We start from the raw sequence: 72,089 nt of genomic DNA, 5'->3' as shown, positions 1-72,089 counted from the left end.
ACGATCAAAGAGAGAAGAGAACTAGAAACAGTGCTAATCGGAGCACAGGTCTCCACCAGGTCAGGAACGTTTGTAATGTTTGGAAAGAATGTGCCTGGTCTGGTTCTGGTGTTACAATTTACAATTTACAATTTAGGCATTTAGCAGACGCTCTTAATCCAGAGCGACTTACATTTAAGCAAGAACAAAAGCATGGGAATACATCACATAAAAGCATTTATCATGAGACATGCGTAAGCTAAGAAGGTAACAGTGGAATATCTATATGATGAAACTATACATACACTATACATAATAAACTATACATATTCACTACTATGCTATACATATGTACTATGGCGTGCTATGACTATATACAATACAATTATAGTGCTGTCTACATAACATGCTATAAGTCTGTGTCAAATGCTATCTAAGCCAACAGAAATGCTATCTAAGGGGTTAGGGTAAGTGCTATGGGCCATGATGGAGTCTGAAAAGGTGGGTTTTCAGGCTACGGCGGAAGATTGGGAGTGATGCTGCAGTTCTGACTGCAATGGGAAGTGCATTCCACAGTTTTGGAGCCAGAAGGGAGAAGAGTTTGGGACGTGTGGAGCGTTGTCCCGGCGTTTTTAGTGAGGGTACTTACAGTTTCCCTGCGTGTTATTATGTAAAGATGCGACTTAGCTCCACCATGAGGCTGATTTGCAAAGTGTCAAGTGGCATGTTTTTATCAGCCTACTCTGTAGGAGTAATGTACCGTAAATGTGTTTTACAAAAACCGGCCTCATGGTGGCGTTATGACAAGTCGTTTTGGCCTTGTGGAGACAAAAAGACAATTTACAGTCTAGGGTATACATTTAATTTTAAGTTTGGTTGGGAGATTGAGAAAGACGGGGGGGGGGGAACACCTTGTGTCAGTATAGGATGCAGCAACGGAGACAACCGGTCCACTGAATATGCAGATTTCTACCGTGGGAGACTAGAGGTTAATTTAGCATTCACTGAATAGATTTTTTATTTATTTTTTTCATTTGACATACGTCTTAGATTGCGGTCAACCCAATCTGCATGGTCATAGTTAGCTTACTAGTGAACTCTGCTATACAATCTGGATTGTTCTACTTGACTCTATTAACATTGTAGGAATTCTTTACATACATCAATACAATCATTTAAGGGTGTTGATGAAAGAAAGTAATCCTAGTTGAATAATAAATCATAAATCCACAATGTCCAATGTCCACACATTGTTCTTCAGTAATCCAATTTGATTATAAAACAAGAGCAACTTATTTTGCCTTCATTGGGGTCTCTTTAACCTATAATTTGTATCTTTTATCTGATGTCTCCCTCTCCTGACGGAGAGTGTTAATGACAACAATATCTGAACTGCAGCAAAGATGACAGATCGACCCATAGACAGAAAGGTAGACGCCTCCTTTGGCTCTGGGGCGTCGGTATCTCGAGAGGCGGCACGTTTCTGTGATGCACGTGGAAGAGGCATCTCTCTCTATGGCTGCCTGGTTCAAATAACTGCATTGACATTGTGTCCTACTTGATACCAGGGTTGGACTTTCTCAATGAAGAGTAGGGAGACCACCTCTAAACACAGCTAAAAACAGCCCCTCCAACGTCTGGCTTTCAGGAATTACGTCATATGGCAGCCAAGTCTATGAACTTATAAGGGTACGAAGGAGTGAGGCGCCTCTCACTTCACACAAGTGTGATTCTTTTCATTATAAAATAAGTGACAGATTCCAGCCTTAAATTGGGCTATCGCCGAACGCTATATGGAGTCTGGAACTACACATCCCGAAAGCAGAGAACAGAAGCTGCCATTTGTTCGTCATTTCCGTTCACGAAAATATAATTTAAAATATCTTTACATTTGATATTAGAATTTCCACTTCTGATATGCAGAGCGGTGAGAGCACTGTATATGCTTTGATTATTTTGTATTTATATTAGCCCATTCTGAACGGGCACCCATTTTGGTGTCAGCATCATGTTATGCTTTACCTATTGAAAAATAGCAGATCTACAAGCTCGTATCGCGCCACCGAGTGGCGCGATACGAGCTTGTAGGTCTGCTATTTTTGAAAAATCGAAGAGCGACTGACATTTTTAGAATCTGATCTCAGGTCAGAATGGGTTCATCAGGACCAGTGTGTGTCCGGCGGAAACCTCGTATGAATCTGATCTCAGGTCAGAATGGGTTAGGCTATACTGACCCTGATGGTGACCTCTGAGTTGGGGATGTCTGTGCACTCGGTAGCGTTCTCCCACGTGGACTGCAACTGAGAGTCCTCTGTAAACCTGCTGTAGGCGTCACGGACCACCTGGCGACACAAACACAGATAAACACACGCATGCATGCACGCACACGCGCACGCACACACACGCACACACACACGCGCACGCGCACGCGCACGCGCACACGCACACGCACACACACACACACACACACACACACACACACAAGGATGTCAAAATAATTTCTAACAATTGCTGTGCATTACAGTAGCTGTGTTTATATACACCACTAGCCCTTGAAAATACATAGAGGTTGATGAAAAGGAAATTGGCAAACACACACACACACACACACACACAGTATGACAGGCTGGAGTTTGAGAAGGGCTGATTTTTGTCTCCACCAGGCCGAAGGCATGTGGGGAGAGTATGTTTTGCACTCCGTCCGTCCGTTTGTGTGTCCGTCCGTGTGTCCGTCCGTGTGTCCGTGAACAGCTAATCTCGGCCACCGTTAACCCGGTCGATGCCAAATTTTGCACACACACTCCCTGGATGCCAACCATGAACCTCTGCCCCAAACTTTCCACAACGGCCTGTTATAGCGCCACCAGGAGGCCGCTTTGTGCAAAACAACCCGGTCGATGCCAAATTTTGCACACACACTCCCTGGATGCCAACGATGAACCTCTGCCCCAAACTTTCCAGAACGGCCTGTTATAGCGCCACCAGGAGGCCGCTTTGTGCAAAACAAGTTTTTGCACAGTACACCTACAGATTTTGTCCAAACATCACGCAAATTGGTACACAGTCTCTCTAGAGCCATTCAACCAAACCGGTCTTTCAGATTTCTCACACTCCATCCTGATTGGTTAAGATTGGCTTCCAAAGTTCACAGGAGTGCTCAGTTTCAAACAAAATGCTGCAAATCATGAACACATCGCGTGATTTCCATGAAATTGTGCACCCACATTCCCACTAGGCCCAGGACAAAATGCCACATGAACAATTTCAACTCAGCCTCAAGGTGGCGCTATAACTGGCCGAAAAGTGCACGGATCTGTGGATAACCTGGTGGAGACCTGTGCCCAGAAGGGCACTTTTTCTAGTTATCCTGTGTTTTATAATGTAGGAGAGTTAGGAGGGGGACCGTGGAAGTGCAGTGGTAGGGAGGGTGTCAGACAGACTGATCATCGAGAGAGGATATGACGCATGACCATAGTGCCACAGAAAGCAGGTCACACAACAATCTGTACACCGCAATGTCCTCTGATGTACACACCTCCTTTTTCCCCCCATGTCGCAGATTGCTGGCAGGAAAGGTGGCTATACACAGGCATGTGTGGGAAAGGCCAAGTGGGAGATGAATATGCGCCGGAGGAGAGAGTGAGGTGACCGGAATTGGCCGAGAGAGACAGAGCAAGAGAGATATATGAGAGGATGTGAGACACAAGAGAACTTGAGTATGAAAGTGAAATAAGAGGCGAAAAGGGCAAAGGGAAAATGTGACGGAAAGAGAGAGAGAGAGAGTGACATGACAAATAGATGCAAGATAAGGAGGTGGGCAGAGGCGAGTAGGTCAGGGAATGGAGAGAGAGAGAGAGAGAGAGAGAGAGAGAGAGAGAGAGAGAGAGAGAGAGAGAGAGAGAGAGAGAGAGAATGACAGAGTCACACTAGATGGATGGAGAAAGGATTGAGGGTTGGTGCATTGATTTTTATTTTCTGGGCTCAGGTGCTCAAAGGATGCCTGCATCCAATCAGACAGCTTGTCTGGGCATATATTGCCTTTGTTGCGTGATCTATGGCAAAATCCATAATGTTGCCTGAGGGAAAGCTGCATCTTAACACATTCTGACCTGAGATCAGATTCATACGAGGTTTTCCACTGGACACACACTGGTCTGATTGACCCATTCTGACCTGAGATTAGATTCTAAAAATGTCAGTCGCTCTTCGATTTTTCAAAAATAGCAGACCTGCAAGCTCGTATCGCGCCACTCGGTGGCGCGATATGAGCTTGTAGATCTGCTATTTTTAAATAGCTAAAGCATAACATGATGCTGACACCAAAATGGGTGCCCGTTCAGAATGGATTAATGCTGTCATCTCAAACTCCATACAGTCAATGGTAGGGGGACACAAACGCTCACGAACACAGTGCACGGACAGGTGCACAAACAGGCGTACACAGACTACACACACACACACACACATTAACCTCATCCTCATCAGTGTTCATTTAACTCTGATAGTATAAAGGATGCCTGAAAGAATGTGCAAATGACTTGCCGGGGTGCTGGGTTAGGATAAGGTCATGAAAAAGAATAAACATCTGCACACTCGTATGCTCCAATCATACATTTATTGACAGTGTTTCTCAATATATATATATCAAGAACTGTGTATCACACCCACATAATATTAGGCTACACCACAGACCACGTTATTAGTGGGCACTAATTGGGCAGACCCACCCAATAGCCATTGCACACTAAAACGTCAATACATTTGTCGTCGGAGCATATGAGTGTGACGGTTCTATTCTTTTTTCGTGATCTTTGATATCCTATAACCCATCACCCCGACAAATGATTTGTATATCCTATAATGTATGATGGCTCTATTGTGTAGGTCTCCCCATGTAATGACATGATCCGTGGCTGTGTAGGTGTGTGTGATACACAGTTCTCTATTTATTTATTTTCATCCCACGATGAACACACATTTTCTTAACCCGACCCAACCTGGGGAGAGCCCCAAACTTCAATGCATGAGGAGTGAGCAGGCCGCTTCTTATCACTTGACAGGGGGGGGGGGTTCCCCGTTAGGATGTATTCATGCATGGAAGGAAAAGGAACACGTTATTCCAACCAGTTCCTTTCCCGGCAGTATAGAGACCAGGATTACTGCATGTTTTTTGTGAGGGTACCTGGGGTTCTCAAAGTTTTTGGCTGGGGACCCCGGAAATGCTTTGGCCATGTCTCACGACCCACGCCCCCCTCCCCACCAATACAAACTGACTGCAAAAATAACCTTAATAATAGAGAAAATATATCATAAATTAATACTGAAACCAGATATAATCATTAAGGAAAGTTTATGCATGCACCACATACTATGTAAACTCTTCATTTCAATTTCCAGCCATTCAGTAGCAAAAAAACCCATAATTTGGCGACCCCCAGAGGAGTCGCGGCCCACGGATTGAGAACCCCTGCCCTAGGGGACACAGGGAGAACATGCAAACTCCACACAGAAAGGCCCTTTTGCCAACCCCACCTAGGGTATGGGCACTGATGACGCAGAGGAGAGAACACGCCCCCAGCGCCCACAGTCTCCCTGGCGGGAATCGAACTGGGGACCTTATTTATAGCTGTGAGGCGACACAGTTCTCTAGTTTGACCCTGGGCTCGAAACATTGTCAATAAATGTGTCATTGTTCATTGGTTGAGTGTGCAGATTCTATTCTTCTTCACCCTCCACATGAACACTGATGTTTTTGCTGTGCACTTACTCGCACTCAAACACACACACCACAGACATATGCACAAATACATGCGCAACGCAGATTACAACCTTTACTATTCAACACTTTGAAACGTAGAAAATAGACAGCTTCTGGTACGTAGACACACACAAGTAGACACAGACAAAGGATAAACACTGACACAACATGCCTACAGATGTTTGTTCTCTGTAGTAGCTGCAAGCAGAACACTGCTTTAGGATACAAGTACATTTTATTATGAGATTCATTGAACTCCAAATGGTAATACTACACTACACACACATACAGCACACACTACACACATATTACACACACACTCACAAAACCAGTACGTATACCCACACAGACAGAGCCACAAAATACTCAGGAATATGTACATTGAACTCCTCCCCACACACAAATATCAGATGAGTAATAATCAATATGTGCTAAAGAAAAGCTACAGCTGAACCGCATGTTGGGAGCCAAGCTGCATCTGTACAGGATCTATAAACAGCAGCAAACGCACAACGGCAGTTTTCATGACTCAATAGTCTATGAGTAACTGCAGTTTGTGTCTACCAGCCGAAAGAGAGTGACACAGACACATACAATAGATGGGAAGGACCACAAAAAAAAAGATAAGCAACAACAATGTACAAGAAAGAAAGAAAGAAAGAATATGGAAGAAAGAAAACAGAACGAGGAATAAAAACAAAGCAGAAAAAATAAAGAGGACATCAGACAAACAAATTAATACATAAAAACAAGGGAGCAAATGAGTGGTAAAAGGGGATGGCATGTCAAGTCACCATTGGTGATAGAGAAGACCACACACACACACACAACATATAGTGAGTTCCTCTGCTATCATCACCCATCTACAGTTACCACATCAAAACAAATTCAATAGATACACTGCAAAGAATATCAATATAAGAGTCATTTTTTATATATATATATCCAGTAACATTTTTCTTAGAAACAAAGGAAATGGGAAAAACTGCTGCATGGTATGAATGTGAATCAGCTTCTCTCAAGAATAAGTTGATACAGTACCAATGTGAATCAGCTTATCTCAAGATGAACCTTGTGACATCAGTTTGCCATTGGTAAAGAGATCTGTTTTGTCTCAGGCTTGAAAGAAAAATGAATCTGAGAACCAATCTCAATCTTTCCTAATTCCTTTGTTTAAAGAAAAAAGAACAATCCTAAATGGAATGACTTCTTAATGTGTTTCCTGCAGTGTACGCCATGACCCGGGTCAAAACTGTGTTCAAAATCCCATCAGATACAATAGAGTCAATGGAGCTTGCCTGGAGCATAGTGACTGGAAATAAGGGAATTAAAGGCTGCCCTTCATCAGCTCCTCCTTCACCCTTCACACAATCTCTCTCTCTCTCTCTCTCTCTCTCTCTCTCTCTCTCTCTACTGTGACACTGCTGTATATATCTAATTTACAAAGTAGGCCTAGGAAACCTACAAAGGCAATCTTTGGAAAGATTGGTGCGGAAATTGCAATTGGAATCACATCTACAGTATGATTAACCTCATCCTGCTTAATGCCAGGATTTGGGTCAGTTCACTTTCAATTTCCTTTAATAATGACAGAAGAGCCACCCTGCTATTGAAGCAGGCCTTCATTCAATGGATATCAATAACTGTTAAAGGGATAGTTCAGATTTTTTGAACTTAAGTTGTATGAAATACTTGCCATTAATATAGTGGTTGCAACTGTATTAATTGATTGCCAGAGTCCTGTGGTGGGAGTTCTGCTCTGGTTTTAGTGAATATTAAGTAGTTCCGGTCATTTTGTGGGGGGCACTGGGGCCACGCAGTAAAAGTAAATTTATCCACAAAACGAACGTAATTTGTATTGGTGACCTTTAAAAAAAATATTAGCATGACTTTCGTTGAACTTTGACCCCTCTATCACATGGAACTATTTTTTGGGCGTAGTGATATGGACACAAAAAACATAGTTCTGTGTGATAGAGTGGTAAAAAAAGAACGAAAGTTGCACTAATATTTTAGAAATAGGTCAACAATACAAATGACGTTAGTTTTGTCGATTCATTTATTTTTACTGCGTGGCCCCCAGCACCCCCCACAAAATGACCGGAACTACTTGATATTTCACCAAAACCAGAGCAGAACTCCCACCACGGGACTCGGGCAATCAATTAATACAGTTGCAACCACTATATTAATGGCAAGTATTTCATACAACTTAAGTTGAAAAAATCTGAACTAACCCTTTAAGAATTTTGCACAAGGGAAAAAGATAATTCCAAAAGTAAATTGCTAATCTGGCTTGGAAGTGGATTCATTTTGCTAAAAGTAATGCAAACATGCCGATACATAATGAACATTAAGTAGTCCCTTCAAAGACAGGAATTTAAAGACAGTTTGGCCCAGGCCTTAGTAATAGGCAAGATACATGTAAAGGAATACATTTACATTCTGGCAAATAAGTTATTTTGATGAACATTCGTGACCACATAATTGTTAGCTGTTATTTACTTTGTTATTGATTCATTGCCTAATGCAGAGATATTAAGTTGACAGTATAGACTAGCTACGGCACAAACAGCTAGCTGGTCTCTCGTCACATGACTGCACGCTGATCAAAAAACCAATTTGCCAAAAAACCTCAGTTGATATCTTGAAACACTATTACAATACGCAGAGCATGAGAAGGAGGCCAGAACACAGTTCTCTCACCGAGCAGAGGTTCCTTCCGAGGCTCCTTAAATAAGAAGGAGAAACAAAACGCAACGCACAGGCAACAGCATTAACCGGCTAGCATTGCTCAGCGCCAACTAAATGAAGATGTCCAGTTGTGACACTACCTTGTGGAGGGACGTGCTTCTCATGGCAGAGAACGTGGCCGGTATCGTCTGGTCAATGGGGAAAATAACGTGTTTATACCGTATGTGGTTTGATCGGAGCATAACAAAACACCAAACAGTGATCAATAGTAAATGATGAAACAGTTATCACTGTTACGCATGGAAGGCCAAACCTCAAATAAACACTTAAAGTAACTAACGTGTATACTGTGTACACCTGCCAGAGGTGTGCATTGTTGAGCTGCGAAATGTCAAACTTCGATCAGACGTTATGTACGACAATTATTTAAGAGCTATATACTTCGTCATACGACAAATAGCAAAAAACAGCCAGATGTGCTATTTTAGGTTGAAATTTTAATTACATTTTTGAAATGTGTTCTGGAAATCTTTGAGAATTTTCCTCAAATAACGACACCAGGGTGTGGTTAATTAATAATGTACCTTCTTTACCACTGACTACCAAATTGCATCAAGTGTCGTGACCTGTTGCTGTGTTTTGACAAAGATACAGCGCATATTTACAACCTGACAGACTCAATACAATAGTTTGGCAATACTGTAGTTTTGCAGCTCAATGAGCACACCAGCAAACTGTTAGTAAAAAGGTAAATAGAGTACACAAACAACCTAATACATTAAAACTAAACAATGAAGTCCAAAGTCTTGACATGATACAATAGAGCAACTATGACATCTCTCTCTGTGGAGCTCTACTGTAGATTTAATTTGGACTATACTCATTGAGTAGGCTACAAGAAAACTGATTGTATCTGCTATTATAAATTGTTCTTGTTGTTTTAAAAAATTCTCACCAATTTAGTCACTGCCAATTCCCCTCATGTGTATAGTCCCCCCTCGTTGTCATGCCTGACTGGTGGCCTAGCAAGGGTGACTGTAGAGATTATTATTTAAATATTATTATTTATATGTTATTTTTTTAATGATGAATAACTGAAATACTTGTGAGAAACTGCAAATACCGTTTGCAGTTTGATATTTAAGACCCACAAATGGGTCCCGACCCACTGTTTGGGAAACAGTGCTGTGTAGACACATCCTCCAAACTACATGGAGTGTTCAGCCACCTCTTTTCAACCTGACAGTCAGGAGTTTCACTGGGAGGGTGCAACACATGTAGAGGGAGGAAGGAACACACTTCCAGTTCCGCTTTCCACTGAACAGGCACAGGTGTCACTAATAACTATAGTGCATAGATTGCCCTCTACTGCTGACTTGTAAGTTGCCACAACCCACAACACGACCAATATTGTTCTCGATGGAGTGCCCGGTCAAGTCGGAGGCTTAAAGTCAAAACCCAATCTCCACGGTAGTGGACAGAACCTTTAACAATATATACGCTACCAAGACGCCCATACTCATTCGATCTTATTAAAGCATTTCTTGTTACATCTGTTATTGAGAAAACTATGGAAATGGATACATTTGGCATAGCAACTGTTTAGCTAGTTAACAGGTTAGCTCTACCCCTCAAGTAACCACATTTTCATAGGCATGAGGACACCAGGGGTTAAAGCCAAAGAAAATCCCAAGACTGAAAATTTTCAGACCAATTTTCAAACCATGTGGCGAACCCTCCAAATTTGCACCGATCTACCCATGTCCTAGACAGCGATAAAATAAATAAATAAAAAATAATCATAAATTGTCCGACACTGACAGGTCACAAATACACCGGCATTGCACAGTAACAGAGAGAGGGACAGAGAGACAAACATAGTTACCATTAAAAAATGTCTCACACATCAGTACACACACAGGTATTCAATGCTTCAACAGTTGTTTACAAAACAAATGTGTATCACGTTGTGGGTTTGGGAATATAACTTAATTGTACATTATACATTTTGGACCGTAAGTAATTAATCATATAATGCAGGCAGCGTCTTCAAACAAGTGACTGAAGACCAATTACCTTCACGCTGCTTTACTTTGTCTTACTCTGTATGTGTAAGTTAAGTGCTGTGCTGTGCTGTGCTGTGCTGCCTGATCTGGACGTCTGAATTTCCCCGTGGGAACAATAAAGGTCTGTCTGTATCGTTTCCTAAACTAATTACAGTATCAAGCTGAGCATGAAGGAGTCCAAACTCGTTATCATTCAGTCATCATCAGTGATTTACTTCTCCCATCTCACCTGTGTGTCTGCTTTCATTATGTTGGTTTTATCTCTGACAAATGTTTCTTCTCTGACTGCGTTGTCCCTTCGGAGGTCACTCATTATTATTTAAAAAAAACAAATGTCTTCACTCTTCAGCCATCTGTATTTATGGGAGCACATTTAGCAAATATGGCTGACGTCGTTAAGTTTTTAATTAAGACTCAAGAGCTATTGAAAGTGAGAAGATTGAGTGTGACCATCCATTTAATTAATTTATGTTGCTTCTAGTTTTATTATATTTGATTATAGTTTCTATTGATTTATTGAGGATGGCTGCAAGAGACAGGAAGGATTGTACGTGTGTGTGCGTGTGTTAGGTAGTTATATCATCATCTACCTCACCTATAAATGCATTTAATCAGTGATTCCATTCCCAAGCTGCTTGCTTTGCATGAGTTATCTGGCTGTCTTTAATTAAACCATAAATTCAGCCAATCAACAAATCAAGGTCGACTTCTGTCGATGCAGGTTCACTTAGTTCAAACAAGCCAATAAACTCCATTAATCATCCAGCATGATTAGTGACTCATCACAGGTATGGAATATAAAAATAGGAAAGAATAACCAACAGTTTTTTTCTTACTTAGGCCCTGCGTAAAGTATGCGTAATTATTGGCCGAATTAAACAGATTTTGAGTTCAATTTCAAATTTGTTCATTTATGTCGCGCTAAGAGGCTTATCGTTTCATCATTTATGTTGATCTCAATGTGATGACAGTACGACGGGACTTACAGAATGCTGAGCGGGGGGGTCCTACCTGTCTGAATGTGTCCCCTTCCGAGTGGAGGCCGGACTGGACATCTGCGATGTGCTGTGTGATCCTCTTGCCCTTCTCGCTCCGCTGGTACACCTTGTACTGGCATGAGACCAGGCACATCAGAAGCATGAGACCTATGATTCCGAGCAGGGAGAGGATAGCCGTGTGGAGGGTCGGCATCTTAAACACTGACAGGAACAAGAGGAGGACGGACAGGTACCGGGGAGAGATGGAGGAAATAAATGAGGGTTAAAAGACTTAAGAGTTATGGGTGTAACCCACATTAGTTGCAACCGCTATAAAGTTAACTATAACGTTAACTTACAGTTGAAAATCTGAAGCTTTTCTAGAGGTCGTTCTAAGCCTCTTCTTACATCTTCTAGACTCCATGGAGAATAGAACAGAGCATAATAGCTATGACAACGAAGCATGCATTAGTTATCCAAATTATTCTTAACATTTCATTAAGGAGCTTTATTTTATTTCAAGTGAAATAGGCGAGGCTGAGTTTGTTTGGAGATGTGCGTAGGAGCGAAGCTGGGAGAAAGCTATTAAATATGGAGCTGCCAAGCAAGAGATAAAGAAGAAAAAGGTCAAAGAGGATATTTATGGATGCAGCGAGAGAGGACATGCAGGCGGCTGGCGAGACAGAGAAGGATGCAGAGGACGGGAACAGATGAAAACAGATGATCCACTGTGGTGACCCGCAACGGGAGCAGCCAAAAGAAGTCAAATAGACTTCTGACGAAGCGATGTTCTGTTGATGCCATTGTCCTTTAGTTGTGCAAAATCTGTGTGTGGTCTCTGATGGGTTTCTTTTATGGAGATTTGTATTGTTCGTTTGCTTGAACAAACAATCCCTAGTCACCTCTGCAGCGGAGTAGCAATCAAGGCTTCTTCAGCTCTTCTCTCATCAGTAGAAGAACACACAAGGATAGAGAGATCAGATCAAAGGCTTTGACCCTTAATGCCTACACAGACTTATACTACTCAGGTAGAGATAATGAAAGAAACATGGACCTTTGAACCCTGACTGACCAGTCACGACAGACTGGTCTGTACTGTAAGTCAGTGGTTCTCAACTTGTGGGTCGGGACCCCACATGAGCTTTGGGGGGTCCCAGAGGACAGTGAAGACAGTGAAGTGACAACCTTTTTAATACCAAAAAAAGAAAGAAGATCATTACTGCATCAAAAGTAATGAACAAACTCTTTTATAAAAACTGGTCAAACATTGCAGGCCAAATTAGTCATTCGCTAAACCTCACCCCAAAAGCGATTGTCCAATGCCAATCCAAGGTGATGGCAATAACACTAATCACTGTAGTTTTACCGTGGATTACATAAAAACTCCCGTCGGACAGACGTTAAAGTGGATTGAGTAAGTGGATACTGTTTCTTCCTCTATTATTTCCTCGTATTTTTGTTTATTGAAATAATGTCATGCACATTTGTCCAGTGCATACTGCATAGCCAACTGCAGGCCTGGTTGACTAGATTTAGAAGAAACTTTGAAGCTCTTGCTACTGAATTGATCGATTATTAATATGAGGAAATCCAGACATTTAACAGTTTCCGTGCTTTGAATGGATTACTCCAGGTTAATGTCGCTGCCATATCGGACATACGCGACTTTTGTTTTATGTGTTTAATCAGCCGCAATGTAATAATTAAAAAGAAAATCAGTCTTCGCCGCGGAGAAAGAGAGTAGATGCATCTGTTATGATGAGGAAAACGGAAATCGTCACATGCTGTGGGCTGCTAGGGCTTCTGGGAAATTGAGGCCAATGCAAACGAATGGGGTTCAACGCCTCATGGAGGAGGGTCCTGTGCTGCGTCTTCCGGGTGTACCAAGATGGCGGGTGGTCCAGCCGTTCATAACAAACGGGGGAAGCTTTTTTCGCTCGATTTTCGCGGATTAAAAGCCCAAATAATTCAGCGTATGCTCTAAAGGTAATACAACAATCTCGGCAGTGAAGGGGGGTTGATTAAAAGTCTGGTAAATCGTTTTCCGCAGTCAAACTGTTAACATGAATCTCGAAGGGTGATCAGGAAAGCTTGACAAGTCTCCTCTCTTAGTAACGGTTGCTAATGTGCCTATTGGACATGGAAGGGTTGGGAAGGGACTTAGCGAAGGGATAATTGTCAAATAATAAGAAAAGGGCAAGAATTGTGGAAATAGCTGACCTATAAGTTCACAACATCTTGCGTTGTGACTGCTGTAAGTGATATATTTTATAATAGAAATCATTGATACAGTGTTTGTTCAGGGGTCTTCCCATCGCTCCAGCTCTTTATTTTGTGGTGGGTTGCTCATTTCATGCAATAAAGAGAGAGAACCCACTTATCAGCTTCAGGTTTTATAGCGTTCCGATTCCAATTTAGGATGATGGAGTCTGTATGCTGGTTGTGAAGGTGCAGATGAAAAACTGCTTCCTGCTGGACGTTGGAAACCTTGGAGCTGGGATAGGAGGCGGATTCCTCAACCATCCGTCCAAAAAGAGAATGACAGGTTCATAGACAGTGATATCTGTAACACAGAGCTCATTTCCTGATTGGTTGACTGCAAATTGAAAGAATCCGATTGGCTGGTAGTGTTCACGCTTAGACTTGTGAATGAAAGTGGCGTGGTGAGATTCCCCCAAAAGAAATGAAGCGCAATGAAAGTGTGGGAGAAAATAACTTCCTTGTTGAACTTTTGCCAAAATGTATATGGCAGAGGCCCCTGTTACTGAACAAACACTTTATAGCAATGATTACTATGGGAATATAGAGCTATTTAACACTTATTTTAAGGAACAAATATCACTTAGAACCGCATAAATTTCTCATGATGTGCAATTGGGTCAAATTGTCATTGTCATTTGGATCGTAACAAGCAATTCAGAAAAATTGCTATTCACAATGTCAATGGAACTTGGTGTAAATGATTAATGAATTAATGAATTAATGAATGACAGTAGCCGACAGTTATTTCCATGTTGTGTGTATGACGATAACCTGTGCATGTGTGTGTGTGTGTGTGTGTGTGTGTGTGTGTGTGTGCGTGTGTGTGTGTGTGTGTGTGTGTGTGTGTGAAATGTAATAGCAGGAACTGAAAATTCACAAGACTGGCTCAAGGACAGAAGTTTAGAAGTCACAGCTACCACCTGGCAGTTTTATGCAGATATGCATGACGTTTTGGGTGCCAGATCTTCAACTGAGACTGCTGTTTTGGTGGGGTTTTGGTTGTTGTTGCAAATACTGATGCGACAACATTTCTTATGGTACGTTTTGTGGAAAAGTAGCAATAACATTTCCCAATTAAGTCAATGATATTTCAGGTAACAGCGAGCGAGTGCTCTCCAATTAAGCTACCCGCTATACATAGTTTATACTTCTGCCTGCCTTGCCCATGTCTCCTGTGACATTTGTTTTTTAAATCTATGATGAACCCTAGTGTACCTCTGGGCCAAACATTAATTGAAAATAGCTCTACAAGCTTGTGAGCTTGTAGATTGGCTATTCACGGCAAATACATTTGGTGTAGAGGGTAAATAAGGGTAAATAATGGTGAAACAAAATAGCAGCTCTTACCAGGGCAGCCCCTGTCCACACAACCCCATCCTCTAACAGAAAAAGGAAGACTAATCCAGTACTGGATTTTCTCAGGCAAGAATCCCAAACTGAGCAGAAGCATCATGAAGAGAGTGAGGCCAAAACTGAACTGGCCTTTTTGACAAACTGCCAAACTACTAATTCAATAAAGGAGAGAACACACCAATATGGAATAAGCAAATGTTTATTGGAAAGATTTTGGCAGCAGTTTAGCAAAATGGCAAAGGCAAAATTATGGCAGAGCATTATTTTGGGGATTAGACTAGAATAATATTAGAATAATATTAGCTTCTAATAGGGAGAACCCCCCATTGGAGCATTGGAGTCTAGACGCTGGTGGTGGCAGCTGACCCTCCTTCCTTCTCAACACTAGATGTAAAGGTGGAGTTGGGGATGGAGGTGGGTTGCTTGTTGCAGACTGAAAGGAGAATGGAGAGGCAGAGATATTTAAAGGCGGAGTCGAATCACCCGATTGGCTGCTGCAAAAATTGCTAGGATTTGAGAACAGATAATGATGAACCACGATAGTGCTGAAAGGCCGAATGAATGCGTTGGTTAAGATCTTCCTTATTGAACCTACGCTAAAAGCTACATTAGTTATTCAGGACAGTTGTAAAATAGCGTTTTACTTTTAATATGCAATATTTGACCAGTTCTTACACAATAGTTTTGTTCATGCTGGACCAGGCAGGCCAGAATGAAATATATTTAGCAATAAGGTGTAAAAGCCTGATCGCACCCAAACACGGTGAAATTGCACGGATTGTCAATTCCGTACATATCACACCTAGAAAACCCCCAAACTACTGTTTTGACCATGACAGAGGCGTGGCTTTAACTAGTATAGTATGTATGGAATTGCCAATCCGTGCTATTTCACCGTGTTTGGGTGAGATCGGGTTTGACATTAATTACGATTCTGTGCTATTGGGTTACTTACAACTCGGACGGGGCTGAGCCTACCGAACTTTGGAACGTTCGACACGGCAACTTGCATGTCGAATGTTGTCGTGTCGTGACTCAAGTTCGGTAGAGGCAGCGCCCCTCCATCACAGTCTATGGGGAGGACTTCAGTGTCATTTGTAGGGATTTGGGGGTTTTCTAGGCGGGTATGTATGGTAATGCCAATCCGTGCTATTTCACTGTGATTGGGTGTCAACGTTTATTATGTATCCTTTTTCCCTCTCACTTATTCATCCTATATTAAAATTGGTTAATGTGCCAGCCGGTCTGCCGGTGAACCACCCAGTCACAACTGTATGACTCACACATAACCATAGGCCTCCTGTCACTACGACTCAGACATAAAGGGCAGTCCATACCGTCTCCGACCATCGAACTTTTCGTCGGGGAAAGCTCCGGTACAACTACGACATGACGTCACTCGCAACTTCTGAAATCCATTCCTCCGAATTTTTGTTCTGAAAGCTGCACTCCCAGATGTTGTGACTCTCCGAACTCTACTTCGGAGAAAAAATTAAAGTCTGATCTTTTCCGACGAAAGGTTCGGCGGTCGGAGACAGTATATGGACTGCCCTTAACTCTGTCACAACGACATTAACATTGTCCATATATGACATCAAGGATCTTCATATATGGGCATAAAGGGGACAAGGACTGACAGATACAGAGACCTCCATATATGGGCAAAAAAGGGAGAATGCCCATATATGGCCATTAAAGGGACAAGGACTGACACATACAGAGATCTCCATGTGTGCATAGCGGTCGGATCGGCGGTGTGACATAGGCTACGTGGGCCACGTAGCGCAACCAACTCTAGATGTGAGGGCCGCGTAGCAGCCCAAACCTCTAGTGTGCGTATATTTACATTAACCCATTCTGACCAGAGATCAGATTCATACGAGGTTTCCGCCGGACACACACTGGGTCTGATGAACCCATTCTGACCTGAGATCAGATTCTAAAAATGTCAGTCGTTCTTCGATTTTTCAAAAAATAGCAGACCTACAAGCTCGTATCGCGCCACTCGGTGGCGCGATATGAGCTTGTAGATCTGCTATTTTTCAATAGCTAAAGCACGACATGATGCCGACACCAAAATGGGTGCCCGGTCAGAACGGGTTAATGCAATTTGAAAGGATAGATTTGGCATAATAAAGCTGTTTCTGGTCCAAACTGATTTAATTGCAGTCTTGTGTGTGAGCATTAATAACAGATTCATTAACTACGTTAATGTTCTGAGGAGTCACTACCCAGCCGAGGGCAGTCCAAGACTAGAGGTAGAGCCAAGGCTGAGATTACCCCAAAGCAGAGAGACAAAGACCATTATGTATTATAAAAGAGAGGTAACGAGAGGAACAGAGGGGAAAAACTGACAGGTTAGTTCAGACGCAATACAAATACACACAATGTGACACGTTTTTGACTTGAGAATCCGTTATTTTGGGCAAGTGATGCGGTCGCATGATGAAGCATGAACTGGGATTTAAAGTAGACACACAAGAGTTACTCTCATGTCTTATCAGCAAGTAACACATAGTACAGGAAGAGAAAGAGACAAAAACAAGAACGTTAGAAGATGGCCAAGTAGATGACAGACAGCTTTGTGACTAAGAGGGAGAGAGCAGCAACATTTGAAAAGAGAAAGCTTGGAAACTAAAAAGGCTAGCCAAGTATGAATTAGCTTATGTGTGATCCTGCAGTTCACTTCGCTGTTACCCTATACATGGCTGATGTGTATATTATTAACACTTCCAGCCCTCTAGTGTTCATGTGATGTTACCGCAGGCAGCCAGGCAATATCTGTATATTTGCGCCAACTACTTCCGGGGCACACAGCCCAACACAGCGAGGAGGAGCAAAAAGTTGTACGAGCAGCAGCCGACATGTTTCACCACAAACTGTAATATGTCGGGCACGATGCGATCAAAAATCACTATTTACATCTGAACGTCAGGCGGATTGGACAAAAACAACAACTCTGGCGTTTTTTTCTGAGAAAACAAGCAGCGAAGAAACGACAATGAGTGGATCCTTATGGGGTGCATGATGGGAAGAATGGGATGGGAAGAACATAGGTGCTATCTAGCAGCCTGGACAGCACGAAAGGTTAGTTTTGAGCTTCGCCTGCTTGGAATTGATATAAACCTTATAACCTGGCATATGGCGGGTATGGCGACCTGCGGGGTAAAATCTTAACCCGTCATCTGGCGGGTTATGAAGCGGCTTGGCGTCGTGAGTGCAGCACGCTTCAGCCGAGTATCAAGTGAAAGAGTTTTGGTGGACAGTAGGACAAGAATAGGACCACACCACAAGTGCATTTCTGTTGATAATAATGTAAGACATGAAGAAGTGCTTCAAAAGTATTGCCATTGGGGAGAAAGAAACATCATGTAATTGTCACCAAATGATCTGCATAGGTCCGGTGAGTCTCTCATCAACCCTAATGTCAGGGTATTTATAATTAGCAACCCTTTTGATCTGAGTGCCTTATAAGTGAACAGCTGGAGATCATCAAAAACACTTAACACTTGATCATCACTCTTGGAAATATACATTTAAATGAGTAGTTCCCCAGAAATCTCATTTTCACCCCATGAAGCCTTGAATTAATTTTATTTAGCCTTTTTTATTTTGTGTTTTTTATTTAGTTTAATTTTTTCACAGTCTCCAGGTATAGTCAATAGAGTCTCATCAAATGATTGGCTCAGGAAGGACAATTTTCTTTTAATTCAAGGCTTCATGGGGTTTGTAATTGATAGGGTTACATGCCCAGTGTTGTCAAAATATTACTTTAACACTAATATACTACTTATTACTTATTACTTTAAAAAAAAGTAATAAAGTTATACTTTTTATTACTCCCTGAGAAAAGTAACTAGTTACTTATTACTTTACTTATTACTTTTTTTCCTCTCGCCTCCAGTAATTGCATATTTTGTCCCCAAAAGTCTTACTTTGCATTTTCAACATTAGCAGTCCCCCCTCCCCTATTCTGCAGTGTTTATTTAACTCTAAAAAGTGTACTGTATAGTGTACACATGATGATGGGTCCATTTGTACACATTGATTAGAAGTAGATTTTTTCGACGTGGAATATAGCTTCTTCCCTATGCACAACTTGCAGCGGACAATAATGTTCATCTCGTCTCGATCGCGGACATACTCAAAATAATGCGAATACTTCCAAGTATTGAATGTTATAACGCTTTGTTGTGCCGGTGTCTCTGTCTCCTCCACCTTCTCCATGCTTAGTTTGTTTACGTCTCTTCTCTCTAACAGTGCAGTCTAACGAGTTACACACAATAGTTTAGGTTGTTGTTCCGTGTTACGGGCGGTTTAAGGCCCGCCCTTCTGCATCCGATACTTCACACATACGTACCGACAAGTGTGCATCGTTTCCGTATCCGCTCTAGAGTCTAGATCTAGAGCGGATCAGCAGCCTGCAAAGCAACTTGACCCCAACCCAGTCTACCATTATAAATAAACACTCAAACCCACAGTTCCACCAAGGCTCGTGAAAATAGTAATAATATTACTTTTGGAAAAAAGTAAATGTAATATTATTACTCAAAATGTGAAACTAACTAGTTAAGTTACATATTAATGGAAAAAAGTAATAATATTACTGAAAGTAGTATATTACTTGACAACACTCCCATGCCAAACATAGCCAAACTGCAATGTTTTGGCATGGGACACGATGCCAAAACATGGAGAATAAATTACGAATGGGTCTTTTGAACATCCATTACAAGTTTGAGTTGAACAGGTCTTTTGCAAAGCACTAAAGGTATGCTGAAGGCATTTCATTTTTTTTTAAGACTCATGAATATCAGGCAACAATGACTCAATAAATAATATACTGTAACTGCCGTCGTACCTTCCACCTCTGGGTAGATGTAGGCCACAGCGAACCCCATCAAGTCGACCACTTTGAACATGCCCTTGTCAGACTCACGCATCTTCGTCATGGTCAGCCACGACCCGTCCACAGTCAGCCTGCCCGCCAGCTGTGGGTCCATGGGGACCACCAGAACCCCACGGTCAACAACGAGACGGTCCCGCTGGTCCGAATTGGGCGTGTAGATGAGGCTGACCTTAGAGTAGTGCATGTAGAGTTTGGCCCTCAGCGTACCGTCGTAAGGGACGGTGACGAACTCCTGATGCTCTGTGGGAAGAACCCAAGGCAGCGTTATGAACTAAAGTAGTCATGAAGAGCACGTACATACAAACATTTCGGACGGGTGCTGGATCAAAATAGGTGAACTGAACTGTTTAAAGAAAAAGAGAATGTCTGCATGCTATCTCAATGCTTCCAAAATGAAAGAGAGGCCCTTGTCAGGGATACTCTGAGTATACTAACAAAGGCTGGAGAAGCCAAAACATTGTTGTTGTTTTTTGCCACTCTGTTAAAGGGACACTTCACCCTTTTTGCAAAGAAATACATGATGTTTAGAAGATTTAGAGCACTTTCCTGGGGTCTTTATGTGAGCTCAGTGTCTGTGACATGGACACTGCTAAAATCTAAAATATCTAAAACCACATATTACACACATTACCCCAGGAAAGTGTTCTAAAGTGTCCCTTTAATGAAATATTTTGGGACGGACCTTCTTTTTTCATAAGGGTTATGAATTAATAAACCAATGGTTCAACATTTATGTCACTTATATGTCATTTATGTTTTATATGATGAAATAATACAAAACAGCTATTCTATCGATTTATTTCAGACTCTGCAAGCATGAAACACATGAGATAATAGCCCAATAGGGGTCTTAATAGGGGTAATAATAGGGGTCCCTCACACCTATAGCCAGTAAGTGCTTTGAGGAACTGGTTAAGGCACAAATATGTCCTGAAAGAACACCTATGTGAGAATGCTCTTTGTAGCTCGGCGTTCGGCGCTCGGCGTTCAACACCATAGTACCATTTAAGGCTCGCCAGTAAGCTTCAGGATCTGGGTCTGCATCATAGACTGTAAAAAGTATGGACAAAGCGTTCGCCGGGTCTAACATGAACGTAAAATGAAGCCTGTAATAATATGGTAATTCCTGTCGCCATCTTTCTAGATCCGTTTGGTACCAGCTGGCCATTGGCTGGCTCCGTTTTGGACCAGCTGGCCATTGGCTGCCCAGACAACGAGGCGGGACTTCCCCCCTTCTTCTCCGTTGGTTTTTATTTTGACTCGAGTGGGAGGGGAATCCCGATCATAGACTGTAACGGTAGCCACGCCCCTCAGAACATACGCGATGTTTTTTTTTCTTTATGGTCATTTTTTTAATTAATGGGACCATAATTTTCCAAAAAGAATATTATGACATTAGAAATGAGACTTTAAACTAGTGACTGGAAGAAGAAAGTATTCATGACCATGTTTATTAAGGTAATACAGTCTAGGTGAAGTTGGGCCAAAATACATGGGCCTCTATGGAGCTATGGGGCTTTTTGGGTCCAGTCCAGCGCCACAACAGGCCATTATATGAACTACCGATTTCAAATGAGGCTTCACGAAATATCTGGCTGACTGCCCCCCTGGTCTGCATACAGCTGTGACTGGATCTTTCTGACGGACCGCCCCCAGGTGGTGAGAGTGGGCGACTGCACCTCCCAATTGACTCTCAGTACAGGAGCACCACAGGGCTCCCTCTATGCACACGACTGTGTGGCCTCACACCCTACAAACACCATCGACACGGTGGTGGTGGGGCTGCTCACTGGAGACAATGAGACAGAGAGGAAGTTACCAACTTAGAGCGGTGGTGTGAAGAGAATCATCTCCTGATGAATGTCTCCAAGACCAAGAAGGTCTAGTCATCGTGGACTACAGGCGGGTGAGGGATCCACAACCTCATTATCAAACGGTGCTGTGATGGAGAGGGTGGAAACCTTCAAGTACCTGGGGGTGAACATCCATGACAAACTCAAATGGGAGGCACACACAACTGTGGTGGTTGCAAAAGCGCAACAGCGCTTATATGGACTCAGGTGCCTCAAGAGGTTCGGCCTGAGTCCACAAATCATCAAGAACTTCTACCGAGGGACGATAGAGAGCCTGCTGACGACCAGCTCCATTAGCTGGTATGGGAGCTGCACTGACAAGGACCATAAAGCTCTCAGGAGGGTGGTGCGCTCAGCCAAGCGCATCATTGGATGTCGCCGGCTGCCCAGTTTGGAGGAACTGAACACTCAGCGCTGTCTCAGGAAGTCCCTGAGGATCATAAAGGACTCCACACACCCCCAAAATGATTTTTTCATGCTGCTCTCCTCAGGGAAGAGGTACCAGAGTATCAAAGCCATCACAAGCTCTGACGTCGAAATTTTTAAATAAATCTTCTAAATCATGACAATTTTCTGAAAGATATGAGGCACATTAACGATTTTTCAAAAATAGCAGACCTACATGCTCGTAGTGCGCCACTCGGTGGCGCGCTATGAGCTTATTATATAGATCTGCTATTTTTCAATAGCTAAATTATAACATAATGTTTAAAACACCAAAAGGGGTTCCCGCTCAAAATGGGTTAACAAGCCTAAATGAACAATGAACATTTTTATGGTATTACAGCCTTGTATGCTGATCTGAGTTCTTTTAAACTTTTAAAAACCTTTTAGACTTTGTATCGTTATTTATTTACTGTTTTTAATTGTGTATTGTGGAGCATCACCCAACCAAAGTTTTTCACAATGCATGTACTTGTACATCTGTGTGACAATAAACATCTTGAATCTTGAATCTAAATTACAGTAAACGCCAAACCATTGCTTTGTTGAAATGAGAGCCTGAAGTAGGAGAGGCAGGATTTCATTTTGCTTTCTAAACTCAGCTGTCTGTCTAAATACAAAGAAAATGAAAGTAGACAGCGAGAAAAAAAGGTGGATGACCCATGTTGCAACTCCCTTGCTTCTCACCTCTTACATTCAGACAGTTTCTCATCTTGACTTTTCCGTCCCGGTCAAGCACAGTGAAACTGCCCTCATCTGTCATCCTCACAGCATTCAGTGTGACCCGTTTCTCTGTCACGGTGAGCCGACCCACGTACTCGTCTTCTGACACAGCTGTCTGATTGTACAGAACCACTGCTGGCGGGTCTGTGGCCGGCTGGTCCTGAGATTCATTGGCCTGGATAAGGCTGGACCTTAAAGCAGGGAAGAGGAGAGGAGAGGAGAAAGGAAGAGAAGAGAAGAGAAGAGAAGAGAAGAGAAGAGAAGAGAAGAGAAGAGAAGAGAAGAGAAGAGAAGAGAAGAGAAGAGAAGAGAAGAGAAGAGAAGAGAAGAGAAGAGAAGAGAAGAGAAGAATCAAAATTACATTGTGACAATGAGGTATGTATTTTTATTTAAGATATTGGCTACGTTTACATGAAGGGTGATCATTCCGAATAAATACTTCAGAATAAAATACATCCGATGTAATGTTTTTTGCCGCGAGTTTACATGGGAAATGGTCATTCCGAATGAGTGTTTATATGGAGAAGTGATAGAAGACATGATACATGTTAATTCACGTGAAACTACGCCATCTGTTGGACACATAAAATATAGGCAGTTCATTCATTGTGACTGTCTCAATAATACAAACATATTACAGACGAAAGACGATACTTTGAAATCCCATCATTTCATTCCGCAGTAGCTTTGAGGCTGCTGGTTGGATAGGGACGGGCAAATATGTTTACCGTCTTTTTTTCCCCACCCGCTGCGGCTCCGCTTCTCCGCTGGGAAGGTGATCATCTCGTTTTTATTTGTACTTTATTATCTACAGCACGGCCAGGGCACGCAACACTGATTATTATTGTATCGGGTCGCTCGTTATTTTTAAGAGAGAGAGAGAGAGAGAGAGAGAGAGAGAGAGAGAGAGAGAGAGAGAGAGAGACCGTTGAACACACACACACACACACATACACACAGATCAGGGTTATCGTCATCTGCTGCTGCTCCACGTTTTTTTGTGGATTTCGGATCTGAAAAAAGGAACGAAATAACGCGCTCTATGTGCAAACTCCTCTGCGCGAATGGTTTTTAGATCGCATCGAGCGTTTTCATTCGGATGTAAGTTTTTGTAAGTGTTTACATAACAACGTTTAATAGGATTGAAATTCTATTCGGAATGAAAAGGGGATTTAACTGCTCATGTAAACGTAGCCATTGTTTTGGCTTTTTCTGCCTTTATTGATAGTATATAGAATAGACAAGAAATGGGAAAATAGACACGGTGAGTGACACGCAGCAAAAGTCTCCAATGAGGTATGTTTTATAGTCAGCATTACGGTCACACATGCGACCATGGCAGGGGAATGCTCCACACAAGCTGAGGCATCAAACTAGTTCAACAAAGTTTGACTAGTTTTGACTAGAGTGTTCTTCAGTAGTGTAGTACCACCTGGTATGGATGTTTCTCTGCAGCCCTAAACAACTGCTGCAACAACTGAACATTTGTTCAAAGATTGTTGGACAACCACTTCAGAGGCTATATACTGTACATCCACATATGATAGCAGCATTCTAAGGTTGGCAAGGGATATCACCCCAAACACTAGCCATGTGTTGTATAGGTTTCTACCTTCAGGAAGGAGATATGTTGTCCCAGTTGTCCACCAATCGACTTTGAGGCTTAATCAGGAGTTTGGGAAATAAGGTCCGCACACTGGACTAAGCTATAAGCTATAAGGACCTATAACATAAAATTCAACTTTTTCAATTTCTTTTGTGTTTTTGGGGCTCCTATGTGTGTTTTCTATCCCCACAAATAACCAATTTTGAACAATCAGGCCTTCGGGCTGTATTTTGCGTGTCTTAAGTACCAGGTCTTATTCCCTAACTTGAGTAAACTAAAGACCTGGAGGCGTGATCAATGCTCTTTGGCCACTCAGAATTGCCAAATGGCATTGATCACGCCTCCAGGTCTTTAGTTTACTCAAGTTAGGGAATAAGACCTGGTACTTAAGACACGCAAAATACAGCCCTTCATGTCATATGGGTGTTTTAATGGAAATTGCTCTCTGAAACAGCTCGACTGATTTTGGCCTCATCGTGATGTCATCAATGTCACCCTACTTTGTATAATTCCTCCTTTTCTTCAGTCTTCAGTTGCAAATTTGCATTTCCACTTTGTTTACAATGTCCACCATTGTTGATTTTCCAAGCTGGCATGGAATGGAAACAAGCCTGGTTTTATCTAGCATGAGTATTATAATGACTCAAATATTAAATAATCTGCATATCAGCACCCTCTCCACCTCAGGACAGTGTGGTACTGCAGCTAAAACTGCTTTCAAAGTCCAGAAAGAAATGACAAGGCCTGGTTATATCGGAGTGGTGATTGAGGCTCAAACCATTAGAAATAACTTTGAGGGACATAGACAATATGATTATTAAATATTAAAAGCAGTTTTAAAATGCATGTTATTTACGCTTTAAAGGTTTCCTTACCCCAGAGGTGTCGGACTCATTTTGGGGTGAGGGCCACTATGGTGTAAGGCTTACACCAATAGTGGCCTCATGGCTCTTCATCAGGCCTTGTCTGATGAAGAGCCGTGAGGTTCGGAACGTCATGTCCACTTTGGTGTAAGGAAACCTTTAATAAATCTTTGAGCTTTGGAGCTTAGTCCAGTGTGCGGACCTTTATTCTTTTCTATTATTTGGCCTCGGCCCAGCACCTGGTGTTTTGTTAGTGGATGTGCATGCTCTATTGTATCTTTCTTAATCAGGAGTTTGGCCAGGGGTAGGCTGAGCGCTGAACAGTACTCTTGTCTTCATGTCCTTATTTATTGTATGTAATCTTATTTTGTTCTTTGGGCTATGTCAAATGTGTGTATATGTGTTCTGCAATACATGGCTGCTGGGTCGCAAGACAAATTTCTGTGTGAACTGACACTATATCATAAGTACCATATCATATCATATCATATCATATCATATCATATCATATCAACTCCACCCATTTGCTTGCATAGAATGGAAGTGAATGGAAAGTGATTTGTTTCAGTAGCACATTGTGAAGTGGATGACCACTGGGTGGTGCTCCCACCTGCCATTATTCACACTAGTGTTTTATTACAAGTGAGATAATCATAATTCCTTCCCCACAGTTGCAAACAACAAATACAATATTTACTAGACTAGAATTAAACAGAATATAATGGAACTAAGCAATAATACAATATTGTAAATAATTACATGGTGCATTCATATTTACCCACTCACACAGGACACCATACAAAGCACCAACTTGCTCATTGGGAGAAATTAGTGCCTGGTTGAATGTCTTACATTTTCAGACATGCATTTAATTTCTCCTCAATATTCTTTTTGCATTTTCACTGGTTTTCAAATAATAAAGTTGTTTGTTTTGTTGTAAAGCGACTTTGAGCACCAGCTGCCCACCGCGGCAGGCTATTATAATTACACTACGGCTTGGTGTGATTGGCATGATACAATGAAAGAATCTTCAGTGTTGTTCGTCAACCCTATACCTGAACTCCAGTGTGATGGGTCCCTGGACGTCGTCCAGGCGAATGTCGTAGCTGTCTCCGTACTTCACCACCCGCTCCTCGGCACAGTCTGAATGAGAGGAAGAGTTATAGCTTACTATATCTGCTGCTCCAAATGTCCATGGATATTGCCCCCGCGACTCTTCTGTGGTAATGCAGTCTTAAACTGATCTTTAATGTGCCTTTGCGTTTACATGCATTTGCCTGATTGTGATCATTGTGGGCTCCCTTCGGGCCAGCAGTTTTCCCATTTGGGGACGATAAAGGTGCATTTGTGCACTCGGAGCACTTAACCTCCATCGAAAAAATGCAGAGTTGGCCCACCTCTCCCATAAGTACATCCTGAACAACGGCTTTTCATTTCTCCAAATGCATTATAAGTGTGTTGGCCTGCAACCTTCATGTTTGTTATGAGAATTTAGATTCAAATTGTTCATTTCTACCGTCTCGTCTACTTGGGTACGTGATCAGTGTGCGTTAACATAGTGAGATCCTCAGTGTTAATTAAACGTGACACACAGTCTTGGCACGATGACGTCCCTGAGCATTTGAAAGGGCTTTCTGAGTTCTGACTGTAGCAAACTTAATTAGATAAAACATCTCTCTGAAGAATTGCTTTCCTTCATACTGTTACATGGGGCTATACATACAGTAGGGCTATACAAATGGTCCACTTTTGTGGGGGAAATTTAGATGGACTACTTTTCTGGGGACAGACCCTGTTCTAGACAGCTGTCACCTTTAGCACCACGCCATAAGAAATGCAACGCTGAGGGCTTCTCTCCGAGTTAAATTAGCACACATTTTTGCCATATACTCATGGGTACTTTTTCAGTCGATAGAGTGACAGTCAGAACTAGGCTAGCACTTTTGAGTGTTGTTGATAGTGTTGTTGACCGCTCACCCTGAGGCGTAATTTCAGAAAGAAATAGGGGTGGCAAAAAATAGTTGCTAAGCCCCCAAAATAGTTGATCAACTAGCTCTTCTCTCTGTGAAGGAAGTAAGGGAAGGGGCCCGGAAGTAGGAAGAGTTATTCTGTGTGCATATGCATAGAGCCCATATTGCCAACCCCTGATGGCCCAAATGACGCCCCAGCTGCGCTCACCCTTGACGATGAGGATGAGCCGCGTCACGTCTGCGGGGTCGCTGCCGTTCCTGACGAGGTAGGTGCCCTCGTCGGCCTCCTGCACGGCGTCCAGGACCAGGTGTCCGTCGGCGCTCAGCCGCACGCGTGGGCTCACCGCCTGGCCGCCCCGCAGCAGCACCACGTCGGAGGACGGGCTGGATCTGGACCTGAAACCGTGTTGGTTTGGACAGCACAATTTTGATGTGGTTATATAGTCAGTCTTTTTGAATAGAATCTATTCTAAATTTAGTTTTAGTCATATTCTATAGTCATCTGAAATGTGTTCAGGCTATTTTTAATTTTTAATCTGTTTATTGGTATTTTTCAGTTTGCAAAAAGGTTAAAGTGATCAAAACTTTATGTAAGCAACAAAATATTAAGCAAGACATTCACAAAGACAAAGCAAAATGCTTGAAATAAAATCAAAAAGAAAAGCCAAGACAAGACAAAAATGAAGGGAAACAACCTAATGGGACGAAACAATAGACAGAATAAAATAATAATGATAATAATAAATAAAATAATTGGTTGCATGCTGAAAATAGCAATCTACAAGCTCACAACATTGTGAGCTTGTAGATCTGCTATTTTCAGAGTGCAACCAAACATAAAATAACTTGCCTTTTAATTCTACTGGATCTCTTCTCCACTAGTCCCTCCCTAACATTTTAGTCTAGTTTTTATTTATTGACAAAATTGTCAATATATTTAGTCTCATAGTTTTAGTCATCATAGCTTAGTTTTATTTAGTTCATTTTTCGTCAGTTTTATTCGTCGAAATCAACACTGACCTGAACAGAACCTCCGCGTCGAGATCCGCTGGAACGCTGATGTGCACGTCTTCGCCGAAGAACGCCGGCCTCTTCTCCTCTTTGACTGAGGGGCACAGTGTGGCAAATAAATTGCTGAGCAATATGTCAAATCAAGGTTAATCGTAACAGCCCATAATCACTGATGCAGTCTGAGAGGGCTTTACAGGTCCGCAAAGGAAACAAACTACACCATGTGTCCTTACTTACACCCTCAACCGTGCAACGACAAACGATGTCACATGTGACATCATAAGAAAAGAAATGTCAGGATCAAAAAATAGGGTGGACACTTAGGCAGAGTGGGCAAAATGCAAACACAAAACCAAAAGAACAAAACTATTAATAGTCAATACTAAGTGATAGCTTAGTAATAGTACCATTATAAACAATAGTAAAATGCTACTGTATATGTCACTCACAGTCTCCTTGTCTATCTGCTTGCTGGGTGGCTGTGAATGAAACCATTCATTCTCTACTCCCTGTAGGATCTCCATCAGCTAATCTAGCCTCGGAAACCCAGACGTTTTTATTTTAATCAATGCAAACTTTGTTAGTCCAGGAAATAAAATAAGACATATCAGACTTAGTTTTCTGTTCTCTTGCTTTTCCATTATGCACGCTATATAATTCTATTGAGGTAACTATACTTACCGTTTCTGACTGGGCTATCTAGCCTGGAAACCTGACAAATCTGCCTTGTCAAAAATGTACTTTGTGTTCTTTTAATACCTCAATGTAATTATTTAAAGCGCACAAATCGAAAAACAAAAGGCTTAGCGGTCCAGGCACCTTGGCTGGTAATCCAGCATGACAGTGTGTTGCGGGTGACAGGGGGGAGTCTCCCTGGTCGGACGGAGCGTGTGGAAGGAACAAGTTATTCCAACTAGTTCCTTTGGAACTAGTTGCTGGAGGGGGGAGGCAGTATAGAGACCAGCATTACTGCATGTTTTTGTGAGGGTACCTACCTACCCTAGGGGACACAGGGATAACATACAAAGTCCAAAGTCCACACAGAAAGGCCCTTTTGCCAACCCACCCAGGGTATGGGCACTGATGATGCGGAGGACAGGACATGACCCCAGTGCCCACAGTGTCCACAGCGGGAATCGAACCCAGGACCTTCTAGCTGTGAGGCTCTCATTGACTGTAATGCATTCCATTGAACTACCGGCACCAGTTTGCCTCCCCTATGGTGCATATCATCTGTTTTATCCTTGTTTATATAATCCTTGGCCCAGCTATTCACCTTGTATAAGGTGAATAAGACTCCTTCATTCACTCTTTGCCAGTTTGTAAATGCATGTTAGTGTGTTTCAGCTTTGGCTCCCTAGCCTTTTGTTTCCTTGCATGTTCAGTGTTTATGGGTCCCGTCCCAGATTTAGTTAATTCTACCGGCTTCGCATCCTTTGCCAGTCTTTCAGTTTTGGACATTTGCCTGCACGCTCCCTTGGAATTATTTGCTTGTTGTGGACCTTGGCGCCAGCCTCACGTTTGTAAAGCTTGCCCCTTCGATCGTTTGAATTAATACACTCTGTATCAGAATCCGATCTGTCTTTTGTGGTACTGTGTCCAACTCTCTCTGACGTGTGTGTGTGTGTGTGTGTGTGTGTGTGTGTGTGTGTGCAGATTGCATGCCCAAGCCGAAAGCTAAGGCATTGTGTCTGCAATAATTGGCAGTCGCCATATATGGAGAAGGCGATGCTTTCTGTACCCGTGATCTGTATCTGAAGCACTTGTTGTAGAGTTTTCTCAAGTTTGCGCATCCACTATTGTTTGTGTTCAAGAAATTTCTTGTAAAATGTGAATACAAATAAAGATGTTAAATGTGTGTGTGTGTGTGTGTGTGTGTGTGTGTGTGTGTGTGTGTGTGTGTGTGTGTGTGTGTGTGTGTGAGATACACGTGATCATACTTCATGCCATCGCATACAGTAACTAAGAGCCTATCAACTCTGTGCGGGTGAGTGTTTATGTGCACTCTAGATCTGTATTCAGTTAAGGGTCATATATTTTTTAGCAAGCCAGAAACATGCGCTCAAAGAAGCATGCGACTGTTACCTTTCACTGAGGCAGAGAGAACTGGAAAAACAGAAGAAAGAGATGGAATTTATTTTGCTCTTGATTGATGTTTAGAACAACCTCTTATGGCTGATAAATACTTGTGAGTTATTACACGCAGTTATCGTACACCGAAAATAGCACATTTACAAGCTGCGTCATGATGCCATGTGTTGTGATCTTGTTATTTTTGGTGTGTGACACCGACGTGCAACTAATGATAATCACAGCCCATTTTATTCACGATATATATATATATATATATATATATATATATATATAATTATTCAGCTCTGATGTAGTATGCAGTGATGTAACAACAGAAAACAAATACGCTGAGAATAATATGCTACTCTGATATATTATATAATATTATATTACAGTAGCTATTTCAGATTCCAAATGAGCAAAGCTGGCTAAATATATAGAAATATGATAGATTATGAAGGACTGAATGTCTTTTAGTCGTAACTATGAAGTTATGTCTAATTTTGTACACTGTTGTACGACTAAAGGATAAGTCTGGCTTCATGTTCAAAGGTGACTATGAACTCATCATGTAATGTACAGTGTACATTCCTCACAGATCAAAGAGGCTAAAGCAAGTAGGAATCATCTTAAAAGATGGATTTGTTTGTGTGCTATAAATGCCACTGCATGTAATTCCAACTGAACTATCAAGGGAGGATAGAGCAATAAATAGAAATACCATAGATCAAAATGGAGCGGGCAGGCTTGGTATGAATTTAAACAAGAGTCTGAACTAATCATGAAGCTGAGTCAGGCTGTCTTGGCAGGCGGGTCATTTTACAACAGGGTTTTGTGCTTACCGGTGCAAAACAGGGCGGAAAACACTGCAACGCTGATTACTTTCATCTTGACCATGTGTCTGGGGAAAAAAAAAAAAAAAAATGGAAAGGGTCAATTGCTTTTTTATAGCAAGACTAATCATGCTATAGAAACAAACAAAAATGGGTTACAAAATCGTGGGTTGAAAAATATATTTAAAAAAGAAAGAAAATGTACATGAAAAGACACAAACTGTGCATTTGTTCACCTTTGATTTACGGAATTAGGCTTCACTGGGGTAAAAATAAACACATACATATTTAAACAGTAGGAAACAACTGGGACACAGATTCCAGTGTACAACTGCACATCACAGTTCATGCTATGCTGTTTGACAAGGATTCTGTATTGGGTTTTTCCAAATTCATAGTCCATATAGCCACTACATGCTATGGACGCGCTATGAGCTTGTAGATCTAGATCTGCTATTTTTGAAAGTATAAAATAAAGTGGTTGAAACCCTCCCGGTTTTGAGTTTTATTTTTATATTTTATGTGTCTTATGTGTTATATGTCTGTTTAATACTTGCCCCTGGGCTTCTGTTACAAAAACCTGAATAAACAGATTTTGAAAAGAAAGAAAACCCTCCCGGTTTGAATGTGTTAACTCCCTGTCAACAACATCCCCCACCCCTTCTATCCTTCACACATCGTCATTGGACATTCCAGACTTCGGCCATAGCCACCGTTTTTAACCCAAGGAGTGTTTTTCGTGCAAAACCAATTCTTGCAATGGTTTCAGAATCATGAAAACCCCCTAGTTTGACACATCACATGCTACTGAAAGTTTTGCCTTAATAGTATGGTCACATTTGACATTGCTCAATATTGACACAGTCAGCAGGTGGATTCATGAATGTGTATATAGGCCTATAGACAAAATGTTAGCCAAAAAAAAAGAACTATATATGTACCAAATGTCCCTCTGCACACCCCCGGCTGCCGGACTATAGGGTTGAGGTTCTTCCTTGGCCTACTGGGAGTGTGCATGCAAAGTTTGATGCGATCAGTCCAGCTGTGTCTGTGATTAGCTGTACGCATGGTCGGACACACACACACACACACACACACACACACACACACACACACACACACACACACACACACACACATAGATGGACATTGGATACACACACGGATAGGTGCAGGTACCGGCCTGGCAGAGAAATAAATAATAATTAAATAAAAGATTCCGAGAATAGTATGTGCTATAATATGCCTGTGGCTTCGCCCGCATCCTCGTATCTGTACGTCATTTTACAAGGAATTCTATACCAAGACGGCCTGCAGGGCCCAAGGATACAGGATGTCACTGTTGAAAGTACAATTAGTCATCCGCTTGTTTAAACATGGTGTTTTCTATCTTTCATATCCTATGTTGCCTGCTTCTGTATCAGTTGTGACTCGCATAACTTCGAGTGACGTAATCTGTCTTGTGCAGAGTTATGTCATTATACTCTGTGGGTGCTTAACAAAACTTCTGAACATCTTGTGCCGCTGTCTTGGTGTCATCTTGTTCCCAGAGCTTGTGATTGCTTACACAGAAACAGGGCAGATCATGACAAGAGGACTCTAGACACAAATTTCTTGCCAAATCGGATGGCAGATGGTTTGCTTTGGAATGAAGCCTGATGTAAAAAGCTGTCAGGCATTTTGCTGATGCTCTTATACACGGTGACTTGCAAGATGTGGTTCAAGGTATATTGGAACTTGGAAGTGCTCGCATTTTTACTTAAGTAAAAGTATTAATACCACAATGTAGAAACACTCTGGTAGTAAAAGTCCCGCAATCAAGATTCTCGCGTAAAAGTGAAAAAACATTCAATGTAAATAAAGTACCAAAAGTAAAAAGTAGTCATTATGCAGAATGTTCCATTTCACAAGGAATTATTACACAATGTATTTACAAATACAATCTTTTGAAAATAGCAGATCTGCAAGGTGCAAGTTCACAACACTTCACATCGTGACATGTTGTGAGCTCATACATCGGCTATTTTCAAATAGCGAATAGAGATGTAGTGTACACTGTACTGTGGAGTAGAATAGTACTGTATTGAAAATGGAATTGGAAATTGGAAATACCCAAATAAAGTAAAAAATAATTGTACAGTACTTGAGTAAATGTTAGACTTATATACTATGAAGTGCCTCTTTGTATGCCACCAGACAGACAGACAGACAGACAGACAGACAGACAGACAGACAGACAGACAGACAGACAGACAGACAGACAGACAGGCAGGCAGGCAGACAGGCAGACAGGCAGGCAGGCAGGCAGGCAGGCAGGCAGGCAGGAAGGCAGGCAGGCAGGCAGGCAGGCAGGCAGGCAGGCAGGCAGGCAGGCAGGCAGGCAGGCAGGCAGGCAGACAGACAGACAGACAGACAGACAGACAGACAGACAGACAGACAGACAGACAGACAGACAGACAGACAGACAGACAGACAGACAGACAGACAGACAGACAGACAGACAGACAGACAGACAGACAGACAGACAGGCAGGCAGACAGACAGACAGACAGACAGACAGACAGACAGACAGACAGGCAGGCAGACAGACAGACAGGCAGGCAGGCAGACAGACAGACAGACAGAGTTATAGGTACAGAGAAGGAAAGTACTGTCGTATATAGCAATAATGGGCAAGAAAAGCCATAAGAAGCAGCGTCAATACAGAACAACAGTAGTATATATAATACACCTACACAACTATCCTGCATATGCAGAAAACACAACGCAAGGTTACAGTGTCCTCACCGTATCCCGCCCCAAAACAAATACGGTGTCCATTACAATCAGTGCACTGCGAAAGAAAAGTGACAGTCTGTTCAATGCGCTAATACCACACAAGCTGTCATTCTGCTATTGCCATCACAAAATAATTACAAAAAAACTTTCATAGGCTGTGGAATCTCCTTTACAGAAAAAGAAACAACACCATAATTGTTTCAATAAACCCAACGCATAGCTACGACTAGGCCAAAGTTAGACTGAGCAGTGACTCAACATAATGTGGCATCACATTGTGAGGTCAGTGTTATAGATCAGTGGCTCAGGTCACCCCTGTAAATAACCTTTTCATCCACGGCAGACCTGAATGACATTGTTACTTTATTTATAGCATCTTTTGTCATATTAACGGTACGTGATATGTAAATCATTCCCTCCAAAGGCATGTCACGGGGAAAACTAGAGAGAATATTTGTTTACATTATAGGACAGACTGAAAATAACTTTTATACTTGCCGTTTAACCACTTTTCCACCACCGGATTCCCCCTTTCCACCACCGCATTCCTATTATTCCGGGGGGAACGTTCACCAAAAATAGCTGATCTACAAGCTCACAACACAACTTGTAGATCTGCTATTTTTGGTGAAGAGGCTGAAAAAGATTTGTTTAACTCAGGTCCGTTTTACTAAGTATAGAGGATCTAACTGAAGGAATATTGATGAATTCCAAATATTATAAATGTATTCTGAGGCACCTCTGGACTTGTGTCCCCCACACCCACTGTGAGAAACCCTGTTACAGACTGAGCAGTAAATGAGCATAATGACTGGCATCATATTGTGAGGTCAGCCAGCGGTTCAGTTTCTCCTGTGGTGTGACCTGTCAATCATCTCTGTTCTCGGGAGACACGCCATTATACTGACATGCCATTATACTGACAAAGTGGACGGACGGGAGAGAGAGAGAGGACGGAAAGGAAAAGAGGTGGCAGTTGGAGCGAGGAGGGTGAGAGTATCGAGGGATGGGCGAGAGAGATTGATTGAATACTTTAACCGTTTCTTTTAACAGTGCAGTCAGTGGTACGATATCATATTACAATGATTGTTAAAAGGATAACCCAATAAGCCTGAGGGCCTTGTTTCCATTGTGGTCCTGAATTCAATTCATCAAGGATGAGGATAAGAGAGGGGGCAGAGAGAAAGAAAGAAATAGAAAGAGGGAGAGCTTGAGAGAGCGAGAGAGAGAGAGGTGGATTCTCTCTAATTGAGGAGTGACCATGAGTATGGCAAGAATCAAAAAGGTAAATAAGGAGAGAGAGATTGAGATGGACAAGAGCCAAATGGCACCAGACTCACCAGAGAGAGAGAGAGAGAGAGAGAGAGAGAGAGAGAGAGAGAGAGAGAGAGAGAGAGAGACAGAGAGACAGAGATGGCAAGTTATGTGGGAAATCTAATGTACAGAAGGATATCTATCTATTTGATAGAAATCAATTAAGAGGATATAAGTACAATGTTCTGTTATCCAACTCGACCAATGAGTGAGCAGGTATATACTCTTAAAGCAGGATATTGCTGATTGGACATATTGTCTATGGAGGAGGGACAATTCCAAGACCTTCCGATTAAAGGATGGCCTCTCCTGCCACTAGGCCAACCTGCCTGAACCTGCCAGGAACTATCTGCAGGGAATTAAAACGTATTGGCAGATAAAGCCAGCTGCAACTCACCTCCACAAAGGGTAAACAACTGTAGTATTCGTGTATGTGTATATAGATTCATGTTTTTTCCTAGCCCCATATGTGCCCTCTCCCTACGCTCATTCTGTAGCTCCGAGATGAGGTCACACACTGGGCCCCTCCCACCGCGTTTCAGAAACGGCGCAAGTTTCAGAAAACATGGTCTCCTATCCTTACCACACCATTAATCCAAAACGTGTAGGGCCGATCCAGGTTTACACTAATTCAAATTTAGGACCGGCCCAGAAAATCCAACTAGAGATTTGAACTGAGCCTTTACGTCCCGTATTTTGTCAGTCGCTTCCATGTTTATCAAGGAAGTGTGCGTGTGCGCGTGCATGTCGAGTGAACTGAAGTCAGTTGGAAATTTTCGACCAGGGGAGGCGCCGGGGAGGCGCTAAAGCTTTTCAACTTCATTGATAAACATGGAGCGACTGACAAAAGACGGGACGTAAAGGCTCAGTTCAAATCTCTAGTTGGATTTTCTGGGCCGGTCCTAAATTTGAATTAGTGTAAACCTGGATCGGCCCTACACGTTTTGGATTAATGGTGTGGTAAGGATAGGAGACCATGTTTTCGGAAACTTGCGCCGTTTCTGAAACGCGGTGGGAGGGGCCCAGTGTGTGACCTCATCTCGGAGCTACAGAATGAGCGTAGGGAGAGGGCACATATGGGGCTAGTTTTTTCCCGACTATCCTTGGGATTGTGGGTGGGGGGTGGGTGGGATAGGGGATGGAGTTTTATTTATTTTTATTTTCATATTTGATATGTCTCTGTTTAATGCTTGCCCTGGGTTTGTCAAAAAACTTTAATAAAAAGATTTTGAAAAGAAAATAAACAACTGTAGTATTGTAACACTATTGATGTGAGCATGGTTTGTCAATAAACTCATCCACGTCTAGAAATTAGCCTCACACCATCCCAAGTTGGATTTATACTGTCTGTCCTAATGAGAGCAGGTTTCCCCATATAATCTATGAAGCCCACCTCATTTATAACATCATACCACATGTATGTCATTATTTATGACTGTTATTTATTTATACATGTCATTTATAAAGCCCACGATATTATGTGAACACCAGCTTGACAACCAGTGGTTGAATGATGAAATACGGCTGTACTTAGTGACCTCCGATTTGTGCAAATGGGAGTCATTACCGCCGACTTCCCTACATAATGTGCACTCACACACACACACACACACACACACTCACACTCACACTCACACTCACACACACACACACACACACACACTGTATGTACCCGGTTTCCATAGCATGCACATCTCAGAAAGTGAGAGTATGCTGAAGACATGTATGCCTTATCTAACAACAAAGGGTTTCAAAGTGATATGTCCATCTTGTACAATAGAGCGCTCTGTTCTTTTTCGCCGTTGTTCTGCCAGCCAATTTTTGTTGTGTGTTCAAAGTAATTTCCCTCTGGGAGCAGAGCCTGTCTAGTGAATGAAGGCTTGAGTCATTTTGTTCGCAAGAGACCGGCTGCCTCCAGCATGAGATTTTGCTTGCTGAATGAAATAATGAGTCATTCGTTCGCACTGATACACAGTCACTGAGTGAGAGACCAGCTCCTTCCTTCGGTGAACAAGATAATAGGTTATTTCAGCGACGCAGGTTATTTTGTTTGCAGGCACCTGATGAGGGATATCTGAGACTGAGACAAACAGAGCCGATCATCCACAAGGATCGGTATTTCAGTCAAATGAGGAAAGCCAATGGGTTGACGGTTGAGCCCATAATAATAAAAGGATAGAGACCGAACGGTCTTTGAAGCACCCGGAAGACTGCCGGAAGTATAATTATAACTCAATGGCTCGAGTGAGCGGAAGTTAAGTTAAATTATGCACGTTACGCACATGACGTCACTGAATGTCCGTCCACCTCCACGTGCTGCAGTTCCACTTTTCGCCAGTAGGTAGTGGCAGCTTCAACGTTGGATAGCCTTACAGGGGGCTTGGTTGATTGAGCCTGGCAATAATGCCAGAGATAGAGGTTCTAAAAAAAAATACAGTGAAATTCTGAGTAAAATTGAGTGTTGGCAGAACAGTAAAACACTGCTGAGGCTGTAGCGTAGGGATTTTCAGAGGCATGTCCAGCTAAAAACAACTCTTATGTATACATGCAATGATGCAGCCCCTGGGACATTATTGACCTTTCATGTTCTTACTTGAACAGAAGCTTTGCACAGGCAGTTTATTCACTTTGTGTGTCTTAATTTCTCTAACTTTTCATCCCATGATTTCGCAACCCATTTTTTCACCCAGTGTCAATTATCTAATCCTGGGCGCTACACTTCCTCTGCCAACCTGGGGGGGGGGGGGGGGGGGCAGCGGACTGACCTCATGCGTCCAAGCTGCTTCTTTTCACCTGACAGAGAGTTTCCCCGGCCGGACATAGCGCGTGGAAGGAACACGTTATTCCGACCAGTTCCTTTCCCCTCCATCAGGCACTATTACAGCATGTTTTTTGTGAGGGTACCTACCCTAGGCTAGGGGACACGGGGAGAACAATCAAACTCCACACAGAAAGGCCCTTTCGCCAACCCCTTGGGTTTGGGCACTGATGACGCAGAGGAGAGAACACGGCCCCAGTTTCCCCAGCGGGAATCGAACCCAGGACATTCTATCTGTGAGATGACAGCACTACCGACTGTGCCACCATGCCCCTGAACGTCCCCCTGTGTCTTATTTTCTATTAAGGCAGATGGAAGGAAAGCAGAGAGTCTGAGTTCTGGGCTGTGCAAAATAAATGTGGGACTGATCAGTACAGCAGTTTGCAATATTAGCTAACAGACAGACTCCAACAGAGCCATACTGATATAATCTTTCTGCCTATTGACAAACCAATTTAAAATGTTGCTACACATTATACTGACTGTATTAGCCCTTCGCCCACCAACATAACATACTTTAAATATTCTGATGACACTGCCATTCTCGGACTGCTTCATGACAATAACTCTATTACTGACTAAACCATTTCTCATTTTAAAGATTCAACTTGTTCTGTTGTATTGTTCCGCATGCATCTTTACTATACTGTCCGAAACAAACTGTTCAGTATTACCCGGGCCGCAATGCTTCCAAGATCATCAGACTTCCCACACCCACACTTTCTGATATGAACAATAAGGCCATCACACGCTTAGCACTTTCAATAACAAATGACATTTATTATCCCCTGTATCGCTACTTTGAACCACATGCCATCGGGGGGGAAGATACAGAACCTTGAAGTGGGAAAGGGTTCATTTTAACGAGTTTTGTCCCCTCAGCCATTGCGGTATTAAACAAGCTGCCCAGTCGATAGGTTGAATTTTTGTATCATCATTTATTGTATTGTTTTGGTGATGTGTTGTTTTGTGCTTTATGGTTGTTATTTTTTGTTGTTCCTTTTGGAACAGACTGTGAAAACGAATATCCTTCGGGACAATAAAGATAATTATTATTATTATTATTATTAAAACATCAATCCAGGCAGAGACATTGCAGGATAGGTTACTGTAAACATTTTAACCACACCATGAATTGTAACCACAGCCCTATGTGAAGCATGCTGTAACAGTTCAATTAGCCAATTGCATGTTTGGGCCGTTGTGTTGTGCTGTCATGGTCCATAAATCATGAATTTAATTCAAGGCTGTCAAGCTTCATAAATCTGGAGAGGTGACATGGGGTGGTCCTCTATGATTATGTGATTTGCTTTGTCACATTTCAATTTTCAATCACTTTCATTTCCTCTCCCATATGTACAGACACACAGAGGAGAGAGAAATGGATGTGGTGTATGGGATTATTTTATTGTCTCCACCAGGCCGAAGGCATGGGGGGAGAGTATGTTTTGCACTCCGTCCGTCCGTCCGTGTGTGTGTGTGTCCGTGAGCAGCTAATCTCGGCCACCGTTAACCCGGTCGATGCCAAATTTTCCACACACACTCCCTGGATGCCAACGATGAACCTCTGCCCCAAACTTTCCAGAACGGCCTGTTATAGCGCCACCAGGAGGCCACTTTGTGCAAAACAGGTTTTTGCACAGTACACCTACAGATTTTGTCCAAACATCACGCAAATTGGTACACAGTCTCTCTAGAGCCATTCAACGAAACCGGTCTTTCAGATTTCTCAGACTCCATCCTGATTGGTTAAGATTGGCTTCCAAAGTTCACAGGAGTGCTCAGTTTCAAACAAAATGCTGCAAATCATGAACACATCGCGTGATTTCCGTGAAATTGTGCACCCACATTCCCACTAGGCCGAGGACGAAATGCCACATGAACAATTTCAACTCAGCCTCAAGGTGGCGCTATAACTGGCCGAAAAGTGTTTTTATTTACTTTTGTTGCCCTTTTATCCAACCACCAGATGAAGGCAAGCTGCAATGTCCTACATTCCTATCCTGGTGGAGACCTGTGCCCAGAAGGGCACTTTTTCTAGTTTTAATGTATAATAGAATTGCAGAATCCCAGAATTAAAAGTGGTGTCTGTGCACACACGCACAAGCACACACACGAACAAGCACACGCACGCACACACATACACACACACACACACACACACACACACACACACACACACACACACACACACACACACACACACACACACACACACACACACACACACACACACACACACACACACACACACACACACACACACACACACACACACACACACACACACACACACACACACACAGTTTTGGTAACATTTAGTAGGCTATACATAATACAGTACAGTCCTATTATATGTATAAGCAGCAAATAAAGTTCTGGCGACTAATGCAATGTCCACAGTCCACACCGAGCATAACTGTAACAATACCCTCGCGGCCCTCCAGTGTGCCATATTGCCAAGACCTTTTTCTTCCACTGGAAAAAAAAATGTTCTGGACTAAAAGTGCATTTTATACGTGTGGTGGGGGGCTCAGAGTGAGTCCGCCGGGGAAAGTAGGCTTTCTTCATAACAAAGCCTCCTGTGCTGCACGCCATGCGAGGGCAATGAATTGAGAGTCCCATATAGCTCTAATGCAACAGCATTAGAGTGATGGACCAGAGCTAATCTTAAGCCATTGTTGCAGTCATTTTAGATCAGAGCACTAGTGGCTACAGGCCAAGAGCCCTTTAATGTTATACGAAACATTAATTTATACCATATCTGTCTTTAAGTAGGATTGCATGTAATTATGGGAAATTAGATCAGTCAGTCTACTCTATACAGAGATCAGGCCTGACACCTTTATTTGACACAGTGTCCTTCACTCCCATTTCCGACACAACAAATTCTGCAAGGTTAATGTAATGCCCCACATAAGAGTTAACAATAATAATTGTTAGATTAGATTTAGTAGAAGTCTAAAACTATACAATTCTGGGCATGTCATAGGTATGCACACGCACGCAGGCGCACGCTCGCACACACATCATGATGTACTTTGAGCCTATAGATAGGCAGCAGGATATTATTAAAATCGGGATCATTGTGCGTAAACAGCTCCTATTTTTGCTGGGCACCCCCTCCTCAACAGACCACTGACCTAAGAAGACCTTTTATTGGGTCTCTGGTGGCGAGAGGTGAGGAAACAAGCTCATTCTGTCGGATCTCATCACCCTGACTGACAAACCTAAGTGCCCTCTCTTCTCACACACGAGGAAGAGGAGTGACATTAGCCTTCATCCTACAAATCTTTATCTCTTTCATCTCCGTGTCATGTGGTCTCTCTCTCCCTCTCCCTCTCTCTGTGGTACACCCACGCATTCTTCTCAGGGACTTCCTCATATGTGCCCAGGGACACATTAGATTAGCACATCATGAACTTGATGAATTGCATGCACTCACCAGCACCACACTACATGACATCATCATACACCTCATACTAAGGACCACAATGGAAACAAGCTATAAGGTAATCCTTTTGATTATGGTGGCTTGGTGGCTCAAATGTATGTTACATAATGATTTATTTCATAACCAATAACGATATCTATCAATCAATCAATCAGTCGCTGAAGTTTTCCGAGAAAAGGGTGATGACCCCTTTCTCCTGCATACCCTGACCAGTTCTCAAAGTGGGATCCGACCAGGGACACCAGGGGTCTCCGACCCAGGACGGTTAAAATGGGGGAGCCCTACATGACATTTTGTAGGCTACTTGACGAGCATTAAAATTGCTTTTAGTCTAATGTAGCCTATGCAATGTTTTTCATATCCTCATTAGCCTTCTCATCTCTCTCCCTCGAGTCCCTCCCATTCATGCAGCCCATAAAACCGATGGAGCAGTGATGGTGTGACAAGGGAAGGGTGTGTCACTATTAATGCCTCAACTGGGACTTGGCTGGGCTGTCCCTGGGGCTTTGAACTTGACAAGTTCGTAACGTGGTGGGGTGCTGACTAGAGAAACAACTGCAGTCCGTGGGTTTTTTTTGTCTCTCCCCCCTGCGTATTTATATTTTATTAAATTCTCACTATGCGCGCGCTTTTCTTGCACGTAAACCCTCGCTCCATCCCTTTTCCTTTCTCTCCTTTCGTAATCTGTAATCTGTTCTTTCTTAATACGACACGCCAGGACGCCACGCACTGACTATAGTGACTGACTACCACTGACCAGAGATAATTAACCCCATAAGCGTTCCAAAAGACTTCAGCTTTCCTTTCTCCATATAGTGTGTGTGTGTGTGTGTGTGTGTGTGTGTGTGTGTGTGTGTGTGTGTGTGTGTGTGTGTGTGTGTGTGTGTGTGTGTGTGTGTGTGTGTGTGTGTGAAATAACGCAGCTGCTTCTGTTTAGCGATCTCCATTTCCACAGTCCACTGGGGAGTGGGGGTGTCCGAGAAAATACCCTAGATCTGGAGGGTATCCTACTATCCACCACACTGTGGGCTGGAATACATAATGCACCACCACAAGCGCACAGATATATAGGCAATAAAACCGCAATAAAGGCTGTGAAGGCGTCAATATCACTTTACCAACACGACACCCGGCCAATTCCAGTGTTATGAATTTGATCTTGAGAAATAGGCCTAGATATAGGCTACAGTTCAAGAAAGACTGCAGAGATGCTGTGTTTTTCAGTAATATTCAGTGAAATGGGGACGGACGCCATCTAATGCACAAAAGCTTTTTCACCTGAACTGAGTTTGTTGTTTTTTTATCGTTCCCATTTTCGCGGCCACACAGCAAAAGCACTTCCACCACCTAGATGTTTGAAAAGCCGTGCATGGTTTCGATTATGTGACCATATCATTATCCGACTGCCATTTAAATAAAGACCCTATATGTCGCTGGTTAAACGCCCTAAATAAACCAATATTGTTATTCGGCATTCCAACATAATAGGGAAAGGACAGCACATTTTAACCCATCAATGTCATGCAATGCAAAACTGAAATAGAATAATCGATTAGGCAACACACAGAGGCTAAAGGAAAAGGATGCCGGCAATTACCTTTGATTAGCAGGCTTGAATCCCCCCAAAACAGCCTGCAGCTGGAGGCGGGCGGGGTAGCTACTATACCAGACAGGGAGTGGGATGATATTCGATAAATCGTCGTTGTTTTTCTCCTTTTATTAATTTCTTCCAACCCACTTCGAGCCCCCAGCCCGACCAAAGACTTGTGATTAGCTGGAGGTGGAGGAGAGCTTCGGGTGATGTCGGCTTTTGGACCATCTGATATCGGCGACACTCGGGAGTGTTCGTCAGAAAGCGATAGTCTTTTCTTTTGCTCAGCGCCCGCCACCGGCCACTGCAGGTTATCCTCAGGTGATCCTCGTACGCCAACAACAGGCGTCCTCACTGACTGACCGATCATCATGATGCGTCGTTCATCATGATTCACTGTGCCTCCAGGTCCAGGAATACTAGCTTTCACGTTCCGTCAACCGAATGATGATAGATGGATGCATCATGCATGGATCTATAAATCACAATAAAAGCACAGAGCCTGCACAACCACAATCCAACCAATCCGCCCACCACCCACTGTTCTATTGACTCACATGCAGCGCAGTAGGCTAATTGCACAACAAATATTTCTCAAGTTTCCAGAATAACATCCGCATGCCCTTGGCTTTTATAATCTGGCAGCTGATATTGTCAGGCGATTTCTCACCTCACAACATTTTCTCTGGAACAACGTTGTTGTAGCAAAAATCAAATCCAAAAAGTTGGCCACGTATATGTTCCCAATCTGTTTGGTGAATGTTGTCATATGCACGGTGTGTAGCCTAATGTAGGCTTTTATGTCCAAAGTAGGCTACAGTAATTCCTTTCAGAAAAAATTGTGTCACATGCTATTATTATTATTTATTATTCAAACTCAGGGACGTGCACACATATACCTCAAAGGGGGCTTGAGCCCCTGCCCTTTTACCTGTAGATAAAGAGTGCTGGGTTGAGCCCCGAAAATAGCTGATCTACGAGCTCTCAACGCTTGTAGCTGCTATTTTTGTCCAAAAGTGCCCTCTTATGAGATTTCAGCCCCTGCACTCTGCACTGTTCAAACTTGATGAAAATATGTGTATATGTATAAGAATAGGCCTATTCACCGAAAACTGTTCAGTTTCTGGAGATGTCAAACTGAGAAGATACAGTAAACTGTAAAACAACCATAAGGGCCAGGTCAAATTTCAACATTTTAAGATCCCCTGCTAAATGTGCTAATTGTATATATATATTTTTGCTACATTTACAGACATTAATGTTCTTGTACCATTTGCAACCATAATATAGAAACATTTTCTCACCTATCTTTTACTGAAATATCCCCAAATGTTTGGACAGAATCTCATGCACTGCTTTGAAGCAGCTGACTCTTTCTACTTTTTAAAGCTTGGGTATCTATTATTGTGATAATCCAGATGATGGCGCTCTTTTAGTACCGGTAATTTCATTAATGTGTTTTATTAACAAAGGTTTTCAAAAAATCACTACCTACTGCAGATTCATCATTTTCTCCTATCTTAGTTCTCTATTTAATGTACAGTATTAAATAAACCCTATAGCCTATTTCATTGACCAGCCCTACCAGTGGTATATTGGCCCTCTCCCCTTTTCGTATTAGGCTACACCAAATGTCTTCTACAAGCTCACAACAAATCACATTGCGAACTTGCCACACATTGTGAGCTTGTGATCTGCTATTTTCGTAGAACGTTTGTCTATATTTAGCACAATTGTCGCCTATGACTGCTAAGAGGGATGATAGGATTCATGTGGTTAAATCACAACAAATTAATAAGATATTGAAACATATATTTGTCCCCTAAAACATAATATTTATTTTGTGTGGCTATGAATATTCTAGTTTTATTCATGTATTGAAGTGGCATCATGGCATAAATACTGGTATTGCATTATGAATATAGCAGACAGGCAGGAAACAGGCTTATAATTCAAATCTCCTGCTAATGATGACAAATGAGATATTTTTCTACAAATACCACTTTATTTCTCTCAAACGTTTCAGTTTCACTAAGACCCCAAGTCAAAGATAAATATAAAAAATATTAGAAATTAACAATAAGAAAAGACAAATAGTCTAGACACATTTTGACAAGAGGATCAAAGACGGAATGATTGTAAACTCTTTGCATACTGTATGGCTCAGAGTGTAAACATTTAGCAACTCGTAGAAATTCAAAACTTTCATGGTGGAATGTTATTCTCTTGCCATGTTTTCCAGTGTAATCTGCCATGTACTGAGAGTCCAGAGCTTCATATTCTTCAGGCCCTGGAAGCTACACTGCTACAGTACATGGCAGTCAATGAGATGATAGGATTTTCTTCCTACTATGGGGGAATAAACACTTTCTTCTCACGACAGCAACATGGTTTGGGTGAAACTCAACTTTTCAGATGGTGTTCCTCTTCTAGGCGCTGGCTGGCGTCAGAGAGAGGACTGCTTTTGTGGCTGCTGCAGTGATTTTAACAATTCAACCTTGTGTCTCAAAAACACAGTTCATCAAGATATGAAGTCACCTTCTCTGATTTTTTTTTTAGGGTATGTGCATTGAATAAGTATACAACTATTACATCTGCAGTGAGAAGGCAGAAGACATTGCAGATTTGAATGCAGATCACACCCTTTGTTCAATCAATCATGAGCCACTTTGATCTTAGCTTTACTCATACAGGTTTTCACCAACACTGATATCATATTTGTTCAATTTAGCTCTGGGATTCAATTGCCGTAGACAATGATGAAATCCCTGTGATGTGCTGCTGCTGCACCCACTTGACCTCAATGTCACATCTGCACTCCCTGATGTCCCATGGGCCTTTTTTAGTCTAAAGCTGGGTTTGATAAAAATGCAGGACCTAAGTGCTTACTTAGTAAGGGCTAAAAAAGATGTGCCAAAGATGTGCAGGGTAAAGAGCTCTTCTTACCTCCCACCCCCTCTGCTAAAAGATAAGGACATACATAGCACTAAGAGAACACACATATATATTATAATATAAAACAATAAACTACAAACAGTGGCACATTTATTTGGTCACGTCATTTTTTTCCTCCCAGTTATCATCTCCTCTCTTGTAATACTGCCCCAGGCCCCTACAACACTGCAATCTCTCCTGTCACCTCTCTCCCTCACTATAAAGCAAATTCAGATAACCAGGGCTCTACTTTCTCTTCTTCCTCCTTCCTTTGACATTCCTTTCTTTCACATTTTAGCTTGATTTATCTTTTCAAATTTATTTGTGTTGTTTTCTGTTAATCACTTTACTTAAGAGTTTTTTCATTTTGCATTGCGGCGTTGTTCTTTCAGGCGTCCTCCTCTACCTCCTCCTCAAACTGTCCCTCTTCCTCAGCGGTGGCGTCCTGGTACTGCTGGTACTCCGACACCAGGTCGTTCATGTTGCTCTCTGCCTCTGTGAACTCCATCTCGTCCATGCCCTCGCCCGTGTACCTGGAAGGATTGAGTTGCTAGTGAATACATTTAGCAAAAAGTTGTCTTCGTATCATGATAAGAAAATAAAAGCATCGGTGAAGCAAAATAACAAAATGAAGGGTATCCGAGTTTACATACCAGTGGAGGAAGGCCTTGCGACGGAACATGGCAGTGAACTGCTCTGAGATGCGCTTGAATAGCTCCTGGATGGCCGTGCTGTTTCCGATGAAGGTGACGGCCATTTTGAGGCCGCGTGGTGGGATGTCGCACACGGCCGTCTTGACATTGTTGGGGATCCACTCAACAAAGTAGCTGCTGTTCTTGTTCTGCACGTTGAGCATCTGCTCGTCCACCTCCTTCATGGACATGCGGCCGCGGAACACAGCCGCCACCGTCAGGTAGCGGCCGTGGCGCGGGTCACAGGCAGCCATCATGTTCTTGGCGTCGAACACCTGCTGGGTGAGCTCGGGCACCGTCAGCGCCCGGTACTGCTGGCTGCCTCTGCTGGTGAGTGGGGCGAAGCCCGGCATGAAGAAGTGCAGGCGAGGGAAGGGCACCATGTTGACGGCCAGCTTGCGCAGGTCGGCGTTGAGCTGCCCGGGGAAGCGTAGGCAGGTGGTCACTCCGCTCATGGTGGCCGAAACCAGGTGGTTGAGGTCGCCGTACGTGGGCGTGGTGAGCTTGAGCGTGCGGAAGCAGATGTCGTACAGCGCCTCGTTGTCGATGCAGTACGTCTCATCTGTGTTCTCCACCAGTTGGTGCACGGACAGGGTGGCATTGTACGGCTCCACCACAGTGTCAGACACCTTGACACACAGAGAGACAGAGACATATGTCTAATTTGTACTTCAGTCAAAGAAAAACACGATGCATCATAACCATAACTTGACTTTAATAACACCTTTCACTTAGAAACCTCCAGAGTCACAGTCACTGCTGGCGTTCTACCTGAGTATGCCAAGATGCCAAATGCATTGTTTGCTCCAATTATGTTATACAACTATCTGAATTAAATTGAAACTACAAGTACTGCATTGCAGTTGTATGCCTCTGCCAACCACTTTGTCATTTACATCCATATCTGTCTAGACTCGTAGTGAATGAAGACTTTGAATTAATTTAATCACCATGTTTTGTGAGGTCATTGACCTTGACCACCTACCTATAATCAGTCCATCCTTGAGTCCAAGTGGACTTTTGTGCCAAATGTCGCTAAATTCCCTCAAGGTATTCCTGAGATGTTGCATTCACAGTGTTAGGACAGACGAACGGACGGATTGACAACACAGAAACATAATGTCTCGGATGAAAAGTTCATCTGAACATTCCTGGTGTGTGCTGGATTACTTTGATCTTTAATTATATAGATTAAATACAGTATCTATACAGTATATGCAGTACATGTATACATGATATTCTTCACCTTAGGAGAAGGACACACGCTGAAGGTGTTCATGATCCTGTCGGGGTACTCCTCTCGGATCTTGCTGATGAGCAGGGTTCCCATGCCCGAGCCGGTTCCGCCACCCAGGGAGTGGGTCAGCTGGAAGCCCTGGAGGCACTCGCAGCTCTCTGCCTCCTTCCTCACCACGTCCAGCACCGAGTCCACCAGCTCCGCCCCTTCTGTGTAGTGACCTTTGGCCCAGTTGTTGCCCGCCCCGCTTTGGCCTGGCGGGAAGGAAGAGGAGCGGTTACGTTCCCGTGGTGCAGGCAGGGTGGGACGCCTGGCACAACATGTGACAAAAGCTAGGGAATTCACTGTGCCTGTGTGTCACTCAAGTTGGTGGTGTCTGGCACAGAGACAGCCAGGGTTAAAGGTAGGATAAGTGATATTTTTTAGTTTTTTGGTAAAAGGTTAAAGCTGATACTAATCTTTGCTATAGAGCGTTTGTTCAGTAACAGGAGTCTCCGTGTCTCTCCATGTTTTTAATCAACAGAAAGAGAAAAAATAAAATCAGGTGTGTGGAAATTCTTCAGCCAATCAGGAAAGAGTATCCATTTAGCAGCTTCAATTTGATAGTGTTCCAGTTCCAATTTCTCAGTGCGATCACTTCCGATTTCACTTGTTTAATCTGTATTCTGTGCAAGTTCTCTCTCCTGTTTGGTTATAATAGGTATACCGAAATGAAAATGCATTTTCTGTCTACTAAAGAGCAGGATAGACATGGGAACTCCAGCAATGATTACTATCAGAATACACACCTACTTTTTTAAATTAAAATTTTTATCCCTCAATTTTGTAACCCAGTTTTCTTTTCACCCAGTGCCAATTATCTAATGTAATCCTGGGCGCTACACTTCCTCTGCCAACCTGGGGGGGTCAGCGGACTGACCTCATGCCTCCTTCTATGCATGAGGAGTCCAAGCTGCTTCTTTTCACCTGACAGAGGGGAATTTCCCCGGCCGGACGTAGCGCATGGAAGGGACACGTTATTCCGACCAGTTCCTTTCCCCTCCATCAGGCGCCCCGGCTGGCCAGGGGGAGGTAGTTTTAGAGACCAGGATTACAGCATGTTTTTGTGAGGGTATCTACCCTAGGGGACACGGGGAGAACATGCAAACTCCACACAGAAAGGCCCTATCGCCAACCCCCGCCTCGGGTATGGGCACTGATGACGCGGAGGAGGGAACACGCCGCCAGTGCCCACAGCGTCCCCAGCGGGAATCGAACCCAGGACCTTCTAGCTGTGAGGCGACAGCACTACCAACTGTGCCACCTACTGTATTTAACACTTATTTTAACAAAAGAAATATCACTTACCCTACCTTTAACCACTTGACCACTCCAGAGTCCTCAGGAGTCTATCATAGGCTATTATGACATCCACATGTCTTAGCTGTCTTTGTATCCTAACCCCTTCTTACCAAAGACAAAGTTGTCAGGTCTGAAGATCTGTCCAAAGGGTCCAGAGCGGACGGAGTCCATGGTACCTGGTTCCAGATCCACCAGGATGGCTCGGGGCACATACTTTCCCCCTGCACACACGCATGCACACACGCACACACACAAACACACAAGACACGATTATCCTTCTTCTATAACAGCAAATTATTAATGCAGTTCCTGCATGTGACCACTAGATGGAGTATAACATCAAATTCAGCAAAGACCCTTGTTGGAAATTTGAACAGTGTCCTATAGCATGTCTCAGGGAGGAGGAAGAAGTGAGGGAGAGGGGTGACAGGAGAGAGCGTTGGTTGTAGGTGTCTGGGGCACTATTACAAGAGAGGAGATGATGAAATATATGAAGTCATGAATTACATGACCAAATATATGTGCCACAGTTTGTAGTTTATTGTTGCGACTGCAGGTCGCATTTACTATGAAAACGTGTATTTCCCGTCAGTTTGTTAGTCCGTCACCCCCAGACGTGACATCATCAGGGATGGAGATCCCCGATGTCTTCAATTCTACTATACTATTGTATAGTAGAATTGGTATAAGTTTTTTTGTATAATAATAATAAAGTAAAACCTCAGCCATCACCTTTTTAAAACTACAAAAAGTGGTTGGTGGCACTTACCTTTGGTGGAAAAATCTGATGCTAAGGCATGTTTTGGGTAGCATGCAGGACCAATATTTTCAGCAACTTTTACAGATACAAGGCTTGCACGCACAGTCGCACACACACACAAACACACACACACACTTGCGCGCGCACACACACACACACACACACACACACACACACACAGACACATGCGCGCACACACACACACACACACGCACGCATGCACGAACGCACGAACGCACAAACATGACACAGCAGAGGAGTGGATGAGAAGTGGAGCATGAAATATGCACAGCAGCTGATAGAGGACATGGTCCCACAGGCAACAGTGATTCGGTCTTCATAGAAGGCTACCTGTTCACAGCTAAATGCCCTCTTTCACACCAAGAGCTATTTAAGGAGAGGGACACCAACCTTGTAAATGGGATTTAAGAGCATGATGCCTATGTATGTAGGCTATGTCTCATGACTGTAAAGAAGAATAGACATCGCTTTACTTGTACAGTAGCAGAGTGTGGTGCCCTGACGGTTCAGGAAGTAACAAGACTATAGTCTCTGTCGGGTGAAAACCTCATATGTACAAAACTAACATTTCAGAATTCAAATTGAAATATAGCAAAAGTAGCAGATCTACAAGCTCAACGCGTTTTGAGCTTGCAGATTTGCTATTTTGTCAAGTAGAACATCAATTTACGACAGCAACGATATCCTCGATGTTGGGCAGAAACCTTGTATGTCCAAAACAGTACTTATTAGGAAATGGCAAAAATAAGTGGAATGGATCCAATGTAGTTATTATTTACTCAGAAGCTCTTTTTTATCTGTTCAATCTTCATAAAACCAACAGACTTTCAGTTACTCCTTAAAAATGTTCCACAATATTATACACTAAGCTCACAACGCATGGCATGGCAAATTATTATCTGCTCGCCCACGCCGATATATAGTTGCAGAATATGGCGGCAGCCAAAATCGGTACGGTTCTATTTACAATTTTCAATTTAGGCATTTAGCAGACGCTCTTAATCCAGAGCGATTTACATTAAGCAAGAACAAAAGCATGGGAATACATCACATAAAAGCATTTATCATGAAACATGCGTAAGCTAAGAAAGTAACAGTGGAATATCTATATAATGAAACTATACATATATACTACTATGCAATACATATGTACTATGGCGTGCTATGACTATATACAATGCAATTATAGTGCTGTCTACATAACATGCTATAAGTCTGTATCAAATGCTATCTAAGTCTACGGAAGTGCTATCTAAGGGGGTAGGGTAAGTGCTATGGGCCATGATGGAGTCTGAAAAGGTGGGTTTTCAGACTACGGCGGAGGATTGGGAGTGATGCTGCAGTTCTGACTGCAATGGGAAGTGCATTCCACAGTTTTGGAGCCATGGTTCATCCTGCAATCTGTCTAGTTAGATTCTGAGATATCTTGTGTGCAAAGTTGATATCTTTGTCTATCTGATTATACATGCCGCATCTGTGTACCTCGAGGGTCCGTGGACAGCGGATGGAACATGCTTTAGATTATGCTACAGTTTGGTCTCTGCAGATGGTGGACACATTCAAGAGCAAGAGCAGAGGCTGCACTCGATCAATAAGTGACAACTGAAGGACTTGTGCTATCATGGCAAGAGGCCACTGTGAACGGAAAAGAGGTCCACTGTCCTAGTCCTACTCTATCTTGCGCATTTGCTTCTGTGCATTCCTGTTACACTCTGACGTACAGCTGCTAATAAAGCTTCAATAAGACTTTTTAACAAACCTGCCAACGTGCATCCCTTCAATATCAAGCCTTTGATTGTCACAAAATATAATAGCAACTGATCTCCTCTTAACCTATACTACTTCATTAAGATGGATAAAGTAAGAGTGAGAGAGGGTTTGATTCTATGCCATTTGGACTACCGTATGTATAGAGAAATAAGTAAGCACCTTCACTACATTCTCATTGGGAAGCAGCACATTCCTCAAATAATTTTGTTGATGGATGTATGGATGGATATATAAAAGTGTCTGAGGATAAACAGATGAATTACACATGATTTATTATGGATTTACCTGTGGCCTCGTTGTAGTACACACTGATCCTGTCCAGCTGGAGGTCACTGTCTCCATGGTAGGTCCCCGTGGGGTCAATACCATGTTCATCACTGATCACCTCCCAGAACTGCACACACACGCATGCGCGCACGCACGCACGCAAACACACACACACACAGGAACACACACACACACACACACATCAAGGTCATGTATACAGTGTACAGTGCACCCAAAAGGAAATCGAGAAAGAGAGAGAGAGATCAATACAGCATCAACAGCGTGCTTTACTTGGATGCAATAAACTGAATAAAGTCTAACATTGTATTGAAGTTACAACACAAACCAATCAATATATCACAGATTTGACATGTGTGTTACCTAATAACTGTTCCATTGAGCAGGCACTAGGCACTAGCTGGCAGCAGTATCATTCTTCCATTTATGAATACTTAATTTAAGAACTGTTTAAGTAGGCCTACCACTTAATTGGAGGAGCTGTTTGTTTTAGGACACTGTGCATCAGGACAGACACAAATATACAGACACCATAAAGAAACTACAGTATATAAAGAATAATGTGACTAATGTATTCAGCCAAGATTTTGGAACATTACAGTCTATGTTTAGAAATGTCCACTCAGGGCTCACAATCAGCCTTCAGTTATCTCTCTCTCTCTCTCTCTCTCTCTCTCTCTTACAAGGCCAAGCAAACTGTTATCTAATGAATTACCCTTCTCCTTCTGCGGTCACAAGACAGAGTGGTGAAGTTCTGAAGTTTGCCTGAACAACTCCCATAAATATATTTGACTTTGAAGGAGAGTATTTTACAGTAAATATTTCTGCAGTGGCTCAGAAAGTACAACGGTTGCCAGGGAATCTGAATGTTTCCATTGTTAGATCACAGGTCCAGGTCCGGCCAACTATATTTGTCTTTAGCAAGACACTGAACCCCTAAGCTGCATTCACGTTAGCACCGACAAAGCAGTAGGCTACACGTATTTTCCAATGAAAGCCAGCAACGCTACAAAACTGATGCTTGACACTTGTTGCTGCGCATGGCGGGCATGAAGGGGCGGCTCCAGGGACGGCTGGGGGGCATTAGCTCCCTCTGGTAGAGGCTTAGCCCCATTAAGCCCCCGCTCCCCACAAACCCAATTGACTGACTTCTATAATGTAAACCAAGATCCATTAGTCCCCCCTTCTAAATATTAAAATATATACCGGTATCTAAATATTTCTGGCACCGTCGCTGCAGGCGTGATGTGCTACACATTTGTTCAGCTGGTGTCAACTTTTTTCCACACGCGTGATTCATACTTTATGTTTTTGTTTGACTAATTCCACTCTTCTGCCACTGCCAAAATTCCTGCTCTGTTCATAAAATAGAAGAAAAACTCATACTTGCTTTTAACCAGTTCCCTGTGCTATTTAACCCTATCATTTAACCAGTTCCCTGTGCTATTTGACCCTATCATTTTCAGTTACACTCACACACACACAATGTGGCTTGAGCAACACTTCAATGGCAGCAATGTAGCTGGCCACGCTTGGTGACTTTGTAGCTTTCGTCGCCAATAGTGTGACAGTGAACCCAGCATAACTGTTCCCCGGGTGCTGTGTTCATCAGTGACTCTTAATAGTTAGAATGGGGTTAATAAAGAGGACTTTATATAAAAATGCTGATGCACACCTCAACAGGTTGGTGACAGGTTTGTGAATATATTAAAACGGTATCTTTGAAAAACAAAAACAAGGACCCGCACAATGTCGGAACACTGTCGAACACGCACACTGTCGGAAACGAGCAAATTGTTTTTGGCAAGTTCTCCCTTCTTTGTGACAGTAACCCTCCCTTCTTTGTGTGTCAGTGTCCATCATCACATACTGTTGTGCATTAAAGTACATTTAACACACAATGGTAGCCATGTGTTTCTCTGTCTGTGCACATTATCTGTGTGCACGTGCGTGCGTGCGTGCGTGCGTGCGTGCGTGCGTGCGAGAGATTGTGTGGGAAAGGCCAAACAAGCAGGGACCTGTACAACTGGAAATGGATGAGTTGCGCCTAATGACAAGGGCTTGGATACAGAAGATCATAGAGAGGCAGCCTGAACAGCTGCTGATATCAGAACCGCATCATGATGCGTCTTGTTGTGAACTTGTAGATAAGTACAAATAAGTGTTACACCAGAAGTCTTTGGACTCTCATGCTGTGCTCACACTAGCGACGACAAAAGCTATAGAATGGGCCCAGGCCGTAGCGTAACGGTCTGGGCACCGGACTGGTAATCCAGTCGCAGTGTGCCGCGGGTTCGACTCCCGGACCCGACAGGCCTTTACTGCATGTCATCCCCCCATCTCTCTCCCGTTTCCTGTCAGCCTACTGTCTGTCCCTTCAAAAATCAATAAAAGGCGTAAGCCGCAAAAAAAAAAAAAAAAAAAAGCTATAGAATGACAGAATGTAGACAGCAGTGCTGCTGATTCACGGTTCAAGTGTTGCTCAAGCCTCTGCTTAAATTAAAATGGTAAAGTTAAATAGCACAGGGAACTGGTTAGCAGCAATAATTGGTTTTTCTTCCTTTTTACGGAACAGGGCAGGGATTGTTGGGAGAGAGAAGGGATGGTGAAACAAAAACATATGATGGATTGACGCATCACCACGTCATTGGAGCGAGGTCTTGTTTTTGTAACGCACCACGCCTGTCACGCTGCGACAAGTGTTGGGCGTCAGTTTGTAGCTACATGTCACTGGAAATGGAATTGTAACCTGTTGCTTTGTGGCCACAGCATCAGTTCTCTCTGGAACTGGAAACCAACTGATGTCGTGCATACATAGTTACATACACTAAATTGAACACACCTGGTGCAACAGGTAAAGGATTGTTGCACATGCACACGTGTCAATAGTATCGTGCTGTCAACATAAAATAATAAACTATCACTGATAACTAATGACTTCATCTCTCTATATCTGTACACAACACAATAATACCAGAAGAGTAACATAGTGTGTAATATTATCCTCTCATCTCTTATATTGTGCTCTCCAATAGCTACTTTCTATTCATTGTATCAATTGTTTAATGGATGCATTTTTACCTCGGATCATGTATTTAAATTATTTTAGTCCCCCGCTACTGCAATTGCCCAACAATAGTCGACTTTAATTTATGTACTTTTAAGTCAATTCAGTGAAGTCAGTGCTGACGGCAGATCACATGAAAGTCCCATGAACAACACCTCCTCTGTTTCCAGACCAGGGGTATAAAATTAGATTAGGCCAGGGGTCACAACTGTAGCATGATTATGTGTGTGTGGGGGGCCACACAGCATGCATGTGAAGCGTGAAAATGTGTGGCTTATCAAAAAGCATTTTGTGTTCAAAAACAAAGATTTATGTAATACATTTGTGCACAGGGTGATCATACTGATCATTAATTAGCTCTCTCCAACAAAACAAATAATTTTATTTTTATTTATTTTTGAAAAAAAAGGGCCACTAGCGCTCCACAGGCTGCATTTGGCCCACGGGCCGCCATTTGAATACCCCTGTTCTAGAACGTTTAATCGAGAAAATTGAGTAAAATATACACATGTTTGTTTGTTTTTTGTTTGTTTTTTTGCTAATCTAACACTCTAACACATGCACTGACTTGAACCCTTGTAGCTTGGACATTTTCCAAGGAATCAAATCAGTGTAATGTCAATCACAAAACTGCTTTACTACAACTGTGTTTCCCTCATTGATTAAATTCAGGTAAGAACGTTAGCTTTTCAGATGAGACAATTGGCCCTGTGTCAATAGGGAGATACATTAATGCCAGTCTTGTTAAATTAGAGCACTAACTGTCAGACTAACTCAATCAATTGCTCCTAATCTCTGCCAAGGAGTAAGAAAGTGTATGTGTGTGTGTACACCGCGTCCGCCTGCAGTAGAGAAAGAAAGTCTGCATGTTTAAGGGCATGCATGGCCAGACAGATCTTTTCTTTAAATCTCCTCCACTCCGCTACTTTTTGGCTGTCGACTTTTTCACCCCCATGAGGTCAGCCAGTGGGGGTGTTTGGCTGTCTGTTCATAAGTTTAGTTAAAGCGCAAATAACATGCATTTTAAAACTGCTTTTAATATTTAATATCATATTGTCTATGTCCCTCAAAGTTATTTCTAATGGTTTGATCCTCAATCACCACTCTGATATAACCAGTCCTTGTCATTTCTTTCTGGACTTCGAAAGCAGTTTTAGCTGCAGTACCACAATGTCCTGAGGTGGTGGGGGTGCTGATATGCAGATTATTTAATATTTGAGTCATTATAATACTGATGCTAGATAAAACCAGGCTTGTTTCCATTCCATGCCAGCTTGGAAAATCAACAATGGTGGACATTTTAAACAAAGTGGAAATGCTAATTTGGAACTGAAGACTGAAGAAGAGGAGGAATTATACAAAGTGGGGTCACATTGATGACATCACGATGAGACCAAAATCAGTTGAGCTGTTCCTGAGAGCAATTTCCATTAAAGCACCAATATGATATGAAAGCCTGATTGTTCAAAATTGGTTATTTGTGGGGATAGAAAACACATATGGGAGCACCAAAAACACAAAAGAAATTGAAAAAGTTGAATTTTATGTTATAGGTCCTTTAAATAAAAATAAAATAAATACACATGGTACATAGTTGGAGGCTATAGAGCGTCGCAGTTCTGCCCCGGAAAATAAATCCCTGTTCATTTTCCTCATAGACTTTTCAAAAAGTATTTATTTAAAGACGTTTACGCCGCGGACAAAGCCAACTCTTGTCGTGACAACACAAAACAAAACAACAAACAAAATTAGAAAGAAGAAGAAAACGGCAGGTTACAACACTTTTTGTTTTGTTTTTCTTCTTTGTAATTATTTGTTTGGTCCAAAATATTGTGTTTGTTGTCATGATTTGTCACGACAAGAGTTGGCTTTAATATTGTGTTTGTTGTCGCTTATAAGGTCTTTAAATAAATACGTTTTGAAATGTCTATGGGAAAAATGCATTGGAAACTATTTCCTGGGCCTGGCGTCGTCATGAAAGGGGGCGGAACGAGTACATCAGAGTACATCAGATGTTAGATGTTTTGGAGATAAAGCCAGAGAGGCCAGACTGAGGTGGTTTGTACAGAGGATAGAGTTTTCAGGTTTGTATAGAAGGATGTGAAAGGTTGGAACTGCCAGGCAGGAGGTCCTAGAGGAAGACCAAAGAGAGATTTATTATGGATGAAGTGAAAGAAGACATGAAGTTAGTTGGTGTGAGAGAAGAGGAGGCAGAGGACAAGGTGAGATGGAGGCAGATGATTCGCTGTGGCGACCCCTGAAGGGAACAGCCGAAAGGAAAAGAAGAAGAAGACTATAGGCTACTAAACTATAGACTACTGTAAATTCTATGAATTGTTTTCTATTTGATATTGCATTGTGTTTTCCAGTGGGACATGTTCATGACATGTTGAGTATGAAATGTCCCTGTCCATTGTGTGTATCACATAAAAAACGTATAACTTGAATATGAGTTACATATGACAGTGAGTTTACTGTACATTGTTCTTACACTGAAGTCTAAATAATCCTTTGTTGAACTGAAAATCTGTTATTTCCAGAAAGTTGTGTGACACAGAGCATAATTTAGGTAGTAGGCTACACGGGTCAGGCTACACCGTCAATAAAAGTATTATATGAAGCCATTTAAAATCTGATCTACTCAAGAGCACAATGTCTGTAGGCATAATGGACCCAATTATGTATTGCTGGGAAGTGAAGGAATTAAAGGCTATGGATTCAAGTTAATCCATTGCTGAACAACAAACTCAGAGGGGGTGACATCACCCGACACACTTGCTTTAATGTCATTATTAGCCTACACTTTTTACACAACTGAGTTCAGTCTGACTCGCCACAGGCCATTGAACTGAGCTCATCTGAGTTTTCATGCCAGACACTAGGTCTCTTGTTATCTTTCTCCCCTCTCCCACCAGACGCCCCTATGGACATAGTTTCTCCGTTCCTCTCCTCTGTCTCAGCAAATTTCTGTTTTCCCCTGACTTTTCTTTCTTTCATACTTTCCAGAATTCCAGTAGTAACAAAGACATATTCTCAGAGACTCGAAAGGCCAGCCAAGCAGTCTATATAAGACCAAGTTCATGATGGTTCAATGAGTTAGAGTTACCATTATTCTTCACTGTCAGTCCTCGACACATGCTCTAGTCAGAATGTTAGATGTTATATATGTGTAGATACAAATGATGATTGAGGCATTGTTACTTAACTAAGTTACAACTTACAACCACATCCCATCTAACGAAATGTTGCATAAAAAAGAAGAAGAAAAAAAAAAACTATAATAATTATATATTTATTATACAGGCTATATATTATTTATTTTGTATAATAATCTCTTTAAATGTTTTGGACTGCATCTTACCTTCGCACCAATCTGGTTGCCGCACTGGCCGGCTTGGATGTGAACGATTTCCCTCATTATGGATAATTGTTGCAGAAAAGTAAGTTTGAGAAATAAAGCGGATGCTTACTGTCCTAGTGACCAGTTTACAGATTCCAAAAGATAGACTGCCAAGTGAACGAGGCGGGACAAAGCATTATATAGGTCTGCTGCATCTGCATCCATCTGGATCACGCAGCCCAGACGCAGCCATGAGAAGTCTGCGCTGCTCATTGGTTGCAGTGGTGGGAGCTCGGGTGCTGATTGGCTAAAGGGTAGGGTAGAATATTTTCCAATGGGGTTTCTCTTTCTGAATCTGAACCATAGACTGTAAAAATGAACACGGACACGGGCCGGAAGAGGATTGGGAGTGCGGGGTACTGTCATCTCTTCCCCGCTGGAGCCCTACCAACATCCGTGCACACTGACTGCATACATCCATCAGTGGTGGAAAAAGTACTCGCATAAGTAAAAGTATCAGTACACTGCATTGTAGAAGCCTGTTGGTGACAAGAGGTAAAGTAAACAAGTGTAATGCTTTATCATTTTGTCCTCCAGAGTAACTGTCTTTGTATTGAGTTGTGCTTTCATGTGAAATGTAGGCATTCTGCAAACGGTTTGTTAATAAATATTTCAATCAATTAAGATATCAATCAATCAATCAATCAATCAGGTTACTAATTAAGTTAATACTTACTACTCTGGAAGTCTGGAATTCAAAATGTAGCCTACTTCAGTAGCCGTATAGGCTTAATTGCTACAAAAGTCATCAAAATGTATCCATGAACTGAACTCATTATTCATGTCCCATTTCACACGTTTTCAGATGTAGGCTATAACATGTAGGCATATAAAAATCTTTTGAAAATAGCACATCTAAAAATCAATGCATATTGTGAGCTTCTAGATCTGCTATTTTCTAATGGATGAAATATATAGGCTATAGGCTTACAGGTAAGTGGTTATATCCTATATGTTTTGTAATATTAGTAATAATAATCTAAATCTACAATTTCTACTACTAGTAACTAAAGATTTCAAATAGGTCATTGTAGTGGGGTAAAAGTAAAAGTACACTCTGAGATGTAAGTGTTTCTATTAGAATCAAATAGAATCGATTTTGATACAATTTTAAAGGAATCTTCTGGGCTGCCACAGCAAAGTCCTCAGTGTTCACTTAACTCTTGAGTGTGTAGGCCTACAACTATTGAAAACTCAGCGCTATTTGTTATTGCCCCTGAGAAGTTACTGTGAGAACCATTGGAATAGAATAGAATAATAGAATAGAATAGGGGTAGGCATTTTCATGTATTTATCCGAGTTGTTGCTGTCAAGAGGTGTTGTGTACAATACAGTGTAATGAGAGCTGTGTAGTTTTCCTTTCCGGGGTTGGGGTGGGGGGTGGGAGGGGGGGGGGGGGGGTTTGTTTATACTGTTTGTCTTGTCTTGTTTAAAAAAAAAAAAAAAGAAATCATGATTCTGTAACTCGTTGTTAATATCTGCATTATCAATAAATAAATCTTTAAAAAAAAAAGAATAGGGGTAGGCTATCTGCGTAGAAGATATCCGTGCTTTGGGGCGAGATATCCACGCTGTGGGGCGAGATATCCACGCTTTTCAAACGAAAAGTGAAGACTATCCACGGATATCCCAAGCCGTGGATATCCACGGATATATCCACGGCTTCCCAAGCCGTATGGATATCCATATTAAAAGCATAGGCCTATTTGTGACACACACACACACACACACACACACACACACACACACACACACACACACACACACACACACACACACACACACACACACACACACACATACACACACACACACACGTCACACACACGCAGTGACACACACACACACACACACACACACACACACACACACACACACACACACACACACACAAACATTGATTGATTGATTGAAATATTTATTAACAGTTTGCAGAATTGACAGTAGCCTACATTTCAAGCACAAACTCAATACAAAGACTGTTAACTGTGAGTGGACGACCCAATTAAGCATTACACTTGTTTACAACAGGGTCCACATTGTTCAATTCATCAAAACATTTAGAGACATACAAATAGACATTTCTATGTAGCTAAAGTACAGAACAGGAATTCATCATATAAATTCATCATACATGGTGATTGAACATGGTGGACCCTGTTGTAAACAAGTGTAATGCTTAATTGGGTCGTCCACTCACAGTTAACAGTCTTTGTATTGAGTTTGTGCTTGAAATGTACTGTAATTCTGCAAACTGTTAATACATATTTCAATCAATCAATCAAACGCGCGCCGCAAGCCAGAAATGTCTGACAGTCAAACATCGAATAATGTTGTTTACGTTTCGTCCACTAGATGGCAGAAGAACCATTGGCCTGACGTTTGATCGCATCATCAGTTGCCTGACAACCAACCTATGCAACCAGCCAGTGAGCGTCCTTCTTTCGAGGCAGGCTTAGCAATAGCTATATGACTCATGCCCACCAATCAACCCAACCCAACCATAACGGGGTGGGAGCAATAGCCTCACGAAAATAATAAATAAAGAAGTAATTAAATTAAGATCTGGCACCTTAAACATTGTGTTGCTACAGTTCTGCAGCATATTCCTTTCATAACTGGTGAGTGGCTCTATATTGTGTACATACGGTATTCACGTGTAGTAGCGGCAAATGGCAATAAGCAACATGTAAACACAATTGTGTGTCTGACAGTCTGTGGGTCAGATTCAGCAATCCACCGTTAACACGTTCGAGTTCATATACCGGTATAGTTCCACTGGTGCTAGGTCTGATTTCTTTATGATTGCTTTATCATGGTTTTCCATATGGGTTATAGGCCTATGGGTTATTTTAGTGAGTATCTAGTCTAGAGACTACCTACTGCACAACATTAGATGTGAGTGATAGTCTTGCAGCTCGCGGATCAGCTGAATCAACTCGTCCTCTCTTTAATCTGCTAAATGTATGCCGTTTTGAGGAAATCAGGTCATTTGGAAATGTTTATTTTTAAATGATTTAAAATATTTAATGTAATAAGATGAGCTGTAGTGTAGGCCTATCAGGCAATACATCTAAAATGTTTGTTTACCCACCTATTTATTTAGAGAGCATCCAGATTCCAGATTAATGCAATATGATATAACTGTAGTCTACCAAATTAAGTGTTATCAGGCAGATTCATTTGTTAGGTGGACCGTCCTACAGCCCCGAACTGTAGGGCAGGCAGGCTACAGGTTCTCTTCTGATATATTTTTGTTTGGAATTAATTATAGTTACTATAGTGTGTGTGTGTGTGTGTGTGTGTGTGTGTGTGTGTGTGTGTGTGTGTGTGTGTGTGTGTGTGTGTGTGTGTGTGTGTGTGTGTGTGTGTGTGTGTGTGTGTGTGCGCTCCAATCACTACAGGGATGTTCATATAACCTTTAGGGCACTGCTTAGCCCATAGCCCCTAGGACTAAAATGCAGCAACACATCTTGCATTAACACTGCAGACGTCTCAATAGAAGAGCAGAGAGATAAAATACAACCACCCCAAATGTATAAATTATATTATATTAAACTGAATACATTTCATTTCATTTCCCTCATTGTTTCCAGTCTAAGAATCGACACCAACCATGTTGTTCTACACCTGTGGTCCCAACGAGGCTATGGTGGTGTCAGGTAATTACTTATAGCATCACACCCTAACATTGTCCTTTGCACCTGTTCTAGTCGTTACGCTGTACATGTAATTGGTGTTGCAGGGCAGAAACCTTATCTCCATATTCTAACTTTTTGTATTATTTCGTAAATTAGCGCCCTACTTGATCATACAGTGTCACACAAAAGTTTCAAAAGTAGCAGATCTACAAGCTAGTTTTGAGCTTGTGGATCTGCTTCTTTTGCTGTTTTTTTATTTGAATCCTGAAAAGCAACAGTTTTGGATATTTCCACCCGACAGAGATGATATAGTGTGAACCGTGATGCTCTATGGCTTATTTGTAGGCCTAATACGCGATACAACAAATTGGCAAAGTAGTAAATGTATTGATACTGTAGTGTATATGATCTCAAAGAGTAGAATTGATTAATTTTGTTCGCCAAATTAAAAGAAATATATATATATAGATGCAAGCAGCGATAAGATGGGGCCAAGCAATAAGAAAAATCACACCTGTGTGAACTGAGCGGTGCAGGCTGCTCAACAACACCGCTGGCTGGTTGCAGTTATAGTTATAGTGCTCAGTGTGGATGGCCCTTTTAGCATAGAAAAATATAGATGCCTCATTGGCCGCTGCAGTTCATTGGACAATACATTACAATACCAAACAAGACAAACAAACAAACAAACACAAACAACAAAGTTATTAATACATCAATACAACAACAGAAAACATCAAAGAGTGAACACAAAGCAACAGTTCTCGCAGCTTTCTTATTTAGAAGTGCTGAAGGCACGCTGCGTCGTTGCCCAAGTGACGTCACTCATGCGATTCCTCCAGACAAATACAATAAGGGACCAAAGTCCCTTCGGACTTGGTCCCTTTAAAAGAAAAATAATTATTTTTATTATTCTGCTCTGTGGCCCTAATCCAAGTGAATTGAGACTGGGATATTGAGAAATAAATGAGGTGGTTGCCTTCACTTAGCACGCCTCTTTTCCTTCTTTAAAAGGGTTTTGTCGTTCCCCACCCCTGATGGTGGCTGGAGGCAGAGTGTTTGTTATCCCTTGTGTCCAGCAGATCCAGAGGTAAGCACACCATTCTCCTTTGATGCATACGATATACAAGAAAGCTCGCCCCAAAACACACTCCGGGCCAAATCCGGCGACCTCGGAATGGTCGCCACCAGGTCATCCTAAACTTAACCTCAGTAAAACTATATGCCTAAACCTAAGCATAATTCCTAAACCTGGTCTCACTAAAACTACCTAAACCTAACCTTAGGTCCCTCAGAGTAATAGTAATAGTCCTGTCAGTAAAGGGCAGCATGTCACATTGTGTCTTTTGTTTTGCCGTTTTACCTAGCTGGGTCTTAATTTGTTGTCTCTTTTCGACAAGGAAGGGCAACCCAGAACCTGAACCAGGGAGGTACTTTATAATAAAGGGGGGGGGAAAGAGGTCAAAGTAAAACTACTACTTGATCACTGAAGAAGTACCTAAATTATTAAAGGGAGCATTCAGCCCCCCGGTCTGCCCCGGTAACAAGATGTGCACATGCACGCACTACAGTGGGGGGGGGGGGACACGAGACAGGCCAACAGCACACACACCAAGGCTCGATCATGATTGGCGGAAGGCCCCTCTCTATCCTGTTTTTTTGACCCCCAGGGGTTAACTGGGGACAGGGAAGAACTCCTTATGGTCAGCACACTCTACAGTAGGGAGGATTATCACAACAAAACAAAAAAAGAAGTGATATTTGAATTAAGTGAAATCACTGAATATACCTTTAACCACTTAAGCCCTCTACTTTGTCATACATAGATGAATAGTGAAACTAGCACATCTGCAAGCTCACACCCGCTATGATGCGATGGGTTGTTAGGGTGTACATCTGCTATTTTTGTTGTTGTTATCAAAAGACAAAAATCACAATAAAGACACGTTAACAACATGAAAGACTTAAAGCAAACAAAACACATATAAAACAACACATAACAGCAAAAGCAAGGAACACAAAAAACAAAAACAAACAATCCCACCCACCCCTCCCCCCCCCCGAGACCAAAGATGCCACAAAATGTCATTACTTCTACTACTGTGCAATGGAAACAAAAAATAAATAAATAATGATAATAATAATAATAATGATTAAACCATGCCCTTAACCAAATCTGCAATACCAGACCAAATCTCAATGTTTTCCTCTTTTGCACCATGCAATCTTGCTGTAGACATTTCTAGATAAATGATATCCAGAAAGGTCAAAGCCCATTGTACATCTGCTATTTTCATTCTTTTTTAAATGAGGTAAAAAAAAACAACCTAAAAAAAAAAACCTAAAACCTATTGTCTATATTGACATGCCCAAAATAGAGGTGACCGGTTGAAAGTTGTTAATCAATATTCATGTAGACTCCATGTCTTGTCTTCTCTCTCTGACTCTCACATTTCTCTGACATTACGTTTCCCTCTTCCTCCAGGATCTCTCTGAACACTCTGACGCTTAATGTAAAGAGTGATAAAGTATACACAAGGCGTGGAGTGCCCATCTCAGTCACTGGCATAGCCCAGGTCAGCCACACACACACACACACACACACACACACACACACACACACACACACACACACACACACACACACACACACACACACACACACACACACACACACACACACACACACACTTGTAGTGCAGTCAGACATATCTCATTTATACAATTACTCTCTACAGTCTCCTCGCTCTTGCGTCATACTCAATAGGTTTTCACCCCCACCCGAGTAATGTGGCCACTGTGTGTATACGGTCAGCACCATAACATTAGTTTTGATTTCTGGAAACAGATGAAGATCCAGGGTCAGAACAAACAGATGCTGGCAGCAGCCTGTCAGATGTTCATGGGCAAGTCCGAGGCGGAGATTTCTCACATTGCACTGGAAACTCTGGAGGGTCACCAGAGGGCAATCATAGCCCATCTGACTGTTGAGGTATGCTTGGCTGAGTGGTTGTTTGATTGATCTTTGTCCAAGATGCTCCATACCAAAATGAGACGCATTACAAGCTGTGCCATTAGTATGAAATGGTGTACATTAAGTGTGCACATTTGACATTTAACCATGATTGTAACACATCGTTGTTCCTCCAGGAAATCTACAAGGACCGCAAGAAGTTCTCAGAGGAGGTGTTTAAGGTGGCCTCCTCTGACCTGGTCAACATGGGCATTAGTGTGGTCAGCTACACACTCAAAGACGTGCATGATGACCAGGTGATATATCACAGCTGTCAGACACAACTTCACAAGTCACAAACCAAGAGCTTTTGACATGGGTAGGGGTTGCCGGGTCAAATCCCACATTGGCCACTTTCTCTGCAGAGAATGCGAAAGGGAAGAACCATTCTCCCCATCCTCAGGCACTGAGATCTCTGTTGAAGACCAAGGAATGTGTCAGAGAATGGGGATACAGTGTGGTATGCTGACAGACACTGTTATTCAGTATAGTGTGACCTTATCACGTTACGTAAACCCTAAAGTTTGTTACACTATTCCTCCACAGTTTTGGCGGCACACACACAGGCCTTATGTCAAATTGACCGGCTTCATCAGGAATCGTGTGCTTCCATTTTTCTAAGGGATATATCCAGGGGGCCGGCAAGAGATGTTAATACTAATACAGCATTGCTATCATTTTAACCACTTTATCCATTTATACAGTGTCTATTCAAAAATAGCAGATAAACAAGTTCTGCTATTTTTGAACATTATTTAAAAAGAATCTTAAAAAAATCTTAAAAAGTATTAAGAGTTTCTTAACACAAATGTCATCACATCTCACCTTCTCTATCTCTGTTCATCCTCAGGACTATCTTAATTCCCTGGGCAAGGCCCGCACCGCCCAGGTTCAGAAAGACGCCCGCATAGGCGAAGCAAAGAACAAGAGAGATGCTGTCATGAGGGTGAGACATGACTCTTTCTCGATCTCTCTATCCTCCTGTACTTCTACTTTGTCTGTTTTCTGACCGCTGCCTCTCTTTCTCACTTTCTACAAATCTACATGGATCCCTCTCACATGCTTCTCTCTCTATCTTGATTTCTCTCACCATCAACGACACCCCCCCTCCCCATTCCCAACCTCTACAGGAGGCCAATGCCATGCAGGAGAAGGTGTCCGCCCAGTATAAAAATGAGATAGAAATGGCCAAAGCGCAGAGAGATTATGAGCTGAAGAAAGCAGCCTATGACATTGAGGTCAACACCAAGAAGGCAGAGTCTGAGATGGCCTACCAGTTGCAGGTATTTGGCTTGGTTTAGTTGAGTGTGGACAATGCAAAAAAATAGAAAAGAGGTTTGGTAACCTACTGTAATATACTGTACAATTGTTAAACACACTGATTGATAAAAGAACAAGAAAAGCGCTGTGTAGTTCTGAGTAAATATCACATGCAGGTGTCCTTCAGAACAATTTGGGGAGGTGGAATCCAATAACGATGAAGAACGTCCAAGGCACTCTTCTTAAAATTAAAAGCCTTTAATATAGGGCTAGTAAATATCGAACCTATTAAAACACCACCATGATTCAGCCACATTTGGCCTTCATCAGGGTTTTTGGCTTTCACTGTTATACCCTGGTAAAAAGCCATAAGTGGCTGAAACATGTTGGTGCTTGGTGGCATTAGGTGGTACTACCCCGATATGAATGGACATTTTATCCCTTGCTCTTGCTCCTCCCTTCCTTTCCGCCCATGTGCCGACGTAGGTGGCAAAGACCAAGCAGCGCATCGAGGAGGAGAAGATGCAGGTGCAGGTGGTGGAGCGGACTCAGCAGATCATGCTGCAGGAGCAGGAGATCACCCGCAAGGAGAAGGAGCTGGAGGCCAAGGTCAAGAAGCCAGCCGAGGCTGAGAGATTCCGAATGGAGAGACTGGCTGAGGCGAGGCGGTGAGTAGGGCGGGTGACTGAGTTATGTGCAGATAAATCTCACTGTTCTCTCTCTCGACATTATAAAAATCATTATGACGCAATAATGGTGATGAAGAGTATTGTGATAGTGATGGTGATGAAGAGTATTGTGATAGTGATGGTGATGATAATGATGACAGCCAACTAGGTCTGAAACCATGTCTCTTCCTCTGTTTTTTCCATCTGTCCTTTGGCCTGTCCAGTCTGCAGTTGATCATGGAGGCTGAAGCTGAAGCGGAGTCTATTAGAGTGAGTCATATAGAATAGATTCCTATAACAAAACAATTCCATAACACCCGACCCCCACTATGAGTGGATAAACCCTTCTGACTCTGTTGAGGTTTTTCTAACACCTCCTTCAGTGAATATACAGTACAAGTATACTGTAAGCATCAACACAATTCTGCCTCTAATAGTAAATTGTGTTTATTTAAAATATTTGCCTCTATTGAGAGTGAAGTGGTCCAAGCATGTCAACATCAGTCGGTTTAAACCACTTTGGTCTGACTGGGTGTAAGGAGCAGGACAGTCTCTAGGGGCTCCTAGTGACAGCGTTAGTTTTGTTTAAATAATGCCATAACCAAAAAGACATCACATGGTAAACGCTCAGATGAGTGTTATTGAGCTCTCCAGCTTTGTCATGGACCTAAATCCAAAGACATATCTGTGTATATTTGACTTGTCTGCTGTCACTTGTCACTTTTCTGCTGCATGGAAATGGTCCAAATCAACTTGCCATTTTGGTTTTGGTACCTGGTGCTTAGTTTTTAGTATCACCTTCTTCAGGCTATATAATGTAAAAAAGGCCTTGGGAACCAACAGTTACTGAGCCATTGCATGTGGCCTATAGGCCAGGAGCCCATCTTCTGTTTGCTTTGCTGTGTAAGGCAGCTTGATCTACTACAAAGTAGTACCAAGAGTGCCAAGCAGGAAGGCATTGCAATGAGTATCATTTATATTTTCATAGTCTTTAGTATGACTTGGCCAGGGAGTGGACCCTGGTTGAAACGGTAATGCAGTGGAAAAGCAACATGAGTTACCTTCAAAGTAACCCTTTTATCCTTGTATCTGTCTGTCAGATTAAAGGGGAGGCAGAGGCTTTTGCTGTGGAAGCTAAGGGCCGTGCTGAGGCCGAGCAGATGGTTAAGAAGGCAGAGGCCTTCCAGCAGTACAAGGAGGGAGCCATGGTGGACATGCTTCTGGAGACACTGCCTCTGGTGAGCAATGAGACGACATCATAACAAACTGTTTTATATAATACCAGGAAAATCAAAGGAAGGAACATCCGCACACTAGTTTCTAGAGCTCCTTTATTTGGCAAAAATCTGCAACGTCTAGACCGCTAGGTAGGTCTTTATCAGGCAATATAACCCATTCTGACCGGGCACCCATTTTGGTGTCGGCATCATGTTATGCTTTAGCTATTGAAAAATAGCAGATCTACAAGCTCATATCGCGCCACCGAGTGGCGCGATACGAGCTTGTAGGTCTGCTATTTTTGAAAAATCTAAGACACTTTTAGAATCTGATCTCAGGTCAGAATGGGTTAAAAATTTAACTGTCAGGATGTAATAGACATTTTTAGAATCTGATCTCAGGTCAGAATGGGATAATACTAGTCCATGACCCAGGGATGTGCAGACTTGGGTCCATGACTACAACTACATATCTCATAGCCTGTGGCAAAAATTGAACAGCTTAAATTTCAGAAAAGTGAAGTCGAACGTTTGTCCGTCCCTGCATATGCCAATGGTCAATGTGCAATTACAGATCGATTGGTCAACCAACTAAGGAGAAAAATGCACGTGAATGGAGGAGGATGGACAGAATCTCATCCTCTCATGTGCAATTGTACTGAGGTGAAAAAAGTAAAAGGACGGACAGACATTGTTTACTTCATTTTATAGTAGAGGTTGATGGAAGCCAAGGTTGGTCTGGAAATAGTAACGCTGATCAGTTGGCAGTTGCTGTAATCCCTCTTTGAACGTGCCCTTGAGCAAGGCACTGAATCTCAAACCAGACTCCATGCAAACTGCCCTGCTGGCAACTACGCGCTAATCTCTGTGATGAACTCCATATTTTGTTATCAATAGGAATCAATGTTCTTCGCTATTTAGGAGGACAAAAGATTTGTTAACTTGACAATCACAAAGTCTTTTAATATGTCCATGAATTTTCATCAATGAATATAGGCTTTTGCATTTCTTATTTTGCTGTTTGCTTTTGAGTTGTTTTTTGTGCTAGCCTTGGTGATGAATTGTAGATTTGCTTAGTTTAATATCCCCTGGTTGTCCACCAGATGGCAGAGGAGATCAGTAAGCCACTTTGCAGAGCCCAGAAGATCACCATGATTTCCAGTGGAGATGGAGATATGGGAGCAGCCAAACTGACCGGAGAGGTGCTGGACATAATGACACGCCTCCCAGAAACGGTGGAGAAACTGACTGGGGTCAACATCTCTCAGGTACTGTAACACACACACACACACACACACACACACACACACACACACAGACAATGAATACACAAGTAATTTCACGAATGGCCACAAAGGCTTATTGTATCAGATTTCGCAGTTAACCTACGTTACATTTACAATTCATCCATCTCCCTCTGTCCCTCTTTCCTCACCCCCAAAATCCATTCATCCTGTAGGCCGTCACCCGTACAGGTTGAAGAGAATGGTCCCAGCTTCCGCCACGACAGGCCAGTGGAACAACTGGCCTTATCTCAGTGTCTATATTTACACGTGTCAACTAACACAGCCTTAACCCCTTTCTAGCCTAATCTCTTCCTTTCTGTGTGTTATTAGGTCAGTTGCGTAGATGTGTGTCCCTATTAGCACCCTGTTGAGTGAAGTGCACACCACAGCAGACGAGGCCGGTGTCAAACGTCGCCACAAGGCCCCTTCAGAGCATAATTATGCTGCATGTGATAGTCAGCAATGAGTTTGTTTTCACCAGAACCTAACCAGAACGGAACCATCTTTGTCCTGCTGTGATGTCATCTGTTGTTGCTTGGGAAATAGAAACAAGGTGTACATAAGTAGGTGCTGTGAAGCAACTAGCATAAGGCTGCACTCACACATTTGTTTGATGGGGGCAGAACAGAGCCATCAAGCAAGGCTGTTTCATCAAAACCACGTGACTCCCATTGAAAATGAATTGCGAGCATCTAGCATGTGTGATAACATACTTAGCATTTGTCGACAAGTAAACAATTCAAGGACGCTAGCTCCCTGCCGTGGGAGGTGTACAGGCCAGGGCATTATACATAACATTTAATTTAAACATTTTCAATCTGGTGTCCCTGTTTTGTGTACGTCAGGTGAAGATTTTATTTTGTATTATTATTATTTTTTTTTAAGATATTTTTTTGCGGCTTACGCCTTTATTGATTTTTTAAGGGATAGAAAGTAGGCTGACAGGAAACGGGAGAGAGATGGGGGGATGACATGCGGTAAAGGCCGTGTCGGGTCCGGGAGTCGAACCCGCGGCACACCGCGACTGGATCACCAGTCCGGTGCCCAGACCGTTACGCTATGGCCTGGGCCTATTTTGTATTATTATTTTATTAATAACTGATCTACAAGCTCACAACGTGTTGCATTGCAAAATAGTACACTTATAGGGCATTATGTGGTTATGGAACAGTCATGCGGCGTCTGCTGTGGTATGCACTGGCCTTAATGTGGCACTTGCTTTTTGAGTGGTGCAACCACTCCTACATCCAGCAATGTCCGTGTACCTGTTTGTTTACCTGTATGTGTGAGCACGAGTGGTGTGCACATGCTTGAAATTGGAACGAGAGAAGTATGTGACATGGCTGCCACCTGCCACCTGCTGGACAAATTTGGATTGATATCCATAATAAAGCTAATCTGACGGAGCAGAGAGAGAGAGAGAGAGAGAGAGAGAGAGAGCGAGAGGAGGGGGGAGAGAGGGGAGTTGCACCACTCGGTTCACACAGGTGTGATTTTTTCTCTATTTTACACTATTTTACAATCACCTCATTGTGGTGCTGTGTGTGCCCTTTTAATTGTCTTCACACCAATTCATGTGCTCATGTCTCCTCTAAGCTACAGTTAAACTTGTCATTTCGATGCTGCGTCTGAATCAAAATCCAGGTATTCTAGGCCAGCTATGACTACTGCTACCTCCACCAATCCTACTACTACTGCCGCTGCTAAAACTACTGTTAACAGTATAATTACCTCCACCACCACCACCACCACTACTACTACTACTACTACTACTAAGAGTTTTTGGTATAGATCTGCTGTTGCTTGATGTATACACCGGATATTTAAGTCTTTGAACGTGGGAGCCTCTAGACCTGGATTTCTGGATTTGCCGGATGCCATTGAAATGATTAATATAACTATAGCTTCTGTGTGTCTTTTAATCTTTGTCATGTTGACACTCTCTGCCTTAACAGCTGTATGTCCTTCCCTGTCGTCTCGCATTGCTTCATTTACTCTGCTTTTCTTCTCACATATTTTCCATCTTCCAGCATTTGTCTCCCCTTCCCCCCCTCCTCAAAAACTGCCTGTGTCCACTGCCTTGCTGCCAAACCTAGTCTTTCTTAAAATGTGTTTATAATACAAACACGCTGGTCCAACTCTTCACCTGACTACAACCTATAATTTCA

The 72,089-nt window shown here is 42.4% G+C and overlaps 2 protein-coding genes across 2 annotated transcripts; one reads left to right on the top strand and one right to left on the bottom strand.

Annotated features, from left to right (window-relative positions):
- Nucleotides 1-45,320: 45,320 nt before the first annotated feature.
- On the bottom strand, nt 45,321-58,937 carry LOC310868356 (tubulin beta chain-like). The gene is made up of 6 exons (XM_083778755.1): nt 58,798-58,937; nt 52,370-52,478; nt 49,644-49,754; nt 48,202-48,446; nt 46,917-47,584; nt 45,321-46,796 (listed from the first exon to the last, which is right to left on the bottom strand). Exons 1-6 carry the CDS (start codon nt 58,852-58,854, stop codon nt 46,652-46,654), a joined length of 1,335 nt encoding a protein of 444 aa, XP_083634881.1. The 5' UTR covers nt 58,855-58,937; the 3' UTR covers nt 45,321-46,651.
- Nucleotides 58,938-61,326: 2,389 nt separating this feature from the next.
- On the top strand, nt 61,327-70,352 carry flot1a (flotillin 1a). The gene is made up of 13 exons (XM_083767029.1): nt 61,327-61,457; nt 62,433-62,498; nt 63,492-63,567; nt 64,963-65,053; nt 65,326-65,469; nt 65,628-65,747; nt 66,341-66,436; nt 66,621-66,773; nt 67,237-67,418; nt 67,643-67,688; nt 68,519-68,656; nt 69,739-69,903; nt 70,095-70,352. Exons 2-13 carry the CDS (start codon nt 62,453-62,455, stop codon nt 70,113-70,115), a joined length of 1,278 nt encoding a protein of 425 aa, XP_083623155.1. The 5' UTR covers nt 61,327-61,457; nt 62,433-62,452; the 3' UTR covers nt 70,116-70,352.
- Nucleotides 70,353-72,089: the final 1,737 nt, after the last annotated feature.

Source organism: Protomyctophum parallelum (genome assembly GCF_964188405.1).
Source record: "Protomyctophum parallelum genome assembly, chromosome: 1".
In the NCBI taxonomy this organism is placed as follows: Eukaryota; Metazoa; Chordata; class Actinopteri; order Myctophiformes; family Myctophidae; genus Protomyctophum; species Protomyctophum parallelum.
Note: the sequence above shows the minus strand (reverse complement) of the source record. Positions and strands in the feature narration are given on the sequence as shown.

Coding starts and splice junctions, on each gene's coding strand:
- LOC310868356 (XM_083778755.1), bottom strand. CDS start 58,854: ATGAGGGAAATCGTTCACATCCAAGCCGGCCAGTGCGGCAACCAGATT. Junction 49,755..52,369: donor GTACTACAACGAGGCCACAG/GTAAATCCATAA, acceptor GCGTGTGTGCAG/GGGGAAAGTATGTGCCCCGA. Junction 48,447..49,643: donor ACCTGACAACTTTGTCTTTG/GTAAGAAGGGGT, acceptor CCTTCCCGCCAG/GCCAAAGCGGGGCGGGCAAC.
- flot1a (XM_083767029.1), top strand. CDS start 62,453: ATGTTGTTCTACACCTGTGGTCCCAACGAGGCTATGGTGGTGTCAG. Junction 63,568..64,962: donor TGTGTCCAGCAGATCCAGAG/GTAAGCACACCA, acceptor CTCTTCCTCCAG/GATCTCTCTGAACACTCTGA. Junction 66,774..67,236: donor AGATGGCCTACCAGTTGCAG/GTATTTGGCTTG, acceptor GTGCCGACGTAG/GTGGCAAAGACCAAGCAGCG.